Here is a 67,317-nt window from a genome sequence, read left to right on the forward strand (position 1 = left end):
TCTCCAGGTGTGACCCTTTCTCTGGAGGAGAAGGAGGAAGCAGCCTGGGGCAAGAGGGTCCCAAGCACCCTCTCATCAGTTCTCAGGCAGCCCTTTCGTGCCCGGTGGCTCTTGGAGCTGCTAATCTGGTGTTTGTCTCCCTTTATTGACTCCCGTAACCTGCCTCCCATTCAAGCAGGTAGCACTTGCCTCAGGAGGGGCACGTGTCAGGTAAAAACACCTATGAATTAAAAGCTTGTTTGGATGTATGTATCGTCAAAAAAAAAATGCAATTAAAAAAATAAAACACAAAAAGGTTGTTTGTAACTCTTTGGAAATGAATGGAAATGGTGAAAGCACATCATGGTGTCTGTGACTAGCAGAGCTATTATACGACAGTGGTTGAAAGGGAAAGTCTAAGGACATGTACATTACTAGAAGGAAAGCTAGAAAACGTAACATGGGACTTACAGTGAAAACTCATGCAAAGTACAAATATGGGTGATACCGCATATATAAGACTGTTTACAGAGTCCCTGAGAAGATGGTGGCTGAGGGAGCTTGCCTTGCCGTCTCTCCTGGGAAGAGGCAGCTGGGCACCGCTGGAGGTTCTCCGGGACCAGGCTTTTTCAGGATTTTTTCAGGGCAGGAAGTGTCTGGACATCGATTTGGTGGGAAGGTAACGGAAAGGACTGGTCTATAAGATATAAATTGGGACTTTTCAGGAGGGGGAGGCAAGATGGCGGCTGAGTGAACTTCCCGGTTACTAGCTCCTGGGGGGAATCGGCTGGGAGGCGTCGGAGACTCTTTGGGACCGGCTGTTTCGGGATTTTTCCTGGTCCGGAGGTGTCTGGACATCGATTTGGAGGGAAGGTAACAGAGAGGATCCATCTGTGAAATATACACGGAGATCCCAGCTACGTGTGGAGGATTCCCTCCTTGGGTAGGCGGAGCCAAGGCAGCTAGCACCGCGCGGAGCCCCGGCGGGCGGCAGCCAGGGTAACTGAGTCCGGCCGAGCCCGGCTGAGCCGCGGCGGGCGGGGGGAGCGGAGCCCGGCTGAGCTCAGCTGAGCCCAGCCGCGCCGCGCCGCGAGCGGGAGAGCCGAGCCGCGCTGCGCCGCGCCGGGCGGCGGGCGGGAAAGCCGAGCCCGGCCGAGCCCAGCCGAGCCCAGCCGAGCCCAGCCGAGCCGCGGCGGGCGGCGGGCGGGGGACCGGAGCCCAGCTGAGCCCAGCCGAGCCTGGCGGCGGGGTTTCTGTTCTTTGGTTTTTTGTTTTTTTTTGTTGTTGTTGTTGTTGTTGTTGTTCTTGTTGTTCTTTTTTTTTTCAATCCTCTCTTTCTTGTCCCCAATATTCTTCTTATACTATTTTACCTTAACAATACAATAGGTCCTACAGGAAATACCTCACATTTGCTGGGTTTCCTCACCCTCCACTGCCTCATTTCTCTGTGAATAGATTTAGCCTATCTACACTATCCCCTTTCCCCTACAACTTGATATCCTCCACCATCTGCTATCTCTCCTATATTCCATCTCCCTTTCTTTGATCCACAAAGTGTCTAACTCTTAATTTCTAATACCTTTGTTTAGTTTTCCATCTGGTATTCGTCCCTGAAACTATTACCTCTCTTTTCTCTTTCCCTCTCTCACGAAAACAATAGCCTCTTAGTACGTACCACATTCCTCCCATATTCAGTCGTCTACCTCATTATAGGTACTTTCCTACTACTATAACTCTACACAATTTACAGGATCTAACCTCCATCCTCCCAGAACTCATATTGTTGCTTTGTAAACATATATCACCAATACTACTTCACACTTTTTCCTTCCTTACACAATTGACTTTCCCCAGCACTAATACTTTCCTTTAAAGTGAGCTTAACTAGCAATAAGAAATTGGAATAAGAAGAACAAAGTGACAAAGAGAAGATATAACACTTACGCAAAAACAACAGCTAATTAATCTCCAAGACTAGACAAAGAAGCTAAGGAACTGATTAAACCCGTCAAGAAAAAATGTTGACAAGACAGCAACAAAAATCTACAAACCAAACCAGTAATCAGGAAAACATGGCTGAATCCAGTCAACAAACTGAAAATCAGGAAGGGGGGCAGGACTTCGCACAAGCAATGAAAGATCTCAGAACATTTATCACCGACAAATTTGATGAAGTAATGAAAGAGGTTAACAGCGTGAAGACAACACTTGGAGGGGAAATTGCAGACATGCGCAAAAAAATAACAGATATGATGGAAATGAACACCACAATTCAAGAAATCAAAAATACACTTGCAGCAAATATCAGCAGACTAGAAGAGGCAGAGCAGAGAATTAGTGATGTGGAAGACAGTGCATTGGAAATCAAACAGATAGTAGAAGTGGTCAATAAAAAGGTAGAAAAAATCCAGATAGGACTTAGGGACCTGAATGATAACGCAAAACACTCAAACATACGTATTATAGGCATTCCAGAAGGAGAAGAGAAGGGAAAGGGGTCAGAAGGAGTGTTGCAGGAAATAATGAATGAAAACTTCCCAAATCTACTGAGGGGGGCTGGGGATGGGAAGAGGGGTAATATGGTCCAAGAAATAGGTGGGAGGGAGGGGCAACATACAAACATGGGAGAGTGCCAGAAGTTCATTGAGAACTAAATGTTGAGTAAAACGTATCAAAGTATAAGTAGGAGGGTTACCTGGTTAGGACGCTCAGGGGGTATGGTCTGATGCGGGAGGACTCCGGAGGGAATAGCTGAAGGCTCATTTTGCCAAGGTGGGTTCTACCATTGGGTGGGGTGGACCCATATCCTGGGGAAGACTAATGCCGACGAATAGAGAGAACTGTATCTCTCGTGAGAAAGGACGGCTCCCAGGGCATTAGATTGGCAGGCGTTGTGGGCCCTAAGGGGAGGGGAAAATGGACGTGCAATGGATGGAACAAAGGTAAATAAGGGGGCAAAAGAGGAGTTATGTGAGAGTACACGAGGATGAATATAAAACAGCTAATATTACACCAAAAACATATAGGGGACGACAGACTAATAATGAAAACCATAAGACAAAACATAGGATAACTAAAAAATTTAGAAAACTGTACAACCTAAAGTATGGACCACATAGTAAGCACAAATGTTACTTTGTTTGAAAACTATAGTTTCGGAATCTGTACATCAGTTTCAGGAAATATGATATGAATAAGTTAAAAGATTATTGCTGTGGAAGGGAAAAGGTTTTATGGTGGATCTGGGGAAATACTGTATATTGTATATATGAATTTTGGTGATCTAAGACTCTTCTGAAGCTGACATTATGTTGGGATTCACTTTACGGGAAGTTTTGGATCACAGAGTGGTTCAACAATGGCAGCGGAGGAATACTGATATGGGATGTTATTGACAGGATATATATGGTTGACAGGGAGTTATACAGGGCATATGCCCAGGGTATATGGTAATGTCTATACATACTCATAGTGGAAACAATTAAAAACAACAGCTGGGGGGGTACTGGGCTCCTGGCCGGGGGGGTCACTGTTGTGGGCCCTGGGAGAGCAGCGGCAATCCTCCAGGTGCAACGGCAAAAACCAGGAAGGAAGGAGGGCCCAACAGTGGGCTCTTGATACTAATGGCTACACTTTTGAGCCTATGCACCTGCAATAAGAACAAGGCCTAGAGTAGCATTGTGCCTGGGGGTTTCCTCCTGACAGCCTTCATGTTACTCAAATGTGACCACTCTCACAGCCAAACTCAGCGTGTAGATGTGATGCATTCCCCCCAGCGTGGGACACGACACCCGGGGATGAGCCTCCCTGGCACCGAGGGATCACTACCACATACCAGCTGAAGAAGCAACTAGAAAATGACCTTGAATTAAAGATTCAATGCGGAACAGCAGAATATACCTATCTACATATAATAACATGACTTCGGGAAGCAGTTTGACCTAATGTAAGGGGGAAATGGAAAGGAGAAATGAGATTATAAGGCTGTGAGTCTCTAAAAAAGAGTCTGGAGGTTGTCAGAAGGAATACCCCTATGTACAACTGAACAGAGTCTAAGAGACAGATAAGGTAGATACAACCCCAGGTATTGGTTCTTTTGAGGGATAAAGAGACCCACGGGTTCTATGGTCATGGCAGAAGGGGTTCACTGCCATGACAGATGGCCCTTCTTTGGAGCTGGTGTTTCTGCGTGATGGAAATGGACTCAGAGGGGATCTCTTTTCACAAGACTTGCATGCTACTTTATTGGAATTGTAGTTGGTGCTGGGTTTAAGATATATGTAGGGGATTTGAATCTCTGGACTGATAATATGACACCCAGGCCCAAAGCCTCAACAGACTTCAGCTCCTACACTTTGACTTATTGGACTTACTCCACTCAGCTAACATGGAGTTGAAGAAGGTCAACCACCACAACATGGAGCCTAGAGTGTCTACAACTAGAAGCGGGAAGAGTGCATCCAGTACCCATGTGGAATCTAAGCCCTCACTTGACACAGGTGTGCAATGGACACAACCAATCCAATGTCCACAGAGAAAATGTGGAATGGGTGTGGGAACAGTAGCCATGGGGGCTGCTGGGTGTGGGGAACGGGAGGAAGAGATGAGATGTGGAGGCGTTTTCGGGACGTGGAGTTGTCCTGGATAGTGCTTCACGGACAATTACGGGACACTGTAGATCCCCCCAGGGCCCACTGGATGGAACGTGAGAGAGTCTGGGCTATGATGTGAACCATTGACTATGGGGTGCAGTGATGCTCAGAGATGAACTTACCAGGTGCAATGGATGTATCACGATGATGGGAGAGAGTGTTGCTGTGGGGGGAGTGGGGGGCGGGGGCGGTGGGGTTGAATGGGACCTCATATATTTTTTTTAATGTAATTTAAAAAAATAATAATAATAATAATAAATAAATAAATTAAAAAAAGACTGTTTACAAAATTAAATACAAACAAACGAGTGAAGAAAACAGAATAGCAGCTATGTACAGCAGGGGAAGCATAGAGAGACTGAGAGGTGATGAGTTTTGTTTGTTTGGTTTTGGTTTTGGTTTTTTAGTAGTAGTAATAATATTACTGGAATAATGAAAATGCTCTAAAAATGATTGAAGTGATGAATGCATAACCATGTGGTTATACCAAATACCACTGATTGTACACTTGGGATGGATTTATGCTTTCTTAATACATATCAATAAAATTGATTTTGTTAAGAATATGTATAAATAAATAAATAAACACCTATGGAAATTCTTGAATTTTGTGTCTTAATTAATTAAAGGGAATACATGATCCTGGACTCGGATTGATAATAGAGGAAAAAGTGCCCAAAAGGAAACTATTGGGACAACTGAAAAAATTGGAATGTAGACGTGTGCTTTATATCGGTGTGAGATTTCTCAAATGTCATAGCTGTACTTAAAGTGGTTGCATAAGTGAGAGTCCTTATTCTTAGGAGATGTACAAGGAAGGGTTAAATGTTTGAGAGAGAGAGAGTGATACAACAAATGTGACAAAATGCTAAAAGCTGGTAAATCTGGGTATGGAGCAAGGTATGTTGGAGTTCTATGTATTGTTTTGTATTGTTCCTCCAATTTTCTGTAAGTTTGAAGTTATTTCAAAATAAATAAATCTGTGCAGAATAGATAAAGGAGTTCATAAATCTTTGGAAATGAATAAAAAAGATGAAAGCACATCATAGTTTTTGTAACTAGTGGTGCTATTATGTGGGTATGACAGTGGTTGAAAGGAAAAGTCTAAGGTCATGGATATTACTAGAAGAAAAGCTTAAAAAATGTAACATGGGTCTGTATAGCATAGCAAAACCTCATGTGACGTATGAACATAGGTAAGATTGCATATATCAGACTGTTTTTCTTTGGAACTGAACAAATGGACGTTAATGTTACAAGATGTTAATATCAGACAAAAATACAACCAAAGCAACAATAACAAAAAAAAAAGAATATGGAAAGCTATGGCTATAAGAATGGAAGGTTTCATAGATGAAGGAAGACTTGAGAAAGATCTGGAAGGAAAGCTGTATCAACATGCTATCCATAGGGAAGCAGATGTGGCCCAACTGATAGAGTGTCCGCCTACCATATAGGAGGTCTAGAGTTCGAACCCAGGACCTCCTGGCCTTGTGGTGAGCTGGCCCATGCATAGGGCTGCCACGTGCGAGGAGTGCCATGCCATACAGGGGCACCCCCACGTAGGGGAGCCCCACGCATAAGAAGTGCGCCCTGCAAGGAGAGCTGCCCTGCATATAAAAAGGACAGCCCACCCAAGAGTGGCGCCACACACACAGAGAGCTGACTCAGCAAGATGATGCAACAAAAAGAGACACAGATTCCTGGTGCTGCCGAGAATGCGAGCAGACACAGAAGAACGTGCAGTGAATGGACACAGAGAGCAGACAATGGGGCAGGTGGGGAAGGGGAGAGAAATAAATAAAATTTAATTTAATTTTTAAAAAAAAACAAAAACATGCTCTCCATCATTCTGGGTGAAATAAGCCAGACACAGAAGGATAAACACTGTATGACCTCGCTGGTATGAAATACCTAACATATGCAGATTAATAGAGGCAGAATGAAAATTATAGGGTAAGGGGGCTTGGGGATGGGGAAAGAGGAGTTAACACTTAACGACCCGGGGTTTCTGTTTGTGGTGGTGGGAGTTTTGGGGGTGGAGGGTGGTACCTGGGCTCTGGCTGGGGCAGGAGCCCCCCCCAAGGAAGGAGGGACACGCCTGCTCTGCCACTTCAACCCAGCGGAGGCTTGGTGTCAGAAATGAAACTAAATGCCACAAGGAAGTGCTTACTCAGGCACACCTGAGGCCAGGCCCCGAGATTCTTCTACTCTGCTCGTTTATTACGGACCAGCGCCCTGGTGACACTCAGGGCAGCTGGCCGAGGGCAGCAGAGCAGGGAGCCCCCCTGGGAACGCTCTGGCTCGAGCCCTGGCCAGGTGGGGGCTTCCAGGAGGTGCGGGGTCCCTTCCCGACCAGACCAGGGGCTCCCCACCCAGTCACGGGCCCAGGCTCTCCAAAGGGCGCCCCCCGCTCCCATCCCTCCAGCCTCAGCCTCGCTGCCCTCCTCCCCACGGACCTTCCCCCTCACAGGCCAGGCCAGAGTCCCCAGAGGTTAGTTCCCGCCTGGGCCTGTTCTGTGGAGGCTCCTCAGGCAGCTGCAGCGGCCGGGGTCACCCCACAGCCTAGACACCGGCATGGCCAGGGTGGAGAATGAGGCCAGCCGGGGCTGTGTGTGAACCCCACATCCCACTGTGCTTAATGAAGTTGCCTGTAGTCCTCCCATGGCCCACAGGGTGGACTGTGGGAGAGCGTGGGCTATGGTGTGGACCACTGACCGTGAGGTGCAGCGGTGCTCAGAGATGTATTCACCAAGTGCAATGAAGGCCTCATGATGACAGAGGAGGTTGCTGTTATGGGGGGAGAAGTGGGGTGCGGGGGGTGGGGAGTATATGGGGTCCTCATATTTTTTGAATGTAATATTAAAAAAATTAAAAAAAAAAAAAAGTTCCCTGTCCGGAACGGTCTTCCTGTGGGGAAGGAGAATGTACTAGAAGAATCAAGTACCTCCAGGGTGAGTGCACACTAACACACTCACCTATATATACTCGAATACAATCAAACGTGCACATTCACACACACCCAAACTCACACACATCTTCACACAATCACGTACACACACATCCTCACGCGCACACACGCTTCCCCCTGCTCCCTCACACTCTCACATATCCTCTCCCACTCACATGCACACACGCTCACACACATTTTCATACACACATCCTCACACTCTCACACACTCCCTCACACATCCTCACACGTATGCTGTCACACACTCATGCACACCTTCACACACGTGCTCACACACTTCCTCACACTCACAGCTCATGTGCTCACACACATCCTCACGTGTATGTTCTCACACGCACACCCTCACACACATGCTCTCACACTCACACAAGCCCACACACACTCAGGCACACCCTCACATGCATGCTTTCACACTCTCATGCACACCCTCACACACGCCCTCACACTCACACACGTGCTCACATTCTCATACGTACTCACACTCACGCATACCCTCACATGTGCTCACACACTTCCTCACACGCAAGCCCACACACGTGCTCACACACATCCTCACACTCACGCACACCCTCACACACGCTCTCACACGCGCACACCCTCACACACGTGCTCACACACTTCCTCACACGCAAACCCACACACGTCCACGCACACCCTCACACGCTCACACACAAGCTCTCACACACGCACCCCCTCACACACGTGCTCACACACATCCTCACACTCACGCAAGCACACACACGCTCGGGCACCCCGCACAGGCTCCCGGGCTCACACACAGCGCCCCCTCCACCCCTGGCAGCTGTGTGTCTGTTCTCAAGCTCGGGGTGGCGACGGGCGCCGCACCAGGTGAGGAGAGAATGAGCGGCGGCCCCCCTCGGGGAGGGCAGCAGGGTGGGCACCCGCTCCCCCATCGCCACCGGGGCGCAGGCGGGCGCCCTGGAGGAGGGCCCGGGGGCCGCCCGGGCCGGGGGCACAGGCAGCGGGAGGGCGGGAAGATGTCCCCTCCCTTGCCTGGCCCTGCCGGTCAGGAGCGTGCCCGAGCGGGTCCTGGTGGTCCCGGGCCCCTAATGATGTTTCAGTTACTGAAGCCGCCTCGGGCGCGTGGCCAGGCCCCCGCCGCGCCCCGGCCCCCGCCGCGCCCCGCCGCCTCTCCAGGGGGGTGTTGCTCTAGCTCCACCTCACTCCGGAGGCAACGCAGGCTCAGGCCCGAGGGGCTCGGCCGCCATCGCGCAGCAGGAGCGACAGAGCCAGGACGCGAACCCTGGCCGGCCGGCGCCAGGTTCTGCGGGCTCCCGGAACCCCCGGCCGCCGGCCCCTCCGGCCCCTACGCCACCCGCGCCCCGGAGCGTCAGGGTCACGGCCCGCGGGCGCACGCGCCGCCTTCTCCGCGCTGCCCCCGCCCATCCCGACGGCGAGGGGCGGTGTCAGGCCGGGCCGGCTGCGCGGGGGAAGGAGTTTCCCGTCATCCTCCGCTCACGCCCACACCGCGCCCCTCCGCCGGGCACCCGCCCGCGCCAGCAGCGTGGACGAGCCCGGGCAGCGCTGCCGAGGAGCACCCGAGCAGGGGGCGGCAGGGGCACGCTCGGCTGGTGCGCGCTCACTTGCTTTTAAAGGAAACAGCATCTTTGATCTTACCTGTGCTGCTGCAAGGCGTATAAAATGACCGGCTCTTCCTGAAGGGCATTTTGATCAGGGACATCAAAAGCCTTTAAAATGTCCATGCATGGCCGCATCCTTTAGCCCATTCACTGCACTTCTACGAAATGCATCCTCAGGAAATATTTAGATAGGTGAGCAAATATAGGTACAAGGATGTTCATTGCAGCACTATTTAAAATAACTAGGAATTATAAAGAGCCCAAATGTCCAAAAATAGGGAACAGACTAAATGAAGTATACCCTTGCAAGGGAATATTGTTAGCTACAAAAAATAATTTAAAAATATAGTCATAGGGGGGTGGGAGGTATATGGGGACCTCATATTTTTTTAATGTAACATTAAAAAATAAAGACAAAAAATATATATAGTCATTGGCACAGAGAGGTGATGAATTTTTTGTTTGCTTGTCTTTCTGCTTTTTGTTTTTTATTATTATTATTGGGAATGATGAAAATGCTCTAACGACTGAAGTGATGGATACACAACTAGTGACTATGCCAAATACCATTGATTGTACACTTTGGATGAGTTTATGCTTTATTAATATGTCTCAATAAAATTGATTTGTTTAAAAAAAAAAAAAAGATAGTGTTCTGGTTAAGCCAAACACTACAAAATAAAAGTTATAGACAGATGTGTCCAAGATACAAACTTGACACCAAAGAAATTCTACTGGTCAGTAGTTTTGTGTTCACTACAGCATATTCCTGCACTATAAAATATAATGTATATTTATTTTTCACATTGCCATAGTGCTTCATTGGTAGAGGAGATAAATGAGATTCTTTTCTATACAAAGAAAGGCAAATACAATATTTTGGTTGACTTTAAGGATTCTAACATGAATATTAATGAATAATAAGTAGCACTAATCATGCAAATTTTCAAAACTGTATCTAGGCTAGAAGATGACACAAATCTCTATAAAAATTTCAGATCTTGAAAATGGATGTGGCTCAACCAGTTGGGCTCCCATCTACTATATAGGAGGTCCGGGGTTCGATGCCCAGGGCCTCCTGGTGAGGGCAAGCTGGCCCACGCGGCAAGCCGGCTCACACAGAGTGCCAGCCCACACTAGAACGCAGCCCCATGCAGGAGTGCCGCCATGCATGGGAAGGCCGCCCCATGGGGGAAAGCCACCCCACGCGGGAGTGCCAGCTGACACGGAGAGCTGATACAGCAAGATGATGCAACAAGAGACACAGAGGAGAGAAAGTAAGAAGATGCAGTAGAACAGGGAGCTGAGGTGGCGCAAGAGAGTAATCGCCTCCCTCCCACTCCGGAAGGTCCCAGGATTAGTTCCTGGAGCCGCCTAATGAGAACAACCAGACACAATAGAACACACAGCAAATGTACACAGCTAATGGAACAGCAGAGGGGAGGAATAATTTTTTTTTAAATCTTTAAAAAAAACTCAGATCTTTAAAATATATATATTGTTATTGGCATAAAAAGATATTCACAATAAATTTCTGCATTTAAAACCAGCTGTAATAACGTATTTGCATTATGATAGCATGTCAATTAAAAATTCTATATTAATGAAGAAAAATCTGGAAGTGAATATTTTAAAAAGTTAACTGATGATCTATGGAGGGTAATGCCACAGATGATTTTAAATTTTTCCCTTATTTTATATTTTCTGATTTTTTTCATACATTAACATTAACTGAACATGATTTTTTCCATTGTAAACACATATGTGTGTATTTCTTTGAATTTGCATGAAATATCTCTGGAGGTCTGCACAAGAACTGGTGACAGTGGCTGCCTCTGGTAAGGGGAATTTGGTGGCGGAGGGTCAGGGCATGTGGAAGGGGATTTTTCATTGTGTATGTTTTTGTATCCATCGAATTTTGAATCACATGGATTTATCACCTTTTAAAATATATATAAGTTGAATTTAGGAACAAACAAAAAAAATTTAAGGGGCATCTTTGACATTTCACAAACCCCATTTGTGTGACAAAGTAAACGTGGAAGGAGACTGTTCATAACAGTCACAAACTCAGATGCCTTGAGGGGTCAGAGATAAATGAGGGATGGAGCGGGGTGAAAGCAATAGGGAGTGGTGGGGACTGTGGCAAACTGGGAAGCAGAGGTCCTGCCTGTGGAGGCAGCATGATTCTGCGCCAGCTGATTACACCCTACAGGAAGGTTGCCCCCAGGCTACCCACCCTTCCAATTTCTCAAAAAAAGTCAAGCATCTGGGTTGTTTTTTTTTTAAGATTTATTTTTTTTATTTATTTCTCCCCACCTTCTCATTGTTTGCACTTGCTGTGTCTGTTTGTTGTATGCTGGTCTTCTTTTCTCAGGAGGCACTAGGAACCAAACTTGGGAACTCCCATGCAGGAGGAAGGCACCTAATCGCTTGGGCCACTCCTACTCCCTGCTTTGCTTTGTCTCTCATTATGTTTTTCCTCCACGTGTCTTTTGTTGTGTCAGCTCATCACAACAGCCCACCTTGCCAGCTCTCTGTCTTGCTCGTCTTCTTTAGGAGGCACCAGGAATCGAACCCTGACCTCCCATGTGGTAGGCAGGAGCCCAATCGCCTGAGCCACATCCACTTCCCCCATCTGGACTTTTATACGGAATGCACTTTCTCACTTTAAAACGTGTGCTGGCTTCTGGGATGGAGGGAGCCCCCATGTTCCCTGCTTCCCCGCCTCTGTCTCCCCACCCCGCTCCTCCCAACTGCTTTCCTTAAAGTTGATTTTGAACATTTTATTTGAGGAGATGAAGTGAAAACAAATCTATACATATACCTTTTTTTTAATATTTACCTTTTCATGGTGTTTTTCTTGTCCTCCTGCCTGTCCAGACTCCCTTCTCTGGTGAGCCCAAGGGTTCCCCAAAACTGACTGGGCCCCTGGGGACAGAGGCACCCCATGAGCATGGGTGGAGTAGAGATTCTGGGATGGCCCGGCCCTGGGCTGTTTCCAGGAGAAAACCCTCAGGCCATGCCCCCTGGGGTGGGGAGGGTGAGCCACAGCTCTAGGGCCCTTTCGTCCTATAGGGCTGTTGCCAGGGAGAGGGAAGAGGGGCACACACGTGGGGGTGGGGTGCAAGGGTGTCAGGTCTCAGCAACTGACTTCATTTGTGCCACCCACAGGGCCGGTGCCGTGTGCTCCCCCAGACCTGCAGCTGCCTGAGGCCCAAGTTGCAGGAGTAGGGTGGGGTGTGGGAGGGGTGAGAGGCAGGAACGGGGGTCAGGAGAAGTGAGAGCAGCTCTTAGGCCAAGTGCAGCCGCAGGGGAGCCAGGAAAGAGCAGCTGTCCCAGGGAGTGAGCAGCTACTGTAACTTATAAAACTTAAGACAAAGAGCCTTGATGAAGGGAAGTGGACGTGGCTTAACTGATAGAGTGTCCACCTACCGTATGGAAGGTCCAGGGTTCAAACCCAGGGCCTGCTGACCCACATGCAGTGCTGCCGTGTGCAAGGAGTGCCGTGCCACGCAGGGGTGTCCCTGCAAGGAGAGCCACCCCATGTGAGGATAAAAAGCACAGCCCACCCAGGAGTGGCACTGCACACACAGAGAGTGCCACCTGACAAAACAAAGCGGACGCAGGAGAACACACAGCGAATGGACACGGAGAGCAGACAACAGGGGGGAAGGGGAGAGAAATAGATTAAATTTTTTAAAAATTGTATCTGAAAAACTAAAAAAAAAAAAGGCTTGATGAAAATGACTATATTTTTCTAAGCATAACCTCAGTATTAATGTAATTTGTACAGGGGCCGTAACCCACCCTCCTCTCCCCTCTTTGGCGTAGACCTTGAGGGCGCGCCCGTGGGCCCGGGGGGGGCGCCTTCGGCCCTGGGTCAGAGCCCACCTTCCTCACCTGTATCCAGAAAGGGAGTGTTTTCAGGAACCGCAGTTGGCGGGGAGTTTTCACAGCCTTCACAGCTGCCTTCGGTGGGAGCAAGCCTGCCTCTGGGGTCAGGGGAGGCGTGGGGGGCGAGTTCAGGACAGGCTCGCTGTCAAGGGGATGATGCGCAGGGTGGAGAAGCCCCCTAACCTGTAAGCCCCGCCGCTGCCTCACCCCAGCTCGGGGTGCTGAGGGGGAAATCGCCTTCCGGGGCCTGCGGGGGGCGGAGCAGGCCGGGACAGGGCAGAGCAGGGGCCGAGGGTGGGGGGCTAGGGCCTCGGGTCTGTGAGCGCCCAGCGCCCTTTCTCTGCTCGCTTCACTCCCCCACCCACGGGCAAAGACGGATGAATTCCTGCTCACTGTCCCACAAAAGACAGCCCCGCAATGAATCAAAGCGCTTGTCTTGCGTTGCACGGGCGTGGCCTTGTGAGCACACGCGTGCGTCAAGGGCAACATTTACACGCGCAGCGACCCGCAGGGTATCCCTTTCTTAGCGGCTCAGGGGTGTGTGTGTGTGCCCCTGAGTGTGTACGTGCGAATGGGGGTGTGTGTGTCAGTGGTTTCTACCTCCCCCGCGAGGCGGCCCAGGAAGAGGGCACGTGGTCACAGTCCTATGTTCGGAGTTTCTTTTGTATTTAAAAAAAAAAAAAACACAATGAATGTATCATTTTTGTGCACACACACACAAACATGTGCTGGCCCCGGAAGCACGCGTCTCCACAGGCCAGGCAGGGGCAGCCAGTTTGCAATTCCTGCTACGTTCCCGGGGACACTGTTGTCCAGGGCCTCGGGCCACCGTCGGGAGGGGCGGCCGGGCCCACAGCGGGTGCCTCGGGGCACAGGCTGACCGGCCCCGGCTGTCCCGTCTACCCGAGGTTCCTGCACGGGGCCTCGGGACAGCAGGAAGTTTACAGGCTGTCGCCACCCCTCTCGGGGGCACCCGCGTGTAAACAGAGCAGGCCACCTGCCCCTGATCTTAGAGGCCCTTTGAAGAGTGGACTTACGGGCCCAGGGCAGGAGGGTGGCCCTTCCCAGCCCCCACGTCTGAAGCTGGTCTGCTCAGAGGCCAGAGACAAGGCGTGAAAGCAGGTGCCTTTGCCCCCCGCCCCAGCCCCTCACCCCCGTCTTCATGCCCGACCCTTCCCGGCCCAGCCTTCGCCCCACGTCCCATCTGTTGCCACCTGCAGGAACCGCAGGCCAGAGCGGGACTCACGTCCAGGGCTGGCTCCTTCCTCTTTCCACCCCCATAGGCTTCCCGCTTGGGGTGCTGTGAGCCTGTGAGAAAATGGGACGTGTTCCGATCTGGCTACAGGGAGGGCACCTCAGCACAGTATTTATGGGGGTCGTTTAGGAGTGTGTATCAAAGTGGGTACCAAAGCATGTATGTAACTTGAAAGACAGAACATAAATCAGAGCAGTGGTTCTTTTTTTTAAAGATTTATTTCTCTCCCCTTCCCCCTCCCTTTGTCTGCTCTCTGTGTCCATTCGCAGTGTGTTCTTCTGTGTCCGCTTGTATTCTCAGCAGCACCAAGAATCTGTGTCTCTTTTTGTTGTGCCATCTTGCTGCATCAGCTCTCTGTGTGTGCGGTGCCACTCCTGGGCAGGCTGCACTTTTTTCAAACAGGAAGGCTCAATGTGGAGTGCACTCCTTGCACGTGGGGCATCCCTACACAGGGGACACCCCTGCATGGCATGGCACTCCTTGTGCACAGCAGTGCTGCATGTGGCCAGCTCACCACATCAGCCAGGAGGCCCTGGGTTCGAACCCTGGACCTCCTATATGGTAGGTGGACGCTCTATCAGTTGAGCCATGTCTGCTTCCCAGAACAGTGGTTCTTTTTTTTTTTAAAGATTTATTTTTATTTGTCTCCCCTTCCCCCCAACCCCCCCATTGTCTGCTCTCTGTGTCCATTCGCTGTGTGTTCTTCTGTGACCACTTCTATCCTTATCAGTTGCACCAGAATCTGTGTTTCTTTTTGTTGCGTCATCTTGTTGTGTCAGCTCTCTGTGTGTGCAGCGCCATTCTTGGGCAGGCTGCACTTTCTTTCGCACTGGGCGGCTCTCCTTACCAGACACACTCCTTGCGCATGGGGATCCCTTATGCCGGGGACACCCCTGCTTGGCAGGGCACTCCTTGCGCGCATCAGCACTGTGCGTGGACCAGCTCCACATGGGTCAAGGAGGCCCGGAGTTTGAACCGCGGACCTTCCATGTGGTAGGCAGACGCCCTAACCACTGGGCCAAGTCTGCTTCCCATGAGCAGCAGTTCTTAACCAGGGGTCCATGGACCCCCCAAGGGGTCAGTAGAAAGATTTCAGGGGGTCTGAGAGCTTGAACTGATTCAGAAAGAACATTCTTATGGGGATATATTGGTGCAAGTGTGATTGATATAGTTATTAATACACAATATAGTGTGAACTTCATATGATTTTTATTTTGATGCAGCATGTTCTGAGTGCAGTGGATAACTGCCTGCAAAAAGGTTGGTAAGCAATGACAGATACGGGCCATTATATATCTTCCCATAACCTACAGAACTGTGTAGGAGAGAGTGTAAACCACAACGAAAACTATAATCCATGCTTAGCGGCAATGCTCCAAAATGTGTTCATCAATTGCAATGAACTGCATTAATGAAGGCTGTTGTTAATATGGATAAATATGGGTGGTGTGGAGAGCAGGGCATATGGGAATCCCCCATATTTTTTATGTATTATTTATGTAATCTAAATATCTTTTGTAAAAATATTTTTTACTGTTTTTTACTTAATTTTTTTAATTAAAGTTAATAGATCACAAAGAACATTACATTAAAAAACATAAGAGGGAAACGGACTTTGGCCCAGTGGTTAGGGCGTCCGTCTACCACATGGGAGGTCCGCGGTTCGAACCCCGGGCCTCCTTGACCCGTGCAGAGCTGGCCCATGTGCAGTGCTGATGCGCGCAAGGAGTGCCGCCCCAAGCAGGGGTGTCCCCCGTGTAGGGGAGCCCCATGCGCAGTGGGTGCACCCCATAGGGAGAGCCGCCCAGCGCGAAGGAGGATGCAGCCTGCCCAGGAATGGCGCCGCCCACACTTCCCGTGCCGCTGACGACAACAGAAGGGGACAAAGAAACAAGACGCAGCGAATGGACACAGAGACAGACAACGGGGGGGGGGGGGGGGAGAATTAAATAAATTAATAAAAATCTTTAAAAAAAAAAAGAAATACTAAAATAAAGTAAAAAAAAATTGGTGTGTTTTAAAAAATGAAAATTATAAAGCTTTGCTTTTAATGTTTTCCCTTTCATCCCTGTAATAGGTGTTGCTCCATATGTACAGTGGCAAGGCACTTGCTTTCTTCCTCAGTGTCTACATCCTTTTTTTTTTCTTTTTTTCCTCTAATTTTTAGTTTTGTCTTCAAAAAAGTTTTAGATCACAGTATTTCACATATACAATACAGGGGACTCCCATATATCCAACATTCAAACCCTTTCCCCTTTTCCCAGCAATGACCTTTTTACATGTTCGTTATATATGCTGCAGCTGATGTACAGATTTTAAAACATAGCTATCAAACATGGTTCCATTTTGGTTTACATTATGATTTATATTTTAGACTACACATTTTTAAATTTTTAGTTTCCTTACATTTTACACTATGGTTTACATTTTAGCTTATAGACTTTTTTTTTATTCACTTTTGCTGTAAGTTAACATGTCCTATATCCATCGTTACATGATCTCGTGGAGCACTTCCATTGCCCCCCAGTTGCCCTGCTTCCGTCTGTTCTATACCTTTCTCCCCCTCCCCTCAGGGCCCACAGCGACAATCAATCTTCACTACTTGAGGGACCAGATTTACAGACACTTGCAACAATGCTGAGGGCTTGACATACTAGACTGCCCTAACCGATTGGGAACCCCCAATTCTTTCGAGAGACAGAATTTCCTCTGTTTGAGAACATCAGGTCTCCCCAGGATTTGGGATTAAAACTGAAAAAAAAAGTTGGTAAGGATGGTGGAGATGGCTTTATGACGCTGTGGGAAAACTCAAATTTCTAAATGTTTGCCAAAAATGACCATTTGAATAGATGTTGACCGTGTTAGGTTATCGAGTATTGAAATTATGGGTAAATTGTAAAACATAATTTTGAATAATACTAAAATGTAATTTAAAGCCATGCCCCATGTTAAGCGTCATAAAACTATCTGCCGCTACTTTCTGAGAAGGGGTCCATGGTTTTCGCCTGACTGGCAAAGAGGGCCGTGGTACAGAAAAGGTTAAGAACCCCTGGATCAGCGGTTGCCTAGGTTTGGGGCTTTGGGAGGAAATGGAGAGTGACTGCCATTGGGTTCAAAGTTTCTTCTCTTTTTTTGGAGTGGCAAAATGTTCTAAAATTAGATTGTGGTGATGGTTGCACAACTCTGTGAATATACTAAAACCACTGAGTTGTACGCTTTAAAGGAGTACACTGTACATGTGAATTACATCTCAAGGAAACCATTTTTTAATGCATAGATTTATGTACAAGCTTGCTTGTCTCAGCATCATTTCCAACAGAGACAAAGGTTTTAAGCAATCCAAACGTCCAGCAGTTGGGATAAAATTACAGCCACGTGGAATCAACTGTCCAGCTCCCAGGCGCTTCTAGCTGAGCAACTGTGGGTGAGGTGCTTAACTTCTGTGTTTGTTTTTTCTCTTCTAACTTTTGTCATCCTTAAAATGGGGAATGACACTTTTCTCCTAACCTTGTTGAGAGGATTAAATAACATGTCTTGTGTTCAGGACAGTCCCAGGCACATCAGAAGAACCCAGTCAAGCTCAACAGAGGTTTGATGACAGAATGGCCACACTCCCCTCTACAGTTCCTCCAAACAGCCCCAGGAACCCCTGGTGGCAAATGGGGGAACTCAGGGCTGTTAGGGGACTTGCTCAAGGTCACATAGTCCATGAATCAGGAGTAGGAATTAGAGGTGCTTTCCTTCCCCCTTCTTCCTGGCACCTTCTCCTGGGCCCCTCTGACCCCCTTGGACCACCAGGATTGGACACAGCTGGGGGCCCCGTACCACCTAAATGCCCTTGGTCCGCACCCATGGAGCCCCAGTGCCTGCCAGGCCAGCGGCCCCACAAGGTCTCCCTGGGTGTGCCCTGGCTTGGGCACCATGAAGCAGCCCCACAGGGTAACTGGAGAGGGAAGGCCTGCAGGTGCCAGGGTGGTGGGCAGACAGCCCTGGGGGCAGGGGTTGCTGGGATGGCCTTCCTCCTTGGACAAATGTCTCTGATCTGGGATGCCAGCAAGGGCGCCAGGACACAGCTGCCCCGTGGCTACAACCACCCAGCAGTGTTTGCCCGGGGAGGAGTCCCAGACATTCCCTGAGATGGGTGCTCCCCTCGCTTTCTCCATCGCTGACTGCCCCGCCCAGCTGACCTCCCTCCGGGGGCCCACACCTTCCCCTACTCCTCACCCAGGAGCTTCCAGAAGGGGGGCCTCTGCTCCAGCCAGTGGGCACAGCGCTTGGTCACAGGGCCCAGGTGGACTCAATCCAAGTACATCTCAGGAAGCCTGTTGGAGAAGCTAAAACAAAGACTGTTCTCTCTAGCACCAGATTCCAAGCTGGAGCCCATGGAGCATCTGGCACCCATCTCGGAGCTAAAATGAGCACCTCCTGGCTGGAACGGCACCAAGAAAGCAGAACAAAGAGCTGGAGACTGAGAAAACGGAGTCCTCACCATGTGTTCGAGTCCAAATCAGGCCTAGCCTGAAGCTACCCCTGGACTGTGCAGCTACATTAGCCTAAAAACCCTGTTGCTTACACAAGTTTAGGTGGGGTTTCCTGTTACTGAAAACCAAGAGACTCCTTAAATGACATGTGGCAGAGCTGTCCAGGTACACATTCTCGCCCCAGAAGTGGCCTGCCCTGTCCCTTCCCTCTGAGGCCCCCCAGTGGCAGGCAGGCTGTCTCGCCACGACCTCTGGTCCAGACACTCCTGGGCACCTGCCGCCAGACACACACACAGATGCCACACGCAGCACGGGGTGGACTTTTATTTAACGTCAAAGGCACAGCCTGGATGGCTGAGGCAGTGACCAAGAATGCCAGCCCAGACCTCCAGCCCCCACCCTCCAGCCAGGACAGCTGCGCCAAAGAAGAGGCGGGTGACAAGGGGGCCTCCCCTTTCAGGGGGATTCCTGCCTCCTTCCTTAGCCCCAGCAGCGGGGAACAGCTGTCATAACGAGGGGCAGGAATGCTTCAGGGGTCTGCCAGGGCCTCTCCCTAAGCCCCCCAACCAGGTCTTTGGTGGATGTAATTGCACAGTCCATAAAGTGACAGCTTGAGGGGTGCCCCCTCCCCGGGGAGCCCCTTAGGGAAGGGGAAGGGAGGAGTCCCACCTTCTCCCTGGAGCCAGCTCAGTGCTTAGAAACGGGGAGGAGCCCTTCCCTGCTGAGCAGCGCCCCCGGGAGAAGGGCCTTCGCCCAGAAGGGCAGTATCCCCCCCTCCCACTACCCAGCAGGCCCCTCCCTCCCTGCATCGCTAACTCTACCAGGTAAAACATAAAAAATTCTCTGCTTACAAAAATACTTCGGCTCTGTCTGGGAGTCGGGGCGGGGTGACGGAAGGGCAGTCCCTGGGGGTCAGGGCCGAGCCGCCAGCCCACGCCTGGGGCTAGTGAGCCGGCCCCGGGTCGCTGCTCCGGAGAGGGCGGGCGGGGGGAGTCTCCGGGGCGGGGGCTAGGAGGAAGGCAGGGGGCCGTTGGGGCGCCGGGGGGTCCCCTTGGAATTGGAGGCTCGGCCCGGGGCGGCCGGAGCCGGGGAGCCGCGACGCGCGGCGGCCGCGCTGCGCAGCTTCTGCTTCCGCCGCTTGGCCAGGGGCGCGTTCTCCACGCTCTTCAGGAAGAAGCCCTCACGCTTGCCGCGGTTAAACGCCTGCGGGAAGCGGGGAATAAGTCCCCGGACCCCCGGGGCTGCCAGAGGCCAGTGTGGCCGCTCGCCCCGGGCCCTCTGCCCATCCCGCTGGGTCCCGCCAATAGGTCCTGGGCCTCCAGCCTCCGGGGAAGTCAGGGTCCCCGGGGCAGAGGCCGGGACCCACCTCGCCTTTCTGGGCGGGGGTCCCGCCTCCCCCCACCCCCACCAGGCCCGGCCCTCACCATGAAGGTGGCGTTGAGGCCGCTGCGCACCGCCAGCCCCGAGGACTCCAGCACGTCGGGGGTCCGGAGCGGGGGCGAGGAGCGCGCGCTGCCGTCCTGCAGCCACGAGCTGCCCCGCAGCCCCTCCAGCTTCAGCCGCTTGGTGGGGTCCACAGTCAGGAGCCCTGCAGGCGGGGAGGTGATGGAGGGGGGCCTGGTGTGGATGCCACCCCCAGGGAGGTGCTAACAGCCCCACCCAGGCCTCCCGATGCTGGGGCGATCCCTGCCCCGCGCGTGACCCGGTGCCCTCTCCCTCCCAACCGTGACCCGCCACCCTCACACCTCGGACCAGCTCCTTGGCCTCCTCGGACACGCCCTGCCAGGCCTCCCCGTCCAGGGAGAAGCGCCCCTCGCGGATCTTGCACATGATCTCGGCCGCCTGGCTCTGCCCGCCCTGGCCGGAGACCCCCTGGAAGGGCACCTGCCCCGACAGCATCATGTACTGGGGGGAATGAGGGAGACGTGAGCTCGGCTGCGGGGGGGGGGCCGGGAGGCTGAGCCCATTCCCCACTGAGGTAACTCCTGGGGCCCACGCCTGACGAGCCTCCAGGCCCCCTAATACCCGGCTCCCAGCCGACACCAGGGCGCCCCTGCCTCTGTCCTAGGACGGCCCTGGGCCCCAGCCCCAGCTCTGCCACCCCCGCTAAGATGACGCCTGCCAGGCGGCACGATGCCGGCCCCCGGGGCGTCAGGGAGCGGGGATCCCAGCCTCGGGCGACCCTGTACACGCCTCGGGGACCCCGCCCCGCACCAGAATGACGCCGAGGCTCCAGAGGTCGCAGGACTCGTCGTAGCCCTGCTGCGCCAGCAGCTCGGGCGCCGCGTACTGCAGCGTGAAGCAGGGCGTCTGCATGGGCCCCGCCGGGCTCTGCGGCCGCAGCCGCGCGAAGCCGAAGTCGATGATCTTCACCGGGGCCCCGGGCGTCTCGTCGGCGTACAGGATGTTCTGCGGGAGCACCGCGGCGCGGGGCTCAGACCCCGGCCCCGGCCCCCGCCCGGCCCCCGCCGCCAGCCGCCGCCGCCCGGCCCACCTCGGGCTTGAGGTCGCGGTGCACCACGCCCGCCTCCTCGTGCATGAAGCTCACGGCCGACACGAGGCTGCGCAGGATCTGGCTCGCCTCCGACTCGCTGAAGTGCCGCTTCTTGCGGATGTGCTCCAGCAGCTCCCCGCCGCGCAGCAGCTCCAGCACCAGGTACGTGTGCAACTGCGGCCAGCGACGGCCACGGTCACCGCCCGCCGGCCCTGCCCGCCCCGGGCCTCCGCCCCCCGCCCCACTTCCCCTGCCCCGGCCAGATCCACCCCAGCCCCGCCCCCAGGCCCCCCAGGACCACCCCCTTAGACCCTTAGGCCGCCCCCCGGCCCGCCCCGGCCCTCCAGCCCCACCCCTTGGGCCACCGCCCCGCCCCGCCCCCACAAAGCCCACTCCGAGTCCTCTCCCACCGCCAGCCTCAGCCCCGCCTCGGGCCCTGAGACCCTTGTCCTCCTTCCAGGCCTACCCCCTCGGCCTCCGCCGCCCTCGCATTCGGGGCCACCTCAACTCCCAGGCCCCGCCCACAGGCCCCGCAGGCCCCGCCCCCGGTCTCCTCCCGCGCCCCCGCCCGCCTCTGGCCCCCCGTGCTCCGCCCCTGCCCCGGGCGGCCTCACCTGGTCATGATGCACCTCGTGCAACTTCACCACGTTGGGGTGCGACTGGCACAGTCGCAGGGCAGCCACTTCGCGCTGCGTGTTCGCCTCCAGCCTGGGGGGCGGGGCGGGCGGGGTCAGGGCCAAGGACCTCGGCCCCGCCCGCCCGGGCCCCGCCCACCCCGGGGCCACCCACCTGCGGCTGAGGATCTTGACCGCGAACTCCTGGCCGCTCTGGCGCTGGCGGCAGCGGCGGCACACGGAGAAGCTGCCCTGGCCCAGCGCGGGCTCCCGCAGGTCCAGCTCGTACTGCTGGAAGAAGGGCGAGTCCTGGAGGCGAAGGGGGCGCGTCAGAGGTCCCGGCCCCGAGCCCCTGCGGGGGACGCCCGGGGGAGCCCCGCCTGCAGCCCGCAGCCCGCCCTCCCCGCCGCCCCCCCCCCGCCCGCCCCCGGCCCCGCCACCTGCATCATGGCGCTCCTGGCCACCGCCGCGCGCCCCGGCGGGTCCCCAGCCCCGGGCGCCTCCAGCACGTCGGTCATCACCGCGTTGTTACGGTCGAACAGGATGGACGGCGCCACGAAGGAGTACCCCTGTGGGGGGTGGGGGAGGGGCAGCCGGGTCTGGGGTGCAGGAGAGGAGACCCCGGGAGACCCTGACCTGGGGGGAGCCGCGTGGGAGGGAGGGTGGACCACGGGGGAGGAGGGGGCGACCACTGCACCCTGTGCACAGAGGGCGTCTGGACGCGTCTTACTCCATCTTGTTTTGTCATTCCTTGGGGCCATATCTGCCCCCCCCAGCAGACTGTGTCCCCACTTTTCTCATCACGGTGATCCTCTTCCGCCCCACCCCCAGCGCCAAGGGCACCACCTGGCACAGCGTCAGGCTCAGATAATGACGGGCTAAAGTCCCCTGGCTGGTCATCACCCTTGGTTAGCTCGAGAATTCAACTCCACCCACCAAGGGAAAAAAACCTACTCCTCCCTTTCCAAGCAGACTTTAGCCTCCTCTGCGAGGACCTACTGAGGGAAGGCAGAGGGAAAGCAAGCCTAAGACTTTCCCAACCCAGGTCCTGGCAACAGGCGACTTGCAAGGGTACTTTTAATGTGCTACTTTCTTTTAAAAAAAGCAGCCTGACTGTGCACTGGGATGCAAGCACCACATGGTAGGATTTTTTTCTTAGGTTCATTGACACATCCCCAATACCCAGATCAGTGCCTGGCAGAGTGTTGCACATTTTTTAATCAAATGAGTGAAAGGAAGCATCAGTTCATAAGAAAGGACTTTCTCATTAGGACTGCGAGACAATGGGACAGGGAGGTGTTCAAACAGAATTGTCAGTCACGTCTAAGAGCTTCACAGAGACGGAGCCATCATAATTGTATCGGTCTATTTTCATTTAATATTTATGGGGCATCTCCTGCTGGGCTTAGGGACATAGAAATTAAACACATAGTCCCCGCCCTCCGGGAGCTTCCAGATGACAGGGAGGCAAGCAGCACGGGTCAGGCTGCAGGATACAACATGACAAACTACTGGGAAGGAAGTGCTGTCTGCAAATGGCTGGGCAACCGGCGGGCAGGGGAGCAGGGCAGGCTTCAGCGCCCGCGGCAGCACTGGGCAACGGGCCTTGAAGGGTGAGTGGGAGCTCGCCAGGTGGACGCCCGCAGGGAGGGCAGGGCAGGTTGTGGGGGCGGCACGTGCAAAGGCGTAGAGGTGTGTCCTGGAGCATCAGGTGGGAGGACGGAGCCCTGAGGCCAGGGTGCCAAGGAATGAGCACACGGCACAGGGCCCCAAAGGCCCCAAAGGCCGAGCAAAGGAGCCCGGACCTGAACGCCAGGCCCAGGCTTCTAAAACTGGATGCAAGGGCCTGTGCCCCCAGGGACATGAGGTGCTGTATCAACGGGGCATGCATGTCTTCCTGGGTGGCCACTTAAGCAAGTAAAAGAACTTAAAATGATCTTGACATAGCGGAAGTGTAATGGAGTAGGAGGGAAAATTCTGCCAAGTTCAAAGATTAAGCCATGAACCATCAAAGATATGTTCTGCTGTGATGGCCCCCAAACCAACAACCCCAGGGACCCCGCAAGTGTGGAGCTGGTCTCTGTCTTCTGGGAAGCCTCGAGGAGCAAGCTTGGGAGGGAGAACCAGAGCGCCTGCAGAGCCACCGAAGAGGGCAGGGCAGGAAGGAGCCGGAGGACTTGAACCTGCGCGGGCTCCCTGGGCAAGCCGCAGAGGAAGCTGGGTGGGGTGCAGCACCACTGGGAGAAGGAATGAGAGCTGGGCCACAAGGAGGAAGCAGGCGCAGGGTTTGCCCGGCAGCGACTCAGAGCTCAAGGCAGAGCGAGAGGGAGGTGAGAGGTCCCGGGCAGGACGCGGGGTCTGTGCAGCACCCATGGCGCGGCCACGGTCAAGGCAGGTGGCACAAGGCTGCCTCCCCCGTGCCGGGGGTCCGCGACCTCTTACTCACCTGGAAGATGCGAGGGTCCCCCGGCGGAGGGCTGCCGGGGGGCGAGTAGACGGGCTCCAGGCGGGTGAATTCCTCTGCAAAGTTTCCCACATCCAGCTCGGAGCGGATCTGGGGCCGGAAGGGGGCCGGAATCTTCCTGGCGGCCAGAGCAGCCCAATCGAGACCCTGGGGCAAGTGAAGCCGAGGTTAGGGTCAAAGGACAGGAGCTGGAAATCCCTCTCCACTCAGGCTCACTTCACGGGGTGGTTCCCCAAGGAAGCAAGGGCCCGCCTGGCATGCAGGGAGGGCAGCCGTCCCCCCTGCCTCCCCAGCTTCCACTCCCAGCCCTCTGGTAACAGACTCTATTTCCCTTGGAGAACAACCTGTCCACCACACTAAGTTAATTCTAGGATTTTTTTTTTTTTTGGAGGTACCGAGACCTCATATGCGGGAAGCTGGCACTCAACCACTGAGCCACATCAGCTCCCCCAAGTTGGCTCCTTCATCTGTTTGCTCGTTGTTTTGCTCATGGTTTGTTTTCTTTAGGAGGCACACAGAACCAAACCTGGGATCTCCCGTGTGGGAGGCAGGTGCTCAACTGCTTGAGCCACATCCACACCCCCGAGATTTTTAATAGAATTGGTTTGAAAATCAAAAAATCTCCCTCTCTCACTGGACTTCAGTTTGGAAGGATATGAGCCTGGAATTGCTGGAGACCCCCTTAGAGTATAATGATGACGTCCTCATGCCAAAAGCAGAACCAAGAGACAAAGAAAGATATTACTAATGACATAGTTTGAATACCTGGATGCAGCCTTGCCTGAAGGCAGTCCACTTTTCCTTGTACTTTTCACTTACGGCAGTTAAAATACGCCCTTTTATGGCTAAGCCAGTGTGGCAGAGGCTGTTAATTGCCTGCTTAACATCCATTCTCCCTTAGTGCCATAGCCCCAGTTTTATCCCAGGCAGCAATGCGTACAACTAAAAGACAATATTTTACAAACTTCCTTGCAGCTAGTGGTGACCAAAACCTTGTAAGCAAAAATTGTGAGGTAGGACTCCAAGGAAAGATCCTCAAAAGAAGGGTAGACAGTTTTAGAAGTGTTTTTGCCCTTCCCTTCCTTCTTCCTGCCTGGAGCAGATTAGATGGCAAGCGCTCCAGCAGCAATTCTAGATCATGAGGCAACCCTGGGGATGGAGGCTACATGCTAGAAATGGAAGACAATTTTTTAAAAAGGAGCTTGGATTCCTGAAGGCACCATGAAGATACCACAGCAGCCCTGACCTGCCAAATTCTGGACCTTTTTTTTACATGAGAAAAATAATAAACCTTTATCTTGTTTAGGCCATCGTTCGTTCATTCTGATCTCTGTTATTAGCAGCCAGTTCTATTCCAATGGATACCATTTTGAATCAGACTTCTTGTCACTGTCAGCCAAGAAACCAGATTCCTGAAGACCCCAGTTCTACCATCAGGGACCTTGTCATTATTATCGCCAAAGAAAGGAGGAAGATGATGGAAAAACCTCTTCCAAGTGTCAGGGGCCTCTCCAGTATGAGGGGTCAACCTACCCCCGCCCCCAACACCCAGCCCAGTGCCTGGCACGAGTGCAGGGAGAGTTGGAGGAATTCTCTGGAGGAACCCGACACTGCTCAGCCCCTCTCCCATCCTCCCCACCCCTGGTGAAGGAGACTTAGATTCTGTCTGAGAAAGCATCTCCGGGGCCCCTTCTAGACCGGTACTTGGTGGGCAGATTCGAGGGAAGATGACACAACACGGGTCACAGAGTGCCTGGCCTGAGATAAGGGCACTTTTGTTACTAAGTCAGACCCGTGGCAAATCTGACACCCACGTGTCAACAGAAGACTGCAGGGGTCAAGAGCACAGGCCTGCAAGTCATCAGACCTGGCTTTGAACCTGAGCCGCATCGCTTCCGGCTTGGGGATCTTGGGCAAATTACTGAAGCTCTCTGAACCTCCACTTCCTCCTCTGCGAAGACGGGGTGATAATGGGCGATCATTGGGGTGGTTCTGAGGGTTCCGTGAAATTATACAAGCCAAGATCTGGCAGGCAGTAACGTGTTCACTGTTGCAGGGCCCTGCTAGGCAACGACAATGGCTACATGTGGCGCCAGAGTCAGCGACATCCCACAACGAGGTAAATTCACTCTGCACCACACTCCACCGTGCATGTGCTCCTAACGAGTGAGCAGAAAGCCACGTGGGCTCAGCCAGTGTCCATCTGAATTACTTTGGGCAGTGGCAAAGAACAAAGCACCTGGTAGATGCTAAGAGCCAGGAGGGTGGTTTTGATTCCCAGTTTGGGCCCGTGGGGACCCGGGTTCTGTTCCCAGCTCTATGTCATTCGCTATGCGATCTTAGGTAGGTCACCCCCCGTCGGGGCCTGTCCCATGGAAGGTTTGGACTAACCCATTCCCAGGTCCCTGCTGGCCCTGTCAGTGGTGAACCCAAAATCCTTTCAGGACAGCATCTGCTCAGCTTCCGCGGAGGTGGGTGAGAAGCAAACTTCCTTGCTGCTTTTATCTGGGGGGGATTTCGGGATCCAGTAAAATGGGCCAGGCTCAGAGCAGGCCTGCAGCGTCCCCATCCCAGAGCCGCCGCCTGGCCTTGACATGTGTAGGGCGAAGTGGGGCGCCCAGAGCCAGGAGCCTCACCTGGAAGAAGGGGTGGCTCTTGACCTCCTGCGCCCTCTGGGGCCCCGCACCCAGTCGCTTCCTGGGGTCCTTGCAAAGCAGCCGCTGCAGCAGGTCCTGCGCCACGGGCCCAATCCGGGGGGGGAAGGGAGGGGAGCACTTCAGGATCCGTCTGGGAGGATTGGGGGGGCGTCAGGGGCAGCGAGCCCCACCCGCAGCCCTGCCCAGGCAGGCCCTGAGGCCCCTCTGCCGCCCTCTGCGTCCAGCCCTCCTCACCGGGACACCTCGGCCTGCGTGTTCCTCTCGCCCTCCAGGGTGAAGGGCGACGCCCCCGTGAGCAGCTCGAAGAGCAGGATGCCCAGGCTCCACCAGTCCACGGCCTGCCGGGGCGCAGCTGGGTGAGGGCCTGCGGCCACCCCGCGTCCCCCCCCGCCGCCCCCCGCGGCCCGCAGCCCCACCTTGCCGTGCCCCGACTTGCTGCGGATGATTTCCGGGGCCATGTACTCGATGGTGCCACAGAAGGAGAAGGTCCGTTCTTTCTGGGAGGGCGAGAGGACTCCCTTGGCCTCCGCGGTCTCCCTTGGGCCCCAGAACCCCGGGGACCCGATCGACTCGTGGAGAGTGGGGGCTTCCTGCAGGCCGCGCCTGTGCCTATTCATCTCTGCACCCCCAGAAACGCAAGGCCAGGCCCCAAGGAGGGGAGAGAGGAAGAAGGCCTGGGCGTGGGGGGAGACACCCTCCACTCACCTCCTCCGTCAGGAACTCCTTGCTAAGCCCAAAGTCCGTGAGGACGATGTGGCCCTCAGAGTCCAGCAGCACGTTCTCCAGCTTCAGGTCTCGGTAGATGATGCCCAGCTGGCGGCGGCAAGAGGGGCACTGAGGCTTCTGCCCCCGAAATCCTCCCCTGCTCCGGGCTCCAGATGCCAACAGCCCCCCACCCCCAGCTCTCTAGCCCCGTACCCCTCACAGCTGCCAGTGCACCATGTCCCTACTCTGGACAAGGAGGCCCCCCAGAAGTCCCTGGAGCAAGAACATCTGCATGCAGAGGGATCCCCAGGGACGTGTGGCAGGGGCACAACCAGGCATTTGCAGGTGCAAGAGCAAGGGAGGGGGGCCCGTGAGGGGCCCCCAGGGAGGGAGCCTGCGTACAGGCCCATTTCAAGGAGGCCTTTGGAGCCAAGACGTGAGGCCTGCGTTTGAGGAAGTGCTGTGAGAGCAGCCGCGGAGGCAGCCCCGAGTTCCCTGTACCAGGAAAGCCCCTTCCAGGAAGCCCCCGGAGGAGACCCCGCCAGGCTGCCCTGGGGCCCTCCTTCCAGGAGACCTGTGGAAGCAGCTGGAGGCTGCCCCAAGGCCACTGTCCCCGGGGAGGCCAGAGGCTGCCAGGTTTGGGAGACCCTTGAAGGGGCCCAGACCGGCACCCAGGCAGTGGCCGGGCGGCCAGGTGCTCACCCACCTTATGCAGGTACTCCAGGGCCAGCACGATCTCGCCCCCGTACACGCGCACCTCAGCCTCCTTGAAGTACTGGCGCTGGTAGAGGTGGGTGAACATCTCGCCGCCGTTCACGTAGTCTGGGGGATGGGGTGCAGGTGGCGGAGCAGCCCTCCCCGGGTGGCTCATCCCTGCCCCAGCCCTCGCCACCGTGGGCTCGTGGCCCGCCCTTACCCAGGATGAGGTGCAGCTTGGCATCGGTCTGGAAGGCGTAATGCAGCGTGACCAGGAAGGGCGCCTGGCGCACCAGCTCCAGCACGGAGCGCTCGGTGCGCGTGTGCTCCTGCGTCTTGGCGCGCTGCACCAGGGCGGCCTTGCGCAGCACCTTCATAGCGTACAGCTTCCCCGCGTCGTGCCCCGCCGCCTTCCGCACCAGGAACACCTTCCCGTAGGCTGTGGGAGCAGCGAGGCGGGGGAGGGGGAAAGGGCGTGAGCCGGAGGGGGGGGACAGGCTGGTGGGGGTGGGTGGGGGTGCTGCAACACGGGGAAAAGAGCTGGGGTGAGCGGCAGGTGTGCAAAACGCTGGAAAAACCTGCTAAGGAAAAGGCGTGCAAACCCCAGGAAGATGCTCCCCCAAACCGGGGAGCGGGGGGGTGTGCAGACCCTGCTTGCTGGGGAGCAAGCGACTCCCCGCCTTGGGGGTGGGGGCGGGGCATGCGCAAACCTGGCGGAGGCTGCGAATCCCAGGCAGGGAGGCCGAGGAGCGAGCTGCCCGCGCGGGGAGGGATGTGCAAACCTGGGCTGGGAGTTGTACAGAGCGGGGGAGGGGGAGGAGCTGTGCCATTCACCTGGGTGGGGTGCAAGCCCCAGAGGGGGTCTGCAAATCCGGGGAGGGGGCGTGCACACTCGGGACTGTGCAGGGAGGAGCGAGGTCGACGCGGGGCCGGCCCTGGGCGTGGGCATGAGATCCCGGGCAGGGCACGGGTGGGCAGGCAAGGCGGGATACGCGGGAACGCGGGGGAGCCTCCCCGGCCCGGGCTGAGCCCGCGCGGGTTTGCAGCCCCGGAGGCCCAGGGCACCGTGCCGGGGCCCCCTGCCCGCGGACGGGGGTGCTCACCTCCCGTGCCCAGCACCTTGAGCAGCTCGAAGTTCTCCACGCTCACCTTCTCCTCGTGCCCGGTCAGGTTGGCTGCGGGCACAGGGGGAGTGAGCCCCGCCGCCCAGGGCGCCCCCGCCGCGGCCCCGCGGCCCCCGTCCCCGCGGCCCCGCGCCCCCGGCCCCACCTTCGGTGATCCGCAGCTCCACCGCGCAGCTCTCGTCGTCGTCCTCGTCGCCCATGGCGGGCGGGTCGCTGGGGCCCGCGCGGCTCCGGCTCCGGGCGGCGCCGGTTACATGGCGGCTCCGGCCGGGGCGGGCGCTTCCTGGTGCCGCCTCCGGGGCCGAGCGGGCGCCGGCACCGCCTCCCGGCTCCCCCGCCCCGCGGCCTGAGTCAGCGGCGGGAACGTGCCGGCGGGCCGGCGGGAGGAGGGTGCGGGGCCCGGCGCAGGGCGCTGGGATCCCCGGCGACCCTCCGGGGTTGCTGACAAACCCCTGGGAGCCAGGCCCGGGGTCCCTGGATTACCCCGAGCCTCGCTAGGGCGTGCACCCCTCGCGGGGTGTCTACCTGCTGAAGCCGACCGGCTGTGCAGCTGTGAGGCGTGCAGGTGTGGAGGCTGTGGAGGTGTGAGGTGTGCAGGAGTGCAGGTGCAGAGGCTGTGGAGGTGAGGAGGCTGTGGAGGTGTGAGGTGTGGAGATGTGGAGGCCCTGGAGGTGCAGAGGCCGTGGAGGTGTGAAGTGTGCAGGTATGGAGGCTGTGCAGGTATGGAGGCTGTGCAGGTATGGAGGCTATGGAGGTGTGAGGTGTGCAGGAGTGCAGGTGCAGAGGCTGTGGAGGTGTGAGGTGTACAGGTGTGGAGGCTGTAGAGGTGTGAGGTGTGGAGATGTGGAGGCCGTGGAGGTGCAGAGGCCGTGGGGGTGTGAGGTGTGCAGGTGTGGAAGCTGTGGAGGTGTGCAGGTGTGCAGGTGCAGAGGCCGTGGAGGTGTGAGGTGTGCAGGTGCGGAGGCTGTGCAGGTATGGAGGCTGTGGAGATGTGAGGCTGTGGAGGTGTGGAGGCTGTGGAGGTATGAGGTGTGGAGATGTGGAGGCCGTGGAGGGGCAGAGGCCGTGGAGGTGTGAGGTGTGCAGGTGTGGAGGCTGTAGAGGTGTGAGGTGTGCAGGTGTGGAGGCTGTGGAGGCTGTGGAGGTGTAGAAGCCAGAGGATCCTGGGCCTCGAGGGATGGGGGGCACACAAAAAGCACTCCCCCTTCCTAGTGCCAGTTCTGGGCACCCAAGTACCTCTACCTGATTTTCCTAACCAGCCCAAGGAAAGGAGTTAATGAAAATGACCACCCACTCGCCTCATTTTTGATCACCTCAGCAAATGGGGGAGAGGATCTTCATGGCCCCTGGACATCCAGCCAGTCCAGACTCCCATCATCCCCCAGGGCTCCTGCCTGCACCCCCGGCAGCCTGCGGGGACCTCCTCCCATGTGACTTCCCTGTCTCTGGGCTCCCATCACCGGGCCTCTCGGCCCCTCTGGGGGCCCTGTGTGGGGGAGGCCTGGTTTTCCGACCGATTTTATTAGAGCAGATCTGCAGGAGTTCCTCAGCACCCAGCCACCCTTTGCAGGCCACCTAGGCCACGCACAGCTGTGTGATTCTGTTACCTTCGTCCCCAAGCCTAGCTCAGTTCCCAGTTCAGAGCAGGCCTCAAAAAGGGATGTCAGGGAGCAGATGTAACTCAAGTGGTTGAGCACCTGCTTTCTGTGTATGAGGTCTTGGATTTGGTCCCTGGTACGTCCTTAATAAAAAAAAAATTTTTTTAAAGGGGAAAACTTTCACTGGCAAGCAGATGTAACTCAGTGGTTGAGTGCCTGCTTCCCATGTACGAGGTCCTGGGTTTAACCCCAGTACCTCCTAAAAAAAAAAAAACAATAGGCATGTCCTGACCAAGCCACACTGGGGCGGCCCCATCTGACCGTCAGGCCCAGAGTCCTGGCCGGCCTACCCTCCAGAGCCTCGCTGCCTCTCTGGCCTCCTTTACCCTGGCAACTGGCACAGGCCACCAAGCAGGGTGGCCATCAGAGCCTCCAGCCTGAGGCCTCTGGAGGGTGGGGCTTCCAGCTGCTCCAGCCAGTGGGAGGCCAGGGGTTCTGCCCTCCAGCCCCCAGCTCGGGCTAAGAGGAGGAAGGCGGAGTTGTGAGTTCTCCCAGCCCTGCCCACCCAGATTCAGGAGCACCCAGAAGGCCAGGCTGCCCCATCTCAGCCCTGGGCAGCCCCACCCTCCCCGCATGGCCCCAGGTACCCTGACTCACATCCTGTTACCCAGCCTAATTGCTCCCTTCCCAGGCTTCCTCCTAGAGGCCCTGGCCAGACACCCTGTGGCCCTCCGTGGCAGCCCCAGGCCCCAGGTAACGCCCCACCAGGCTATGAGCTCCTGGGGGGAGGGGTGATGGTGAAGAGGTGGACGGAGAGAAGAGGGTCCTGGGAGAGGGCTGGGGGCGTGGCCTCTGGGGCTTCTTGGCCCCACCCCCAATGCCCCCAGTGGCCACTCAGAATGCCATCCCCCTCACCCCCTGGGACACCCAGCCTCTGCCCCCCTCCCCCGAAGAAAGCCCTTTGCTGCCTGTCCTGCCCCTTGGGGGGACCCAGGCTGCCTGGCCCTGGCATGCCACGGTTCCCGGACACAGCCACAGGCGCAGCACACGGATCCGGGTGGCGTTTCCTGCTTTATTCTCGCGTCCCCCACATCCCAGCCGCAGCTCAGAGATGGGCCCAGGTCCCAGGCCCCAGGGAGTGGTCCTTAGCTTCCCCCCCGGTGCAGGTGGGGGGTGTCTCTTGCCCGCTCCTGCCAGTCTCTCTCCACGCGGGGGTCCCCCAGAGTCCGCCTCCTTAGCGGGGACCGCAGAGCAGAGTCCGAGCCCTGGCAAGGAACCGATCCCCTGGGCACGAGCTCATCCCAGTCCCAGGTCAGGGCCCCTGGGCGGGTCGTGGGGGGCCTGGGGGCCCAGGCCTCCTTGTCCAAGGCCTCCTCTCGGGTGTCCTGACTTCCCAAGGTCAAGGGCTGCCTGGGGCCCCCACCGAGGCTCCAGCGACGAGAGGCCCGCACTCCCCAGCTCCCCCGGCGCGCGATGTCAGTGACTGAGGGAAGGGGCGAGGGGGGGCTTCTCCGGTTCCCGAACCTCGTGATCTGGAGGGAAAGGCTCGGCTCAGGCCCACGGCACTCAGGACCCCCAGCGCTCGACCCCTGCCTCCCTCAGCCCCTCCGACCTCCTCCCCCAGGGCCCCCTCATCCGCTCCACCCGCATCCCCACCGGCCCGCCCTCCAACCCGCCGGCCTCCGCTGTTCTCTGCTATCTCCGGGACAGGCTCACTTCCAAGTCAGGGCTCCAGCGCCACCTCCTCTGGGAGGCCTACCTGCAGCGCCCTAATTAGAATGGCAGCCCGCCCCCCACACTCGAGACCCCTGTTCCTCTCTCTACTCCTTTCCCCAGAACATTGTCACCTCCACATATCCCAAGGCTGAGCCACAGGCCACACATGGCTACTGAACAATGGAATATGGGTCATCGGACCTAAGCTGCACTGTTAAGTAGCCCCTGGATTTTGAGTTAGTAGCAAGAAATAATGTAAAATATCTCGATAATTTGTACACTCACTACATGTTGAAATGGTAGCATTCCAGGCATATTGCGCTGGAAAAATGTTATTAAAATTAATTTTCCAATGAGGCTGCTAGAAAATTTAAAATTACACATGGCTCACATCCTACTTCTGTTGGGCACGCCGTTGTAGATGATTAAGTAATAATATTTGTGTGCCTATTATTTACTGTCTGCTTCTCCCTACTCCAGTGTTCCCTGCCGTGGCCCCAGCTGGCACAGGGCCTGGCACTCAGTCAAGGCCGGGTACCTATTCGTTGCATGAGCAAAGGGGTCTGCCGGGGCCCGCTCCCTGCCCTGGGCCCCGCCCACCCACCTTCTCCACTGGCATCTGCTGCGTGTTCAGCCAGGGTCTCGATGGAGCCGTCCCATTCCACGCCGGGTCCTGGCAGGGCAGAGGGGAGTGAGGCGGCCGCTGGGCCACAGGGACCAGGGCAGAGGCGAAGGGGACGGGGGGCAGCCCCTCCCCCAGGAGACGGTGGGGCCACAGGGAGCTGGGGGACGACCGGGGGTGGGGTCCCCTTGCCCCTCACCTTTGCTGTAGGAGCTGGGTGCTCCCAGGGGGCCTGGGCGGCGCTGGCGGAACCGCTGGCGGGGGGTGTCCCCGGGGCTGAACGACTCAGAGCTTCGCCCCACGGGGAACCGGGAGCTGAGTTTCCGCCGCTGCCCACCTGCCAGGGTCTCATCCCGCAGGGAAAGGGAGCTCCGGGCCCGGCGCATGGGTGCTGGTGAGGGGGGCCCTGCCAGAGGCACACACGCAGGAGGGGGTCAGAGAAGGGCAGGGAGGGGCTGGGGCCGAGTGGAGGGACCGGCAGGGGGAGGCCTCCCGGGGCGGGGGCTGCAGGTCCTCGGGGTGAGGGTGGAGGCGGGAGGCTGGGCCCTGCGCTGGCTGACGCTAACTCACTGAGCGACCTCGGGCAAGGTGCGTCCCCCCTCTGGGCCTCAGTTTCCTCCCCTGCTGCCTGGGATAAATGCCCTCCACTGAAGTCCCCTGCTGCTCTGAGGTCCTAGGTACCAGTGCAGATGGGGTAGGGCTGGGCAGGTGGGCAGTGCAAGGAGGCGCTGCCAAGAGGGCCCCTCAGGGGCCCAGGGCGGAGAGCCACTAGAAGCATCAGGACAGGTGGGGGCAGGCGGCAGGGAAGGCGAGGGGGGGGTGCTGGGTGTAGGGGGTACATGTGCTGGCCACATAGGAAGGGAGCAACCAGAGACGCCGGCGGGAGCCAGAGTGGGGCCGGGGGATGTGGGGGAGGGACCTTCCTGGTCACCTGGCCCCCAGACCCACCTGTCCCATCTGCCTCCCTGCCCTTGGGGAGCTCCGTCTCCGGGGGGTCCCCCAGGCTCTCGGTGCTGCCAGCCCCATCGGCCCCCAGGCGTGGCCCCCCGAGGGGGCCCCCTTCCCGCCGGGGCCGCATCAGCCTCTTCACCTTGTCTGCCAGCCAGCTGCCCTTCCTGGGGGCAAGAGGGCACAAGAGGTAGTAAAGACCGGGAGGACGGAGGGAGAGGAGGGCCGTGTGGGGGGTGGCAAAGGCCAGGGGAGCCCTCGCTGGGGGCCTGAACCTGAGCTGGGCAAGGGATGGGAGGGCAGGGCGGGGGGGCTCGGGGGACATCAGCCCAGTGGGGCGGGAGGGGCGGCTCACTTGGTCCGGGGCAGGGGCCCGGGCTCCAGCACGCGATACTGGTCCATGATCTTCTCCACCAGCTTCTGCTTCTCACGGCGCAGGACATTAAGCTGAGTCCTGGGGGAGGGGGAGGAGGAGGTGGGCACGAGGCCCGGGGGGCGCAGGGCAGGAGTGAGGCCCCAGGTTTCGGCAGGCAGGCGCTGGTACCAGCAGCCAGTGGTGACCGCACCGAAACGCTCCGTACGGGTTGATACATGGGAGCTGCCCCAGGCCTTTCCTTGGACCTCCCGGGGGGGGGGCTCCCCATGAACAGCCACAGGGGCCTCGGGGACCCGCCCGCCCCCAGCCTGCTCACAGGTACTCGCGCTGCTCGCGGTGCAGGTGGTCCCGGCTCTCCAGGCTGCGCTCCAGGAGCCCCCGGTTCTCCCGGCTCAGGGCCTGCACCTCGGCCAGCAGCTGCCGGTTCTCCTCCTCCTGGGCACTCCGCAGCTCCGTTAGCAGCTGGCAGGGGGCAGGACGGGGGCAGGGGATGTAACCCGGCCCGGGGCGGCCCAGGTCTGCCCTCCCCGTCGCCCTGGCCACCACCGCGCCCCACCGCGCACCTCGCACTGCGTGGTCAGCCGGCAGGCGCTCAGGTCCAGCTGCTGGTTGGACTCCCGCAGCCGCTGGCTCTGCGCCTCCAGCTGTGCCCGCTCCAGCTCTAGGCGTGCCAGCCGGCCCCGGAGCTCCCCACGTTCGCCCTGCAGCTCCCCTCGCTCCCGGGACACCTCCGCCAGCAGCATCTGAGCCCTGCGGAGGCCAGGCAGGCTGTGCTCCCAGGGACCCGCCCCGCCACCACCCCCGGCCCCCACGAGGGTCAGGGGAACCACCCGAGGCAGAAGAGGGAAAGCAGGACCCATCCACCACCAACCCACTTCACGGCCGGGACCCCTGAGGACCGGCTAAGTGAGGAGGGGCCACGCCCGGGCTGGTACCTGTCGTGCTCGCTCTGCAGCCTCCGCAGCTCCTCCTCCAGCCCCCGCTGCCGATGCCCATCCTGCAACAGGCGCTCACGCTCTGCCAGCAAGGCCATCTCCTGCGCCTCCACGTTGGCCCGCTGGGCCTGCAGCTGCTCATGCCTGAGACGGGCAAGAGGCTGAGAGGGCTGCAGGGACCCTGGGCCAAGGGAAGCGGCTGCTGCACCATGTGCAAGTGGAGGCCTGCTGTCTCCTGAGCACTGGCCCCCACCAAGCAAAGCCACAGGGCAGAATCCCACACCTGGCACCCCCACGCAGGAGGTGGGCCCCAGGGTGAGCCCGCCCTCCAGTCCAGCAGAGCTGGGTGTGCCTCTTCTCCAAGCAGCAGGGGGCGACTGTTTTCCAGGTGCCATCAGACCTGCAGAGTGAGCCCCAGCCCCCAGGTGAGGGAAAGGGCAGCGGTGGGGAGCCGGGTGCTTGGGGGAGACTCACCGGCCCTGCAGCTCCCGGTGGGCCAGCTCTAGCGCCCGCATGTTGGCCTTGAGGTCACGGTGCCGCCCCAGCAGCCCCTCGAGCTCGGCCTCCTGCCGCCGCTGCAGCTGCGCCAGGGCTTCGTGGTCCCGCAGCAGGGCCTGCTGCTGCCCGCGGGTCTCCTCCTGGGCTTTGCGGGCGGCGAACACTTCCTCCTCCAGCACTCCCAGCTTCCTGTGCAGCTCCTGGCCCTGCATCTCCAGCATGGCCTTCTCGGCCTAGGGCAAAAGAGGGAGGCATGGACCACCGGGGTGGAATTCCAGGCGGGCAAGGGACAGGGGCAAGGAGCAGAGAGCTGCGGGGGAGGCGAGGGCTGTGGTAGGAGCAGCAGGGAGCTGGAGGCAGGGCAGAGGCAAATGAGCTGGAGACCGGTGGTCCCAGAGGCCAGTGCTAGTGCCAGGCCTTAGCGGGGAGGGCAAGAGGCAAAAAGCAGGGATGGGACAGATGAGATTGGGGTTAGACGGCGAGTAAGGACTATTGGCGGCTACGGAAGGGGGTCTGAGATGGGACAAAAATAGGTGCAAAGAATGAAAAATTTTAAATAGGGGAAGTGGATTTGGCTCAACTGATAGAGGGTCCACCTACCACATGGGAGGTCCAGGGTTTGATACCCAGGGCCTCCTGACCCGTGTGGTGAGCTGGCCCATGCACAGCGCTGATGTGTGCAAGGAGTGCCATGCCATGTTGGGGTGTCCCCCGCATAGGGGAGCCCCACATGCAAGGAATGCGCCCGGTAAGGAAAGCGAAAGAAAATGCAACCTGCCCAAGAATGGTGCCGCACACACGGAGAGCTGAAGCAGCAAGATGACGCAACAAAAAAGAGACACAGTTTCCCAGTGACGCTGACAAGAATTTTAAAATGGCTGCAGATACTGGCAGAAAAAGGGGGAGCAGGGAAGGAGGCCGGGACAGGGGAAGGTGCAGGTAGAAGTGGACAGCAGCAGGGAGAGGGGTTGCAGGATGGGATGGCTGGGGTCAGAGGGCAAAGTTAAATGTGACTAGAGGACAGAGGGAGGGGCTGCTGGCTGGGAGCTGAGGCAGGAAAGGGGCTCAACACTATAAAAAAAAAAAGGAGCAGGGGGCAGCAGTAAGTGGGCAGGGGGACAGGGCAGGAGGTGGGGCAGTGGAGAGGACACCTGGCCACCACCCACCTGCAGGCGGTTGCTGTACTCCTGCGCCTGCTGACTCTGCAGCAGCAGCTCCTGGGCGCGCCCCTGCAGGCCCCCCAGCTGCCCCTCCATCTGCTGCAGCTGCCCCTGCAGAGCCGCCTTCTCCGCCACCAGTGTTGCATTCTGCCAGGGAGGGCAGGGTTGGCGGTGGCCAGGAGGCTGGGGCCCCCCAAACACCCACTGCCCACCACGGCCAGGCACTCACACTGCGCTCCACCTCGATGAGCCGCCCACTCTGGCTCTCCAGGATCCCAGGCCCAGCATTCTCCTCGGGCCCCAGCCCCACGGGGCCCTGGCGCAGCTGCAAGGAGACGCCCCTGGAGGTCACGTGGGAGGGTGGTAGTGGTGGCAGCTAGGGGACCTAAGCCAGCAGACCCTTGCCCCTTCAGCAGCAGCTGAGGCTGCCTGCTCTCCTCCATCACATGCTCCTTCCTTGGATCCACAACCCCAAGCTCGGGTTCCTGCCCCCCCATGGAAGCCTCCACGCTGCTCTTCTCCTCTGCTCTCCATTCTGCAGAAGGCCAGGTTGTGTCTTCTGCATACAAAACTCTCTCCATCCTACATTTCCTGTGGGCCCCAGGAAATCTTCCCAGAGAGACCCCATAGAAAGAGGCGCACTGGGTGCCCCCCAGCCCCTGCACGGCCCCATCGCTGCACCTTTCTTCTTGCCTTTATCCCAAGCCAGGTCAGAGGAGGCCTGGCTTTGGGCTTCTGCAGAGCAGGTGCTCAATAAACAATTACTGACTTCTTAAACAGTAACTGAGCTCAGTAGGAAGTGGTGGGGCCTGAGCAAGAGAAGCATAGCCATCATGTCACAGCAGAGCCGATTGACAAAGGAGGGACTCGGGAGGACCGCATGGCCTGGGCAGAGTCAGGCCTCGGCGCCCTGACTCCCCGCCCAGGGCTCCCTCCCTCGGGGGTGGGCCAGAGCGATGGGCCAACCCTAGCGGGGATTGGCCTGGAGGGCGGTGAGCACACACAGCCCTGATGTCTGTGGCTGGTGGGCTGCAGGGAGGGGTGGGAGGCAGCCCGGCTCCCAGGGCCAGGCGGGGGCGCCTCACCTGCAGCAGCTCCTTCTCCAGCTGCTGGGCCCTGGCCTTGAGTTCAGCCAGCGCCTCCTCCTTGGAGGTCGCCGCCACCTGCAGCTCAGTTTCCAGCCTCTGCTCCAGGCTCCGATACCTGCCAGGAGATGCTTTCACAGCCCACCCGGCCCCCTGGGCCCGGCCTGCCCCTCGGGCGCCCTCCGCACCTCTCGTGCTGGCTCTCCCGCTCCAGCTGCCATTCCTGGCGCTCCAGAGCCGCCTGCTCCAGTTCACGCTGCAGAGACTCCAGCCGGGACCCCAGCTCCTGGCTCCGCACCACGGCCTTGTCTAGCTCCTGGGGACAGGCAGGGCAGGCTCAGACCTCGAGGGACAGACCCCGGCGGCAGAGAGTGGGGAGAGCCGGCTTCCAGGGCTCTACCACCCAGGCGAAGGCCTTTCACGCTTTGGGCCTCTACTCCCCCATCTGTAAAATGGGTGTGCACGAGCTGGGGGTGGCAGGCCCCTTAGGGGGGTGGGGGAGGCCCCTGGGTGTCCTCACTTCTCGGAGCCTGCGCTTCCGCATGTACACGCTGAGAGGGGGGGCGCGGTGGGCGCGCTCTCCTGGCCGCAGAGCCACACCGGCCGTATGAGGCCATGAGGGCCGAGGGGAGGCGGCGGGGGGGACCTCGGCCACAGGGACAGGAACTTGGGGGCCGCCAGGCCTAACCACCGTGGGGCCCGGGCCGGGGAGGGCCTGGCGGCCAGCGGCAGTTGGGCCACACCATTGCGGAAGGGGGCGGGAGGCCTACTCAGCCCGAGGGCCTGCGAGGGAGCCGGGCCAGACCATTCCGAGGCGCGGGGGCCCTGACGGGAGGAAACCGCAGCAAGGGCGGCCTCTGACCCGCCGCCGGCCATGTCCTGCCCCTGGCAGCCAAGGCCGCCAGCCTCTGCCACGGACGAGGATCCTGGGGACTTAATAACCACGCCGGGCCTCGCCCCTGGGGCGCTGCCCTTCCCAGCAGCCTCACCCGCTGCCTCCTCTGGAAAACTACAAGTCCCATGAGCCCTTGCTGCTCAGCACCCGAGCCCAGGGGCTGGCCCGGAGGGTGGTTCGAATGGGGCCTGCAGGGGGAGAAGACTGGAACCCCGGGCCCTGCCCACAACCCTCACCAGCCCCCCATCTATTGTACCCCCCACCCTCTGCGAGGCTACCACCTCTACACCACACCTCCTTATAACCAGGAACAGAGACCAGGAAATCTCACCAATTCCCCCTTTGTCCCCAGCCTCTTCCACCCTGTCCGTCCTCAGGGCTGGCTCCTCCAGTCCGCCACCCTGCCCTCACCATCATTGCCCTACTGCCAGCCCCATCCTCCCCGGCTCCACGGATTAAGGCTCTTCTAGGTCACGGGCACTGTCCCAAGCTGCACCAGCTCACAGTACCTGTACAGCAGGTACTGTTTTCATTCCAGTGACGAAACTGAGACTCAAAGAGGTGAAGTAACTCGCCCCAAGCCACACGGCTGATAAGCAGAGGATCTGGGTGTGACTCATCTCAATCACACCCAACCTCTCAGCTTCACCCTCTCCCCAGACCTTCCCCACCCCTGGGCCTGCTCTGCCCAAAGCCTAATCCCAAGTCCACCCAACAGCTGCGCTCTTGGTCTCCTGCCCTCCCTGGAGCACCTGAGCAAATTACCCTTCCTCTCTCGTCTCAGTGTCCCCACTTGTCAAGGATGAACCTGGAAGCACCCCGCTCAGGATGGGCGGTTGGACTGCTCGCCCCACGGCACACTCGCACCCCAGCACGGGTCCCCTGGGGCGGCAACGCTCTTCCCGCTGCCTCCCCCCACTTCCGCTGATGCACCTCTCAACACGCAGACCTGACCGCTTTGCTCCTTTCAACCCCTCCAGGAGCTCCCATTTCCCTCCCAAGAGCGCCCCATCTCCATCCTTAGCCGGCCACTCTGGGCCCTGCCTAAGTAGGAACCCTACTCAGTTCTCAGCCTCACCTTTCTCCCTCCCTACCTCACAGTCCACATGACTCACTCCCACCCCTCCACATTCCTACCCCATTGCCTCCTGGAAGAGACAGAGGCTTCCTCCTCCAGGAAGTCTTGCTTGCTATGCCCCAGTCTAAGTGAGTGTGCCTCCTGGGTGTCCATGGTTCCCTGGACCCCACCCGGGACAAGAGACCCAGGCCTGTCTCCACTCTGGACTGTGAGCACCTCCTTGAGAGCAGGGAGCCTGGTACAGAGCCTGGCACCCAGGAGATGCCCATAAACGTGCTCGAGTGAATGACGGTGCTTCTCGTCCCTCCCCCAACCTGGCCCCAGCCAGTGCCCCGCCCCCCATCACTGCCTCCTGATGGTCTCCAGACGTCCCCGTCCACCAGGGCAATGCCCCTCAAACTCTTCCCCTGCAAGTCTGCCCACACACCCTTCCATGCTCACCAGCCTGGAAGGAGTCCTAACACCTTCAAAGTCACCACAACTCTCCTCTCCAGCCCCAGCCCCCACTCTTGCCGGGCCTCTTTATCGCCTTCAAGTTTCTGCACACACTGTTCCCTTTGCATGAAATGCCCTTCCCACCTAGTGACATTCCACCTAGTGACACCGGGGCATCGCCTCCCCGTCCCACTGCTCCCCCAGCGCTGTGCTTTCATAAGGTTTCTTAAGCACTTTTGACATGTCTTTGCCTGGCAAGGAACCAGGCTCTTTACACCATTATCTCCCCAGTCTTCCGGAAGACCCCTGGGGTGGGGGGAGCACCATGAATAGTCCCCCATTTTACAGAAAGACAAATCAAGGCTAGGGTAGTGCACACAGCCCTTGGACAGCGAGCCAGGATTTACTCCAGGGTTCACACTCTTTTCCCTCCTCACGGCCCAAAACACCTGGCTTCAGAGGTGGGGGACACCTGCTCTGTGTCCCAGGCCAGGCAAGCACCTGGAGGGCAGAGGTGGACTTGGCCTTGCCATCCCGGTCCCAGGCTGGTGCTGGGCAATTCAGTGGCTCCTGATGGAATTAACAGCCCCAAGCGCCCAGCAACTGAACCCCACCTCCTGAGTGCCACGGGGAGCCCCGACCTACCTCCCGGAGGGCCTGCTTCTCCCGGCGCTCCCTCTCGGCCTCCTCCGAATGCTGACGGCGCTCGCTCTCCAGCACCTGCAGCTGCTCCTCGGCCGCCTCGGCCTGGGCCCGCAGCCTGGGCCCCTCGCGTTCCCACTGCCTCCGCTCGCGGCCCGCTGCCGCCAGCGCCTCCACCAGGGCCTCCCGCTCCCGCGCTGCAGCCTCCAGCTCCCGGCTGGCTGCCTCCACGGCCTCGCGGAGCCGGGCCTGCTCTCCGGCCCGGGCCTCCGCCGCCTGGTGGGCCTCGGCCTCTGCCCTCCGTGCACAAGCCAGCTCCTCGGAGAGGCGGGCGGCCTCCGTGCCTCGGGCCTCCAGCCTCCAGGCCTGGGCCTCCAGCTCAGCTCGCAAGGCCTCGGCCCCTCTCCTCAGCTGCGCCACCTCCTCCCTCAGGGTCTCCTGCTCTGGGGCCCCACTAACCAGGATCTCCCCTGGGATCAGTCCCTCCTGGGCCTGGGTTCCAGAAGCCTCGGCAGCCCCCTGCTGTGGTTTTTGCTGGGCTGGTTCCCCGACGGTCCCCTCCAGCCTCAGTTCATGCCCGCGGGCTTCTGTCTGCCCCTGGGACAGGTCCAGCCCCTGGCCCAGCGTCTCCTCCTCCCCCAACATGAGCTCAGGGCCCTCCAGTTTCAGCTCCCAGACCACAGTTTCAGCGCCCGCTGGGGGAGACACGCTCTCTCCAGTCTCTCCTCCCCGCAGTAGCTGGGCTGGAATTTTGATCTCTGGACTCCGAGGTGGGGCCAGAGCAGAGGCCATGGTGTGGAGGGGGTCTCCGTGGCCAGGCTTCTCCAGGGACTTCCCTGTCTCCACAGCCAGACCTGACACCTGGGAGGTCACACCTGAGGTCTGGGGATCCCTGGCAGTCACCTGTGCGTCTGAATCAGGCGCCTGGTGGGCTGAATCCGATGCCTGGGGAGCCAAGTCCAAGGCCGGGGGGCCTCCATCCTCCACCTGGGGGGCCTGGCTGCCATGATCTGAGGCCGGGGGAGGTCCGTCCAGCTCTGGAACCGTGGCGCTCTCGCTCTGCTCCTCCAGCAGAGGGTGCTGAGAGCACACAAGAGGCTGTCAGGCCCCCGGAAGGAGGCGGGGAAGGACCTGCTAGGATGGGGGAGAGGACTCACCTGGCAAACCTGCTGCCCCTGCAGCACCTGCAGCAGGTTTCGCAGCTCCAGATTCTCCCGCTCCAGGGTCCTCAGCCGCCCAGCCTCTGCCTCCCTCACCTCGTCCTGCAGCGAGGGGGCTGCTCCTGACAGAGGTGCTGGAGGGGGTGAGAATGAGCTCAGCCCCTCCGCATTCCCTGGCTCCTCAGAGACACCCCACACAGGCCTGGGGGCAGGGGTGCAGCCAGAAGCCCTTCCCACCACTGCCCCAGGAACACACCCGCAGCTCCCACTCCCAGCCTCCTCCTCTGGGGCCCCACCCACCCTCCCTGGGCGAGGTCAGAGGTGGCTCCAAGCTCCGCTGAAGCTCCAGCTCCAGCTCCACGTTCTCCTCCGCCAGCTGGTCCACCTGATGCCTCAAGGAGTCCAGCTCCTGGGGGGTGAGGGGCAGGGTCAGATGGGCCAGGCCAAGTGTGTGGGTTTGAGGGTTGCTAGGGCCGCCAGGCGGTCACTGGGGTCACCACAGGTCACAGGTCGACCCAGCTGGGGTCACTCTGGCCACCTCACCGCGTGGGCCTCGCCCAGCCGGGTCCGCAGAAGCAGGTTCTCACGCTGGGTCTCGTGCAGCCGAGCACCTCGCTCGCGGGCCGCCTCCAGCTGCTCCTCCAGCAGCGCCTTCGAGGCCTGCAGAGTCCCCGAGAGCACGCGCTCCTCCTGGCACGAGAGCAGAGAGAACCAGGGGATCGGTGCAGCCTGCGCGTCTCCAGCACCCGGGCGACCCAAACCCCTTCCCCTGGGCCAGACACGACCCTGCCTCCTCTCCCACATCGGACTCCTTGGTGGCTTCCCCAGGCCCCGCCTTTCCCCTCTCCATCCAGGGTCTCTCCAGGTACCCGCTCCCTAGCATCTGGCCCCGCCCTGCCCCAACTAAGCCACGCCCCTTCTCCCCGGGAACCGCCTTCCGAGGCCCCAACCCTCTAGACCCTATTTGTCCTCGCCATCAGTCCCCACTCCCTAGAGACACCACATCCTTGCATTTGTCCCCATCCATTTCTCCAAGCCGTGACTTTTCTCTCCGTAAGGCCCGGCTGTCTCTTCTCTATACCGGATCTCGCTCCTTCTCCTGGCCCGCCCCCTCCCCTGCAAGCCCCTCACCTCCTAGCAAGCCCCGCCCTCCCTGCAGGCCCCGCCCCTGCCTGCAAGCCCCGCCCCTGCCTGCAGGCCCCGCCTCACCTCCAGCTGGCCCTGGCAGGTCTCCGCCGCCTGCAGCCGCTCCCTGCAGCGCCGCAGCTCTTCTTGCAGTCGGGGCAGGCGGGCCGCGCGCTCCCGCAGCGCCTCCGCCTCCTCGCGGTACAGCTCGGCGCGCTTGGCCTGTCCGGACAGGGCCTGGGTCTGGGGCAGACGGCGCGGAGCTGGGAACGGCCGGCCGCCGGCCAGGGGGGTCGGGGACGCGAAGTCGCGGGGTTGGGGTCGGCGGGGCGCCGGGAGGAGAGGCGGGTGGAGCGTTGGCGTGCGGCGGCGAGGGAGCGGTTGCGCGCACCTCCTGGCGGAGCCTTCGAATCTCGGCCTCCAAGCCCTGCATCTCCGCCTGCGAGTCCAGCAGCACCTCGGCCTTCTCCTCCCTGGAGCGAAGGGGCACGGGAGCTGGAGCGGAAGTGGGGCCCCGCAGCCCCGAGCCCGTCCCAGGCCCGATCCCGCCGGTGCCCACCCGAGCCCGCCCGATGCGCCCGGCTCCGGGCCGCCCGCACTCACAGCTCCTGCCGCAGGCGCCGCAGCTGGGCCTTGGCATTGGCCAGCTGCAGCGCCAGGTGGTGCGAGGGGCCTTCCGGGGGAGCTCGAGCCGGGGCCTCGGGCGGGAGAGTGACCGGCTCCCGCTCCAGCAGCAGTTCGCCCAGCCGCTGTGGGTGATCAGGGGTCCCAGGTCAGCAGTGAGCCGCCCCGTGCCCCGCACACCTGCTCCCCGCCACCACTGGCTGTGACAGCCCGCCTGGCTCCAGACCCGACCCCACATCTGGGCCCCAAACCCTCATCTCCCCCATCCCCACTGCCTTTCTGGGTCCTCCATGCGCCCCACCCCCACCCCAGCCCCCTACCTGGGCACCCAGGTCCCGCTCCCGTGCCAGCCTCGCCAGTGACCCTATCAGGCTCCGGGACAGCATCTCCAGCTCCGGAGGCGCCAACTCTCCAGGCTCCGGCCCTGCCAGCGCCAACACCACACCTGCCCCGGGCTGGGTCACCTGGGGGCGCAGGACAGTAGTTCAGCGAGGAAGGGGCGGGGGTCAGTGGTGTACCCCCAGCAGGGCCAGTCCCGGGCCCCTCGGCCTGCCCCTGTACCTCCTGGATGGCAGCGGCCAGCTCACTCTGGACCTCGAGGCTGAGGCCCTGGATGTGCCTGATGAAGAGTTCCCGGTGCTCGCACTGCGGAGAGCCAGAAGAGGCGCGGCTGGGGCGGGAGCCCCCGCACCACCACCCTCCTGCCTCGCCCTCCTCCCGCCCTCCGCTCACCTGCACCGACGCCCCCAGCATCAGCCGCAGGGTGCCGTCCAGCTCCTCCACCGCCTCCTCTGCGGGGCACAAGCCACAAGGGGTTAGCAGCTGGGGGAGCGGTGGGTCGGGGCAGAAGGGGTGGTAGGGAGAGCACCTGAGAGGGGGTCGGACCCCAGCATCTGGAGGTCGGGGGGTGACGACAGGATAAGCAGCTGCAGCTCCTCCTGGGGGCGAAGAGGGTCGAAGCTATGCGTGGGGCCTGCCCGCAGGGGGCTCCCTCCCCCAGCCTTGCCCCGCACCCCTCACCTGGTAGAAGCCCCTCAGCCGGCCCCACAGGTGGCTCCGGTTCCGCACCCGCCGGGCCGCGGGCCCTTCGTGGCCCCTGACCATCCGCGGCCCGCCTCGGGAACTGGGGGCACTGTGGGCACAGGGGGCAATGGGGGGGAGCGGAGATGGAGACCCGCCTCCCCACAACCAAGCCCCACCCGCTGCCCCTCAGCCTCCCCCCAGCCTGTCCCCAGCCCTCCCCACCCCCCCGCACCCCTTACATGATTCCCAGCACCCGGAGGAGCAGGGCCCCGTCGCTGAGTCGCAGGAACCTCTTCTGGGTGCTCAGGCTCCCTTCCTCCTCCTCTTCCTCCTCCTCCTCCTCGGGCTCCTCTGACTCCCCCACCAGCCCCGCCAGCCCCAGTGCCTGTGGGGAGCCAAGAGGGGTCAGCCGGACACCCCCCAAGCCGTGACTCCTGAACCCCAATGACCTGCCCCCGTGAGCCCGCCCCACCCCTCCTCTCCAGTTCCCTGAATGCCTCCGGTCCCCAGTGGGGACCCCCTTCCTTCCCTGCAGCCCCCTGGGCTTCCCCACACCCCACATCTGAGCCTCCCCACCGGCTCTGCCCCCCCCCCACCCCACTTCCAGCCTCTCTGCTGCTCACTTCCCCTCCGCAGCCCCCTCCCACCTGCCCGCCTCACCCAGGTGGCCAGGCTCCCGCTCAGGAAGTCTCTGAGTCTGGGCCCCTCGCCCCCCTCCATGCCGGGGTCAGGGTGTCGGTCCCGCTGAGGCAGCTACACCTGCCCTGGGAGGAAGAGGAAGTCCCCGAGTGGGGGATCCCAGGCCCGGCCACAGACACCCTGTGCAGCTTCCTCCTTCCGGGGAAGGGCGGGCAGGCCTCTGCACCCCAAGAGTCCTGTCTCGGCCCCCTCCTCCCCACCCCAGCCTACTCTGCCCACCCAGACCCCCCACTCCTCACCCCGGTGGGGGGCAGGCCGGGTCTCTGGGCAGAGCTGGCCCCGAGGTCGGCTGCAGGGCCGGTCAGAGCCCCCTGGGGCCAAGCCTGTAGCTCTCCAGGCTGGAAGTGCAGGTGGGTGAGTCCTTAACCTCTCAGCCACGTGTTCCCAACCGAAACGGAGTAGGAGACCTCAGCTCCACACCCTCAGGGCCTCTGGAGGGGGCCTGGGCCTTGCAAGGTGAGTCTGGGTCCCCACCCCACCTCTGCTGTGCCTCCAGCCCTTCCCCGTAGATGTTTCTCAAACTTCTCTAACCCCGCCCCCAACCTGAGGCCTCCTTCAGATCCCCCAGAAAACTTCCTCAGAACCCCAGCCCGGCGTGAGCATCCCTCCCAGACCCCCTCCCGCCCCCTCTACACACATTGTCCCGAGTGTCCAGTCCGGCCTGGCCGGTCTTGGTTTCACGTCTGAACAAAGAATGGATTGGACTCCAGCCTCTGGGGGAAGCAGTGTGGCCGAGCTCCCAGCTCCCTCCTGCTCTCCACGGGCCTCTCAGAGATCGATTCTTCCACGCGCTGTGCTGGGTGCTGGGATAAAGTAAAAAGCCACACTGCAGAGGCAGCTGCGGAAACACGTGCACAAAATGTAATGTTCTGGTGGCACTGAAGGCTGTCAGCGGGGAGGGGTTTTAACCTTGGCGGGATGGCCCGGGAAAGCCGGGAGGCGCAGCGTCGAGCTAAGATGGGAGCGGGGAGGATGGGGTGGTGGTCTAGGCAGTGGGAACAGCGCGTGCGAGACTCTGTGGCAGCTGGCAGCGTGGCCAGCAAAAAGTTCAAAATTGTTTGGGTTTTAACCTTTCCAGGCCACTTTGATTTTCACGTTTAACTTCTGAAGTCAGGATACATCACACAGTGGCGTTGGGTTGCCTGGCTGCAGACTACATAGTGTCATTACCTGCTAAGCCCTAACATCAAAGCTCGGCAGAAGGGGTGTCGGAGGCCTGGAGGAAAGTCCCAGAGGCAAGAGCAGAACATTCTTAACCTGTGACCCAAACAGTGGGAGCCCCCAGGGAAGCTGGAACCAGATTGCTGGCGACACTCCCAAAGCCGGAGCCAGCCAGCGCCCACCCCACCAGCTCCCAGTTGTACCTTTCTGTGGATTGCCTTCAGGAGCGCTGCTCTCACTCGCACTCTACGGCTCCAAGGAGAAGGTGGCAGGAAAAAACACTCAAATCTCATCTCTAGGGAAAAGTGATCACTGATCCAAAGGCAAAGGAGTTTTCAGAACTCCAAATCCAGTTTATTTTGTTTATATTTTCCTTTTTAGGTTCACAGGACTTTAGATGACAAAAATCCCCGTCTAAGTCAAACAGAGCTCTTTCCGGAAGTATAAAATAAAAATTCTGTGATGAAAGAGCCTTGGGACATAAAAAACTGGCAGTATTCTTTTTCCCCTTAGTGGCATCTTTTACAACCTATGACATCTTAGATTTCATTAAATACGGGCTAATAATAATTAACAGTCATAGCTAACATAGGCTTAGCATGAGAAGGGCCTGGTTATAAGACCTTACATTTATCAGCTTGTTTACCCTGGACTCATCTATGAGATAAGGACTACAGATAATCTCCATTTTATAGGGGAGGAAACTGAGGCTCAGAGAACCCTCCCAGGATTCATCTGGGAATCCTAAGTGCTCATTGGAGGGTCCCAGGTATGGTTCTTATCTTTAGTATTAATAATATCAAGGGCTCATCCAGCTTCGACTCTCCCAAGGATTCTGGCCCCGGAATTCCTCTGGAGCACCTGCTCTGTTCTGGCCCCAGCAGGCCCCTCACAGTTAGCCCCATGGGATGGTGGGGCATCACCGCCCGGCTGTTCCTGCCCCTGCCTTGCTCAACATCTGAGTCATGTCCTCCGGCCCGGAGGCAGGGGCCGTGTCCCCGATTGCTCTCACTTCTGTCCCTGCGGACAAGCCTGGCTGCACCTCGCTCTGTTCTGACTCGCTCTGCTAAGGGAGGCTGCAGAGGGCGGAAGGAACCAGAGGAGGGGGCTCCCTCAGCAGCTGACCATGAGATCCTGAAATTTCCAGGTTCAGTTAGGTGCTGAGGGTGTTTGTTAGAAAGCAGCAGGCTAGCAGGGATCCTCTGCCTTCAGCTACATCTCTCCTTTAAAAAAAGTTCTTTTTCAGATACATGCACATGATCAAAAATGTAGAGAGTACAAGAGGATATAGAGAAAACAAACATTAACCCCCTTATCACTCCCAAACCCCAGCCTCCCAGTCCCTCTGCCCAGAGGCTTCCACTGTCACGTTTCCTTGTGTCCCTCATGAGCTGCAGCTGCACATGTCAGTTGGTGACCCATGGTAGCACACCACGCACACACCGTGCACCTTCCTTGCTCCACTTTGCCCCATATTTTGCAATCTGCTTCATTTCTGTACAGAGCCGTTGGCCTTGACCTTCCTAATAGTTGCACGTATTCCATCAGATTGCTATCCCATCATCTCTTAACCAGTCTCTTATGGACAAATATTTTAGATATTGGCATATGTTGCTGTTGCTACAGTGCCATAATGAAGCAGGCTAGTGAGATAGGGAATCAATAGACGGATCTGGAACCTGGCAAGAAGCCCACGTGGACATCAGCAACCCAGAGATGGCTGCTGGAAGACCCTCCGCCAGAATCTGCCACCCAGAAGAAGACTTCCTCCGGAACCACGAGTGGCCCCAGATACTCCCCCAAGGACTTTGTCACTGGGCCCTCCTGGGAGATTGATGGGGGAAATAAGCAATCAAAGTGGTGAACAGCTGGAACTCCTCCCCTGTCATTAGCAAAGAGGTGAAATAATTAGTAGTTTAAAAAGCAGTGCCGCCCCGGACTTCTCTTGTGCTCTCTTGCCTCTGGACCTGGGCTCCAGCTGCTTCTCCCCAGCTTGGATCACCACGCAAGTAAAACCTGGGCAGTTATAACCTATAATGAGGAATTGTAGCCTGTAAATCAGGCCACTTTGTCACTTCTCAACCCCTTCCCCTTTACCTGGGACCCCTGAGCTCCCATTTCTCATCCCTCCCTACCTGAATACATTACTGGCCTAACTCCCCCAACGTGCTCTTGAAATCCATTTCTCCAGCATAGTCAAAGAACCTAAACGAAATCCAGTAACATATTTGGCAAGCCAGGCAGGAGTTTATTGATGAGTGAAACTATGGCCTGCAGCTTGTTTAATGCATTTCTTTTGTTCTGTATTTTAAATGGGTTTGCCTATGAGCCCCCACAGAATGTGATCCCAGGAGGGCAGGGGCTGGGGCTCGGGAATTCTCCCGCATCTGCACCACACGCCTTGCCTTGTTAGATCTAACCCCAGCAGGAGGGCTGGGGCACAGGACAGGAGCTCACTGCTGCTCTTTCAAGCCCTTTTAGCAGTCCTCAGCTCTGCGCTCTGACCGGCGACCATTGCCTTCTCCTGCGCTCTCCCCAAGGGAGTGCACAGCAGTGATGGAGAACCAGAGGGCCAGGGCTTCCCAGGTCCACGCCTTTGCAAGGCGCTTTCCTATCTGACCACACCCAGCTACCTGGGGAATGAAGCAGGAAGGCTGTGGGCAGAGCCAAGATGGATGCTGTGGGACCTCCCTTCCCCAAGGCAGTCACAGGCCATGATACCCTTGCATAATTAACCTTTACCCATGTTTTACCTTCCTACTTCTTGCTACTGAATTTCTCTTTACAGGTTTGTGTTAGAATGATTTGGTCTGTTTTAAAAACTGTGAAAATGAAAAGTGCCTTTGTCTAGCAAGGAAGCTATTGCCTCAGGACCCAAAGCCTATTAACTAGAGCAGTTGATCATTAATCACTTAATGGGGGAAGTGGACATGGCTCAACTGATAGAGCGTCCATCTACCCTATGGAGGGTCCAGGGTCCGATCCCCAGGGCTTCCTGACCCGTGTGGTGAGCTGGCCCATGTGCAGTGCTGCTGTGCGCAAGGGTGCCATGCCACGCAGGGGTGTCCCCCACATAGGGGTGCCCCACGTGCAAGGAGTGCACCCCATAAGGAGAGCCACCCTGCGTGAAAAAAGCACAGCCCGCTCAGGAATGGCGCTGCACACACAGAGAGCTGACAAAACCAAAAGAGAGAGATTCCCGGTGCCACGGAGAATGCAAGAGGACACAGAAGAACACATGGCAAATGGACACAGAGAACAGACAATGGGGGGGAGGGGAGAGAAATAAATGAAAAATATATGTATTTTTGAATCACTTAATGGCCTTTTGCTGGGTGGTTTAACTGGGAGAATGAGACAATAGAGTCATGGAACTAAGACTGCCTCTAAAACTTCTGGAAGGATAGGAGAAAGAAGCACCATTCAGCTTGGCAGCTTCAGGTTGAAATCTAGTCAGCCCGTCTCCCAAGTCCAGGACTGCCCCCAGAATGCCTGGCGGCAGGGGCTGTATGATTCCCTGGCATGGTGGGAATCAGAGCAATCAAACATTTCCTGAGATTTAACTCAGGAACTTCTGTTTGGGTCCATCGGTCTCAGACCCTGGAAAGTACGGGTGCCAAGAACCATAGCAGGAAACTGAATGGCCTACATTCTTTGATCCCATCCATTCAGAGAGCAGCCATGTATCTCTTGGAACAAACATCTCAGGTGCTTTGATTTGGGGCCACTGCTCAGGCCTCCCACCAAGTCGACTTGGGCTCATTAATCTGATATCAGGAATCAGACACCCCCAAGACCTACCCACGAAGATGCTTGTGGGCCAGTTAAGCCCTGAAAAAAAAATTCTCAGGATGCTGAGACAGGGCTTCAGCTCCAAATTATGTGGAGTGGTGAATTTAGTCAGATTAGAACCCTGGGACACCAGAACGGTCGACTAAAGGGGGCTTCTTCATTCTCCCTAGAATAATGGGTGCAGTCTCGAGCCCACCAGCAAACTCCCCATAGGAGTCTCTTAGAAATCAGTAAATTCTGCCTACTGCTGGCACACATGGCCACAGTACAGTCAAGGGCAGCCTCTGTATAGAACTCTGAATTCCAGTTAAACCAGTGTAGAAAAAAGAAAACAGATAAATCTGAGGCCCAGAAACCTCATGTCATGTCTCCTTAAAGAAAGGAAATAAACCTCAAACTTCTCAGTTTAAACTCAATTGTGCCTATAAAAGTTGTGAATAGTGATCAAGATAAAGAAACCTCATGTGCCATCAATTAAGGTCAAAAAGTTCCTTGAAATACTAAAGGTATAAAATTCTCTCTTCTGTTTTAATCTGTGCTTAACTTTGTGTTCAATTTTGAAATCTGTGTTTAACTTTGTCAGTTGGCTTGTGCCTAGGAAATCAGATTTGGGGTTCACCTGTTACAAATTAAGTAATGGCGAAAGGTAACTTGAGAATGAGTCTTTGAGGGTCAATACTGACTTGCTAGTGGAGTTAATGTATAAATCACAAGTGAAATTAATTCAATTGCTAAAGAAGTAGAGAAACTTCACAAAGTTGTTACTAATAAAGTCCTTGTGGCTTAGTTAATAAAGGTACCCAATTCACCTTAAGGTAAAAACTTACTAGAAACTGTAAGTCGGAGTTAAAATTGCCTTTATATTATAAAATAGCGGAAGAACAATAACTAAAATTATAACTGGGTGGATTTAACCTGAACCTATCATTGTAAGTGTAAATTCTAAACTAACCTTACCTTCATTTATGGTCACTTCAAGCCTAGCCTCACCCCTTGCCTTTGCTCATGGTCATTTCACAACAGCTTCTGCCCCTATGACTCAGGGGAAAGCAAACTTGAGACATCCCTGTCTCCTGTCCTACTGGTATTAGTCACCCTGCTTTCTCCCATGGCTCCAAGTGTGGACTACATTGCTGCCTGGTGGAATTCTTCACCTCAGGGTTTAACGTCCACTCTCCCAGTCCCACAGAGGCTAGAGTCTTTTTATCTCCAAGGACTGGGAAGTGAAGGAGGCCTGATTCCTAAAAGTGGCAATTCATGAGAGGAACCAGGTTCCCTGAGGTTTCAATAGCCATAGTAAATATACATAGAATTAGTCTTGCTCACCCAAAGTCTGCTAAAGTCAATGGAAAATCTAAAGCTCTGAAGCAAAGGAAAATTGTATTAAAGCATTGGGGACATTTTGGTTATAAGCCATTAATAAAAAAACAAAATTCTTGTATAAAACTGCATGGTCATAGTACAAATTAAAGAAAAAAGCCTTCAAGAAACTCTTACAAATGTTATTTTATAGCTAAACTTATTTTGTAAAAAATGAAAATTTTAAATAACTAAGTTGTGTTTGTGTCAAACTATTCATGTCTGCCTATTTGCTCAGTGTATATCTTCATACATCAGGATAATAATATCAAATTAACAATTCTTAAAAGAACTCTTTTCAAATTGTTAAAATTAAATATGCAGCTACATATGTGATAATATTCCTAGAGCCCAAATTAGGCTGAAACAATTTATTTAGCTTGGGTGTTATCTCTTTGGTTTATAAAGTACCAAGTTAATAATTAGCATTATATGTATTAAATCATTAAAATGATGAAAATCCTAAGTTCATATCTAATGAAATTAAGTTAAAGAAATGCAGGGCTGCCCTCTCTTAAATGCATAAAGTAAATTCCATTGGTTGCTAATTGCAATCTAAGGTAAATTAGCCAGTCTGTGTGGGCAATTATAAAGAGTTTGTAAAAGCATCTTCCAAACTAAAGCATTTAAATGGATCTAGTTCTAAGAAGCCATTATTAGCTGGAAACCTAAATTTATATTAATGGCAAAAAGTAACTTCATAGCAATAAAACCTGTCTGAAAATCACCTCAATGTGCATATTCAAGTGGTGGTAATGAAAAGTTACTTTGATTCCATTGGGAATCTTCAGTTTTCATTTTAAAAATAGAAAAAAAAAATGGTTTTTCCTCTACTGCTAAAGTAAAATGCCTGCTAACTAACATCTTTATGGTAAAAGTGTAGAAGTAAAAAGCAGCATTGTCAAACTCTCTTGAGCATTCAAAACAGACCTTGAATACACTACAGGTTGCCTCTCCAAAAAAGTTATTGACTAGGTTGGTCACTGACCCCTAAAACAATAAAGGGTATCTACTACATCTCTGGTGCTCCCGAAGTCTATGGAAATTATGTTGCTGTTTCAAACTCCTGCAGCAGCCAAAGGTGGCTCAATAGAGCCAAATGTACAATGGGTATCACCTCCAGACTGGCACTATTTCAAAGTGCCAAAGAGCGCTATGCACCAGGTTGGTGGAATACTGGAAACTACTTTCCTAGCCTCTCTCTAGAATCAATGGTACTGCAGCTTACTCACTGTGTAAAGGACATACCAAGTGGAGCCATGATCACCAGAGTACTGTGAGTAGAACTTAAACACAATTGGCATTATAGCCTGCTCCCATGGAGAGATAACATGTATGGTATTGCAAAAAACTTAGAACAATTAATTACAGCTCAAAGAAAAACTTACGATTAAATACTGTACCGGATGATTATGGTGCTATTTCTATTAGATCATATACAAAAGGACATTGAACATGTTAAAAGTCCTGATAAACTTCATATTCTGAGTAGTTAATGAACATGTCTATAAGATAAAGAAATGTCCATCTTGCTTGAGACCAGGGGCCACCAGTGACTTACAAGTAGCTGGTTAATTAAATACCAGGCTCAATTACTAGAGACCCCAGAGGCACAGATCAGGGTATGCCAAACTCCCAATCCAGGCACCCTACTATCAGTAGAGGGCCCAAAGTCAAATCCTGAGGGGCCCCTTCTCCACTCCTGCCTTCAGACTCTTAACCAAAACTACTCAAGTAGGCCAAATTTAAAAGATGAGCCTCTCGTGAACCCAGACATTGAATGGTTCACAGATAGAAACAGTTTTATTAAAGAAGGAATTAAAAGGACAGGCTGTGCAGTGGTTTCTCATTTTGAAACCAGAGAGGCCAAAGCTCTTCCCCCTGGGACTTCAGTCCAGAAGGCAGAGCTGATTGCTCCTACCTGAAGTTTAGAGCTAACAGCTGGGAGATGGGCTAAGATTTATACAAACTCTACGCTTTCCTTGTCCTTCACGCTCACTCTGCTATATAGTAAATGAGGCTTGCTTACTAACAGTAGGTCACCAATTAAGCACAAGCAAGAAATCCTAAACTTACTAAACTGCTTCAGGAAATAGCAGTTATGCATTGTCCACGGCATCAGAAAACAGACACTGCTGGAGCAAAAGAAAATGCTCACGCTGATGCAGCTTCCAAAACAGCAGCACAAACCCAGGTTTCCCTCCTAGCCCTTATTCCAACACCTGTACCAGTACTTAAAGGTCCACAGTGTACCCAGGATGAACCAACCAGGGCAGCTAGCCTGGGGCTCACCCTGGAGGCTGATGGGTGGCTTGTTAAGGATTCTCAAGTCTACCTGCCAGGAGCAATGCAGTGGAAAGCCCTTCACAGACTCCACCAAGCCTCTCATCTTGGGAAGGATGCCCTATCCAGCTCAGCCAAACAGGCTTTCTGGAAAACAAAGCCTGGTGAAAACAGTCAAAAAAAATTATTGGGAGTTGCTCAGTTAGAGCCAAAATGTAAGGAACTTTACTTTGTAGTTCTGATCACTCCCACAGCTATTAAAGTCAAAAGAATTTCCAGCTTGGTGCACTAATCCTGGGTAAAGCCAGCTGCCTAAGAAAGTGCCAGTTCACCAGAAGCACCTGACGAGACACGCGAGTGCAGTCATCGGATGGCCTGAAATACTGCTTCAAGAAACAAAGCTAAGTAGTGTCTATGTCAAAGTCAGCTGCTCACTCTAGCTCTAGCCCAAATGCCTATTAGTAGGGGGAAAAAAAACAAACTTCCCTTTAAGAAACTTTATCTGTTATCGTCTCCTTTAACTTAACTAAAAAGACAATGCCTCTCTCCTACCATAGGAACTAGGATTGACTATTTATACCTAACCCATCATCTATTGCAATTTCTTCTAGAATTAACCAACAGCATAAAATAACTGAAGAAAAATACTGTTTCCCACCAACTTTGGGAAAATGCAGCCTTCGCAGGCACCTGGCCTTTTCTACCTCTGCGGTCCTGTGCCCTCTTAGTGGGGCCCTACATTCTCAAAACTCTAATTAAATTTATTTCTTCCAAATCAACATCTTGTTCACCATATGGGGACCTCACCCAGCTTCATACAGGATGCCAGACCCGTCTCCCTCCAAGTGAGATAGAACAGCAGGGTTTTACACCTTGCCAGGTAGGGCCTACAGCCCCTAACCAGCAAAAAGTAGCTACAGAAAAAAGATCATCTCCCTTCCACACCCCTTTAAGATTAAAGGTGTACATTCTCCGAGCGGGGGAATGAAGCAGGCTAGTGAGATAGGGAATCAATAGATGGATCTGGAACCTGGCAAGTAGTGCACATGGACATCAGCAACCTCGAGATGGCTGCTGAAGACAAAGGCCCTCCCCAAGATTCTGCCACCCAGAAGAAGACTTCCTCCCAAAGCCAGGAGAAGCCCGGGGTCATCCCCAAGGACTTGATCATTGGGCCCTCCTGGGAGATTGATGGGCGAAATGAGCAATCAAAGTGGTGAACAGCTGGAACTCCTCCCCTGCCGTTAGCAAAGAGGTGGAATATTAGCAGTTTAAAATGCGTTGCCAGGGCCAAGTTTTCTCTCCTGCTCTCTTGCCCCTGGACCCGGGCTCCAGCTGCTTCTCCCCGCTTAGATCACCATGCAAATAAAACCTGGACATTTATAACCTATAATGGGGAATTGTAGCCTGTAAATCAGCCTGTTTTATCACTTCTCAACCCCTTCCTCTCTACCTGGGACCCCTGATCCCCCATTTCTCTTCCCTCCCTACCTGAATAAATTACTGGCCTAACTCATCCAACGTGCTCTTGAAATTCATTTCTCCAGCCTTGTCGAAGAACCTAAACGAAATCCAGTAACAATAATGACTCTCTTTCTCAGACATTTTTTTCCTGGCAATTTTTAGGCTGTTCGGTGCCCAGTGCACAGTTGCCACAGAGACTCAGGAGGTGGGTGAGAGGCAGAGAAAGCCAGCCAGATGGCTGGGAGAACAGCGCCATCATCCACTGCCGTCCCACGGTGCCGTCTTCTGCCCGCAGCTCCCCCATCGGCGCGCTGGGGAGTTGGGGGCCGGGGGTCCCGCTGCCAGGTCCCTTCTGCTTTTGAATTCTCTAGATGGTCCTGGTCCAGCCCCAAAGGCCAGGGGCAGGAGTGTTGTAGAATTTGAGAGAGGTTCAATTATTTGCGTATAGAGAGGCCTGGACTCAGGAATGATTTTGAGAAGGAAAAATGGTTTATTGACGGCCGGCCGGACTCGGGAGCTTTCTGTTTGAATCCCGAGCCCGAGCCCGGAACAAGATTTTTGAATCCCTTTTATACAGAAAGGAAAAGCCAAATGGTCCCTTTGTTTCAGTTCTCAATAGGCTTCAATTAGCATATATATCTTCCACATCTTAGGTAAGCTTTTAGCATGGACTTCAGACATTCTAGGTAAGCTTTTAGCATATTTAGTTTGCATTTCCCCTAAATACTTAAACTTTATAGACCTTGCATTGTTAAACTGTTTCCTGGGACTGGAGTCCTTGCCATTGTTACCAAGAGCAGGACTGCAGCCTCTTACAGTCACACCCACAAGTCAGAGAGCTTAGGTCATCTCTGAAGAGACAAAGAGCCTCCCACCCATAGCCCACATCAGGAGGGCTCCGGGACTCAGCAAGTCCGGGTCCAGGGACAGCAGGGCAGCCAGGGGCCGAGCTGGAGAGAGACTCGTCCCTCCTGCCTGAGGCGGCCTCAGAGCCCTGGGCGGCACTCCAGGAGCCTGGCCGCGGCCCAGCTGTCAGACCAGATCGTCCAGGGCCCCAGGCTCCAGAACAAGCAGCCTCCAGAGCCTCAGGGTACCTGCCTCTTTGGCGTTAGGTCTGTAGGGACCCTTCCTCCCCACCCAAGTGTCTGAGAAGGGGGTGTGTCTCCACCCTCCATTTTGAGGGGGAAATGGTGGGGCCAGAGGCAGACATGAACAGAAATGCCCAGCGGAGTGGCCCAAATAGCAGCCAGGTGGGGCGGGGCCCAGGGCAGCCCCAAGTGCTCCCTGACTCGGGGTGGGGCCTGCAGGCCCGGCCCTGGCAGCTGCCTCTGCCACCCCACCCTGGGCGAGCACCCTCCCCTGCTGGATCCTGGGAGACCCCTCCCTGCCGTCTCCCTCTGCCTCTAAGGGGTGCTGGACACAGGCGCCACTCCTCCTCCAGGCTGGCCTCCACCCAGCGCCTGAGGGCCCCTTTGAAAACACTAACTGGTTCTCAGCAGAACGCAGCTTTTGAACAAATGAATTCTGATTTCAGAGAGAAGGAGAGGGAGGCTGAGTGGGGTGGGAGTTAGCAGGGGGAGGTGAAACCCAAGTCCTCAGCTCTGAGACCTGCCAGGCCTCCCCGCTACCCCAGTGCCTTGGCGCTGCCTGGTGGGAGAGCAAGGCTGGAACCCAGCACCCAGTTAGGAAGCAAGACGAGACCCAGCGCCGAGCCCCGTGGTTGCCAGCCTCCCAGGTAATTAGGTAATTAAAGACAGGCAGGGAGACACCCAGGTCTTATGGTCATAACAGATGGCTCTGGAGTTCAGTGCCTTGCCTGGGGGCCCTACTTTGGAATTTGTGCTCCTGAGTGTGATGGAGCTGGACTCAGATGTGACCTCTCTACACATGCCTCTTCTGTCACTTTTACTGAACCTGTGGTTGGCGCTGGAGTTGGTGTGTGCTCGGGAAACCTGAATTTCTGGACTGTGTGCCAGCTGGGCCCTGAGCCTCAGCAGAGTTTCAACATCTACTCTCCAGTTTATTGGATTTACCCAGGTCAGCTAACAGGGAGGTGCGCATGGCCAACCACCACACCAGGGAGCCGAGAGAGTCCACAGCTGCAGGCAGGAGAATCGCATCAGCAACCGTGTGGGATCTAAGCCCCCTCTCAAGTTAGAGGCAGAGTGGACATCGCCATCCCAGGGACCTCAGGTTGGAGGAATAAAACATGGATTAGAGTGGACTTACTGCTATTCTACTTTAGAACTACTGTGACTAGCAATGGAAGAAATTGTATCATTGATGTGGAGACAGTGGCCACAGGAGTTGCGAGGGCAGGGAGCGGGAAGAAGAGGTGTGATATGGGGGCATTTTCGGGACTTGGAGTTGTCCTGAATGATATTGCAGGGACAGATGCGGGACATTATATATCCTGCCATAACCCACTGAATGGACTGGGAGAGAGTGTAAACTATCATCCATGCGGTGCAGCAGTGCCTCCACGATGGATTCATCAAATGCAATGAATGTGCCCACACTGATGAGAGAGTTTGGTGATGTGGGAGGAGTGTGGGGGTGGGGAGCAGGGGTATATGGGATCCTCATATGTTTCCATGTAACATTTTGTGTGATCTACGTACCGTTAAATAAATAAATAAAAGCTATTAAAATTTTTAACAATTAAAAAAAAAAAAGACACACATTAAAGACAGCCAGAATGTACACCTGAACATCCACTAAGCCAGCAAAGATAAATCCAGAAGGTACACTGGGGCTGATACAAAGTGGGGAGAGAAGAATGAGCACACACCAGAGTTTCAGAGAAGACCGAAAACGGCCGGAGCACACCAGCATTTGCGAATGTGCCTGACCTATTAGCCCAGAGGAAACCAAAATAGAAACGTTCAGAACCGCCCCCAGACAAACACTGGAGACACCAGATGTCCACCGAGAGAGCCTACATAGCTGTGGCTTGTGGGCAAATCCCATCTGTGTCCCCACACCTCCACTCGGCCCAGTCCTCCCTCATCTTCTTCACCTTTACACCTTAGCACAGGCTGTTCCCACTACTTGGAACACCCTTCCCACCTTGGTTCACCTGGCTATCACCCATTCACCCTTCAGTCACAGCTAGAGGGAAGTCACTTCCTCCGTCCCTTATCCCCATGGTGGTGGCAGAGGAGAGGGAACAGCGGGCAAGGTCGTCTTCTGTAATCCCCCAAATGTGCCCCTGCTTCCCCGTCACAGCTCCATCACGCTGACTGCAAATCTCTCGTGCAGGATCTGGTGCTCGCCCTTGACTCAGCACATGGAGGGGGAGCCAGAGCTGCGGTGTTGCCCATCTCCATCGGAACATAGTCACAGTGCCCGGAGCGGTGGTACTGGCCTGGCAGACTCACTGCTATGTTTTCCGAGCCCAGCAGAGTGCCTGGCAAGAAATGAGTCTTAGCAAACAGCCACTGAGTGCAAGAACCTTATGGGGACAGTGGGGGTATATGTGGCAAGTCAGCAGAACCCCCAAAAGTCTGACCAGGGAAGTGGACTTGGCTCAACTGACAGAGCGTCCACCTACCACATAGGAGGTCCAGGGTTCAAACCCAGGGCCTCCTGGCCCATGTGGTGATCAGGCCCACGTGCAGTGCTGATGAACACAAAGAGTGCCATGCCACACCAGGGTGTCCCCCGTGTAGGGGAGCCCCACGCACAAGGAGTGCGCCCTGCAAGGAAAGCCACCCCATGCAAAAAAAGCACAGCCTGCCCAAGAGTGGTGCCACATACACGGAGAGCTGACGCAGCAAGATGATACAGCAAGATGATGCAACAAAAAAGAGACACAGTTTCCCAGTGCTACTGGATAATACAAGCAGACACAGAAGAACATACAGCGAATGGACACAGAGAGCAGACAATGGGGGAGGGGGGAGGAAGGGAAGAGAAATACATGAAAAATAAATATTAAAATAAAAGTCTGATCTTGTCTTTCATAATTACATAAGAACACGGACATGTGCACTGCAATGCTCAGAAGAGAGTAGCAGTTTCATTTTGGGAAAAGTCACTGGGAGTCAAAATCCACCTTTGAGGCAAGAAGACAAGTGTTGTGATTTGAGTCTTCTGTTGATCCCAGAAAATTTTGTTCTTAAGCTAACCCATTCCTGTGTGTGTAAACCTATTTACATGGGATCTTTTGGTTAGATTCGGTTAAGGGATCTTTTGATTAGATCACTTTTGATTAGCTCCTTCAGCTGAGGGCCTTTGATTGAACTGCTTCAGTGAGGTGTGACCCAGCGTGGGTCTTGGCCCTCTTGCTGGAGACTTAGATAAATGGAGGAGATCAAGAGAGAGAGAACTGTAAGTTTGTACCCTGCCACGTGAGACAGGACTCCAAGATGGCCCACAGCCGCAGAAAGACAGAGAAACCCCAACAGGCTGGAGGCTGGAATCAAGGCCGAAGCTGAGAAGATGAGGTGGAGGAGAGATGAGCCGTATGCCTGATCACCCACAGCTGAGCCAGAGATAAAGTGAGCCTGGAGGAGAAGGCAGAGACCGGTGCCATTCTGCCTTGCCACATGGCAGTAGTTCAGGACCTCCAGCAGCTGACCTTTGGTGAGACAGCATCTCTGATGATGCCTTGATTTGGACATTTTCACAACCTCAGAACTATAAGATTTTACCATAATAAATTCCCATTATAAAAGCCAATCTATTTCTGGTATTTTTGCACAGGCAGCCTTCAACAAACTAAAACAACAAGAAAAGAAAAGAAAAAGTATACAGACTGGGAAGAAAGTATCAGAACTCTTTGTTCACAGATGATATGATTGTCTATGTAGAAAATTCCAAAGAATTAGAAAAACAAAACCACTCCTAAAACTGATAAACAATTACAGCAAAATTGCAGAATATAAGGTTAATATACAAAAGTCAATTACTTTCTTATATACTAGTAATAAGCAATTAGAATTTGAAATTAAAACCACACCATTTACATTAGCACCAAAAAAAACTTAGTTATAAATAGTGTTACATGAGGATAACTACAAAACTGATAAAAGAAATGAAAGATCTAAATAAATGGGGAGATAGTCCATATTCATGGATAGGAAAACTTATTATTAAGGTGTCAATTCTTCCCAACTTGATTTACAGATTCAATGCATTCCCAACCAAAACCACAGCCAGTTATTTTGTACATCAACAGACTGATTCTAAAGTTCATGTGTAAAGGCAATGAGCCATAATTGCCTGCACAATACTGAAGACAAAGTCAGAAGGTTAACACTGCCCAACTTCAAGACTTACTATAAAGCCTCAATGATCAGGACAGTGTGGAATTGACAAAATAAACAAAATCCATCTTTGTAGAGGTGATAGTTGCACGATTTTGTGAATACACTAAAAACCCACTGATATATACACATTTGAAGGATGAGTTTTATATGTGAATTATATTTCAATTTTTAAAAATCCATCGTTGTCACGTATGAATGATATACTTCAATAAAAAAATAAAAAAATCCATCTTTGACGAAGCTGAATGGTGTGTCCCAGTACCCTCATGGACTAACTCAGGGAAGGGACCAGGAACGAGAGCTGTTGTCACTGACCTGGGGCCTCGAAGGTTTGAGCAATGTAGGTAGGAGTAGGAAAGAAAGGAGCATTCCAGGTAAAGAACATTGTCTGGAAGATGTTGAACAGGGAGGAGCCTGAAGGCCCCACAAACCAGGGAATTGGGGTAACTGGAGACCCAGATTGCAGGGGCAGGGACAGAGGCTTGGAGATGGGATATGGGGAGACAAAAGACCACACAAAAATCTGGGGGAGCTCAATACGTGCCCCTGCCAAGGCCGATGAGAACAACAGGGAAGTGACATTGCCCCTTGGAAGGCTGGGGAGTCCCCAAAAGCTCCTCTTCCTTGGAGGTGATCCCCTGTTTGGCCCACACTTTTATCCTTTTTCCCTCTCTCCCTTTGTAACAGAACCCCTGGTTTGTTTTTTTTTTGGTTAGACACATGGCAGCCTTGAATAAAGGTTATACTTTCCAGCCTCTCTTGCAGCTAGTAAGACAATATAATTAAGTTCTGGTCCAAGATATGTAAGTAGAAGTGATATATGTCAGCTTCTAGAAAACCTTTTTAAAAGACAAGCAGTTGGCCACCTGTCTACTGCATGGGAGGTACTGGGTTCGGTTCCTGGTGCCTCCTAAAGAAGACGAGAAGACGCAATGAGCTGATGAACAAGGAACAGTGAGCGGACAGACAAGGGAGCCATCTTGGGAGGGGGGGATTATATAAAAGGAGAAAAAGGGATTGGTGTGTCTCGAGGAGTTGGGCACCCACCTACCACATAGGAGGTCCCAGGTTCGGTTCCTGGTGCCTCCTAAAGAAGACAAGCAAGACAGCGAGCTAACGTGATGGGCTGGTGTGGCAAGCTAACACAAGAAGATGATGCAACAAGATGACACAACAAAGGCACACAACAAGGAAACACAATGAGAGCTACGACAAGTGGGGAGTGAAGGTGTCTCAAGCAATTGGATGCCTCCGTCCCACTTGGGTGCCTCAAAAGCACACAACCAAGAAAAGGCTCAGGACCACTGATGCTGAGTAAAACCCTTGGCCTTGGCCAGGTCAGGGACAGGAGTGAGTTTTATTTGGGGTGTGGTGGGAGGAGGCTTCAGGGTTTGTTTGTTTGTTTGTTATGTTTTATTGCTCTTGCTCTTGAGCCCTTGGTCACCAGCAGACCTGCAAGGCCAAGCCCCTGCTCCCGGGCCTCAGGGGCCCTCTGGTCTAGGCCACCATGGTCTGCCCTGCCCTGATCTACAGCCCTGAGACCTGACCTGCCTGCCCTGAAGATGGACGTGCTCTTGCCATGTGCCATTTGATCCCGGGTCCTCCAGGACCCTGGCCACCCCCACCCACCCCAACCCCACCTCCACCCTGGCAAGCTGAGCCACGTGGTCACCCACCAGGTTCACGGAGTCCAAAGCCCTGGCCTCCAACCCCCACCAGGCTGTCCTAAGGGAACCCCCTCCCACCTCGCAGCCTAGCCCAGAGGCCCAGCCAGGGGCAGCACGACCTGAAGGCAACCACTTCCTCTCGGAGCCCAGACGAGTGCCCGGGAGGGGAGGAAACGGGGGTGGCTGGGTGGCAGCGTCGGGGATTGGGCTTTCTCTGGCGATGGGGAGGCCTGTGGGGCAGAGGCAGAAGGAAGATGGCTGGGAGGCGGGCCCTGAAACGGCCCACGGTTGCTGATGCCGACATCAGGCGCCCAGGCGCCCGCTCAGGTGGCTCTCTCTGCGCGGAGCTCTTGGGGGTTCCGGGCCAGGGCCGCACTATCCCCCAGCTGCTGTGGCCACAGCAGAGCTGGGGGACGTTCTAAGCCGCCACGTTCTCCCTCAGACACTGAGGGGGCTGTCTGCCTCGGGGTGACTGAGAGGACTGAGATGGGGTCCTGGGAAGAAAGGGCTTTTCTGCCCCCCTCAGGAAGGACAACTCGGTGACTGGGTGGCTGGCAGGGGACGAGAAGCAGGCAGGTTACAAGGGCATGGGAAGCTGCCCTGCCCCAGCCCAGGGCCCCAGGGGGATGGCAGGAGGTGAGAGAGGGACAAAGGTTGGCGGGCGGGATGGCACGGGCAGGCTGAGCACCTGGGACCCCGAGGGAGGCCAGCTCCGCCCTTCTCCCGAGTGCCCTGACCACCCAGTCGCATGGGCCTCCACCAGGGTGGCACCCCGGGCTCCCTTCTCGTTCCATCACACCTGCCCTACACTGCCCTCCCATACCTCTCCCCCGCCTCCTACCTCGTATCGCTCCAACTCCGTAGCCAATAGCCAAGACCAGCGGCACGTGCCACTGCCCAGCCTAAGACCCTGCCAGCCCGAGGATGAGGCAGCCGCTCACCAGGGCTTACAGGGCCCCGCGGGCCTTCCAGCAGCACCCCCAGGCCGCGGGCTGTTCCTGGCCCCCGCACCCATGTCGAGGCTGTGCCCGCTCCCTGGTGCTGCGTTCCCACCACCTACTCCTCTCTCAAGATGCAGCTCAAGGGTTGTCTCCTCCAAGAGGCCTTTCCTTGACTTTCTACCTGACCGGCTGCGGGCAGGGGAGGCTTGGGCAGGCCATGCCCCACGGACCTGGCACTGACAGGCTCCAAGCCTGACTCTGCCTCTTGGTGGCTGCCTGGGGTTGGCCCGCGGACTCGACTTCTCCAGGCAAGAGGAACCCATGGTTCATGCCTCACAGGGTGTTGAGGGTAGAGCTCCTACACCTGGAGAGCTTAGCCCTGTGCCGGCACAGGGTGACAGCCGCCAATCCCCCCGCCCCCGCCAACTGTATCTAGCTAGGACTTGCCTGGAGCTCACCCGGCCCCTCTCCCTACAACCACTGGGCTCGCCTCACCAGTGAATTCTCTTCCTCTCCCAGGGAGCCCTCCTGGGCTGGACTTGTCCTGCCTCCACGAAGGAGGCCCTCCTGCCAGTCAGATGGTCCCAAGGCGCTGGGACCCCTCCCAAAGAACAGTCTGAAAGGATGGCGGGATGGGCTCAGCCCAAGTGGGGGACCTGAAGTTGAGGTTCTCTCCCTGGGTTTTAGAGGCCCAAATGGGATCAGCACGCACCCTGAGAGCGCCAGGGTGCAGGGTGTGTGCCCAGCCCGTGCTCGCCTCAGGGCCTCTCCCTGTGCGTTCCTTCTGCATGGACTGTTCCTTCCCTTGCTCTTCTCAGTCTCCAGGCTGACGCTTCCTAACGCCTCCTCCAAGAAGCCTTCCCTGACTATCTCTGTATTTAAGTTGGGGTCCCTGAAACTTTCCCCCTCAGCACGGGCCCACTGCCCTCACAGCTCTCAGCAAAGCAGAGATCCAAAAGCAAGAAGGTGGATGTGAATCAGAAATGTTTATTACGGAGACGTGGCCCAGGTCGCGACAGGGCGGCCCCAGCTGCAGCTGGGCTGGGGCCCTTGCCCAGGGCTGGGCGGGTAAGACAAGGGAAGGGTAGAGGGGGTACCTCTGGGCCTGGGGGCCTCAGAGTTGCGAGAGGATGTTGGGAGCCAGGCTGCAGGTGAGGCCGGTGCCATCTGGCTCCACGTTCAGGGCCTTTACCACACTGTCCTCGATCACCATGGAGAACCTGCCACACGTGGGGCCGGGCCAGTCGGGTCAGCCTGGACCGAGGCTGGCAGGAGGGGAGGGGCAGGAGCCAGGCCCAGGAGAACCCACCCACTCTTACCTCTTAAGTCGATGATTCCCAAAGAGTGGCACCAACTTATCATCGAGTAACAACTCTGTCTCCTGGGAAGGGAGGTAAAGAAAAAGATGAAGAACCCCCCCGGCTGGGCCAGCCCCCAGGGCTGCTCCCCTCACGGGCCTCGTCCATCCAGATCCCTGCTTCCAAGGCCTTCCGCAGGAACCACGCTGCAGGGCGGAGGCACGCACTCACCTTCCCGAAGGCTCCAGTGGGGTCAGCCAGGAGCCGAACCTGGGTAGAAAGCAAAGGTCACCGGAGAAAACTCCTGCCTGGGCCCTGAGCCCCCCGCCGGACCAGCCCCTCACCTTGCCATCCGCGCCGTGGGCTCGCCCCCACTCGCCAGTCACAAAGACATCGTTGACGCTCAGACATGCCACCACCTGGGCCCCCTTGGCCTTCAGGGCCCCAGCCTGCTCCACAAAGCCTGGCAGGTGGGTCTGGAGAGGAGAAACAGAGGGCCAGCAAGGGGAGGGTCGCCTCTGCTCCTCCGCCGACTTCATCTCCAGGCCTTCCTCCCTGCCCTGCTTCCACTCTTCTGGTTGGACAATGAGGACATTGCAAACCAGCCTATTTTCTTTTTGCCTTGGCCACAAGGGAGCTCAGATACAAACTTAATGTTACAGGGTCAGAATTACAAACTTCCCACAGGCAGAGCTATCTTATTTACCCTGAGCCCCAGGTCTCTTCCAGGGTGCCTGCCACCAGCAGGTCAACAAGGATTACTGCGCGCAACCACCCCTTTCTCCAGCATTTCTTGTAATTCTCTCTCCCGGGTCTCCACTTAACTTTCTGAACACCCCAAAAGAACTTTTTGACCGTCATATCATCTCCGTAGCTTTGCTGCCAGCTGCCTCTCCAGCAATATAAACATTCTCAAAAAATCCCGAATCCTGATCCCCAGGACAGCGCCTCACCTTCGAACAGCCTGGGGTAAAGGCCCCGGGTACTCCAAACAGCACACCTTTCTTGCCCTTGAACAGCTCGGCCAGGTTCACCTTGTTCCCAGGCTCCCCTTCAAACACCACCACCCCTGGGATGGTGTCGCCCACCTAGAGGGAAGGGCTCCAAGGTTAGGGGTTGGTGGCTGGGAGGAGACCAAGGGAAGGGCGGAGGCAAACCACAGCCCAGAGGGACCCGAGGGCCTGGGGGCCCGCTGGGCAGGGCGAGGGAAACCAGCCCTGTCAGTTTCCAGAGGTCCCTCCCGGTTGCCCACTCCTTCCCCCAACCCCGCCCACCTGGTTTCCCCATATCCTCCTGGGGTCAGTGTGGCCCGCTCCTTCCTAAGGGCCCGTTGGTGACACGTTGGTGACACCGAAGAAGGGAGAGCAGGCCTCCCGGGTGTCGCAAGGGGTTGAGTAAACAAGCTGGCTGGGCTATGGGAAAGGAGTGGGCCAAGTGGGCGGGGTGGGGGGTGGGGTTGGGGAGGAGTCCCTGACAACTGCGGAGGGAGCGGATCCTGAGCAGGTCCGAGCATTGCCAGGAGGCCAGGAACTGGGAGAAGGAAGGAGGGGGAGCAGGAACCGGTGAGATGGGGAAGGTCCCAGCCCCAGTGCAAGGGGTAGAGAATAAAAGAAGCAATCTCTTGAAGGGGGAGGGGTCAGTTACCTGGGAAGGCGTGAAGGATGGGGCGGTAAAGATACAAGGGAGGGAGGGTCAGAGATGGGAGGGGGTCCTCTCAGGAATCCGGAGATTAGAGGGAAGAAGGAGGAGGAGGAGGCTGTCTCAGAAGGATGTTGGGAAGGGAACAGGGGGCCGGGCTCCGAGGAGGTGGGGATGGCTCCAGAAGATGGGAGGGGGGAAAGACTCGACCGAAGCGTGGAATTAGCCGGGG

At 56.3% G+C, this 67,317-nt stretch overlaps 4 protein-coding genes across 7 annotated transcripts in view; 1 reads left to right on the top strand and 3 right to left on the bottom strand.

Annotated features, from left to right (window-relative positions):
- Positions 1-17,598: 17,598 nt before the first annotated feature.
- Positions 17,599-29,911, bottom strand: RPS6KA4 (ribosomal protein S6 kinase A4). 3 transcript variants are annotated; one of them, XM_058305234.2, is made up of 17 exons: positions 29,736-29,911; positions 29,570-29,641; positions 28,687-28,905; positions 28,477-28,592; positions 27,771-27,878; positions 27,482-27,562; positions 27,300-27,403; positions 27,045-27,195; positions 24,391-24,555; positions 22,385-22,513; positions 22,120-22,253; positions 21,945-22,038; positions 21,331-21,504; positions 21,051-21,245; positions 20,582-20,741; positions 20,261-20,424; positions 17,599-20,039 (listed from the first exon to the last, which is right to left on the bottom strand). In XM_058305234.2, exons 1-17 carry the CDS (start codon positions 29,788-29,790, stop codon positions 19,845-19,847), a joined length of 2,316 nt encoding a protein of 771 aa, XP_058161217.1. In that variant the 5' UTR covers positions 29,791-29,911; the 3' UTR covers positions 17,599-19,844. The 3 variants fall into 3 exon arrangements, with proteins under 3 accessions (XP_058161217.1, XP_058161219.1, XP_058161218.1); XM_058305236.1 differs by having other exon boundaries at positions 29,616-29,641; positions 29,736-29,869; XM_058305235.1 differs by lacking the exon at positions 22,385-22,513 and having other exon boundaries at positions 29,736-29,863.
- A 2,329-nt stretch (positions 29,912-32,240) lies between these two features.
- Positions 32,241-46,283, bottom strand: CCDC88B (coiled-coil domain containing 88B). Its single transcript, XM_058305237.2, has 27 exons — positions 46,171-46,283; positions 45,750-45,895; positions 45,508-45,619; positions 45,356-45,425; positions 45,220-45,278; positions 45,049-45,132; positions 44,808-44,951; positions 44,467-44,612; positions 44,255-44,336; positions 43,948-44,106; positions 43,282-43,428; positions 43,039-43,147; positions 42,736-42,872; positions 41,582-42,658; positions 38,717-38,844; positions 38,529-38,646; positions 37,673-37,768; positions 37,450-37,590; positions 36,260-36,516; positions 35,786-35,929; positions 35,414-35,600; positions 35,167-35,312; positions 34,830-34,928; positions 34,475-34,641; positions 33,726-33,932; positions 33,509-33,577; positions 32,241-32,720 (listed from the first exon to the last, which is right to left on the bottom strand). The coding sequence occupies exons 1-27, from the start codon at positions 46,228-46,230 to the stop codon at positions 32,665-32,667; spliced, it is 4,347 nt and encodes a 1,448-aa protein (XP_058161220.1). The 5' UTR covers positions 46,231-46,283; the 3' UTR covers positions 32,241-32,664.
- Positions 46,284-65,116: 18,833 nt separating this feature from the next.
- PRDX5 (peroxiredoxin 5) overlaps positions 65,117-67,317 on the bottom strand; it is a 2,822-nt gene continuing 621 nt past the window's right edge. Inside the window, exons 2-6 of the mRNA XM_004479867.5 lie at positions 66,401-66,535; positions 65,792-65,923; positions 65,679-65,717; positions 65,469-65,530; positions 65,117-65,369 (exon numbers count right to left, since the gene is read on the bottom strand). Coding sequence (XP_004479924.1) covers positions 65,264-65,369; positions 65,469-65,530; positions 65,679-65,717; positions 65,792-65,923; positions 66,401-66,535 — 474 coding nt within the window. The 3' untranslated portion in view covers positions 65,117-65,263. The remainder of the gene's footprint in view (positions 65,370-65,468; positions 65,531-65,678; positions 65,718-65,791; positions 65,924-66,400; positions 66,536-67,317) is intronic.
- TRMT112 (tRNA methyltransferase activator subunit 11-2) overlaps positions 66,921-67,317 on the top strand; it is a 2,542-nt gene continuing 2,145 nt past the window's right edge. Inside the window, exon 1 of one of the 2 annotated variants that reach the window (XM_071217963.1) lies at positions 66,921-67,009. The gene's annotated coding sequence lies outside the window, so the exon portion shown is untranslated. The remainder of the gene's footprint in view (positions 67,010-67,317) is intronic. The other variant, XM_004479870.5, reaches the window with a different exon arrangement.

The sequence above is a fragment of the Dasypus novemcinctus genome, chromosome 10 (assembly GCF_030445035.2).
Source record: "Dasypus novemcinctus isolate mDasNov1 chromosome 10, mDasNov1.1.hap2, whole genome shotgun sequence".
NCBI lineage: Eukaryota > Metazoa > Chordata > Mammalia > Cingulata > Dasypodidae > Dasypus > Dasypus novemcinctus.

Bases quoted from the DNA above. Each gene is read 5' to 3' on its own strand.
- RPS6KA4 (XM_058305234.2), bottom strand. From the start codon at position 29,790: ATGGGCGACGAGGACGACGACGAGAGCTGCGCGGTGGAGCTGCGGATC. The intron at 29,642-29,735 runs GTGGGGCCGGGG...CTGTGCCCGCAG, and splicing joins GGAGCTGCGGATCACCGAAG to CCAACCTGACCGGGCACGAG. The intron at 27,196-27,299 runs GTGAGGAGGGCT...CAATCCTCCCAG, and splicing joins ACGCAGGCCGAGGTGTCCCG to ACGGATCCTGAAGTGCTCCC.
- CCDC88B (XM_058305237.2), bottom strand. From the start codon at position 46,230: ATGGAGGGGGGCGAGGGGCCCAGACTCAGAGACTTCCTGAGCGGGAGC. The intron at 45,620-45,749 runs GTAAGGGGTGCG...CTGTGCCCACAG, and splicing joins CTCCGGGTGCTGGGAATCAT to TGCCCCCAGTTCCCGAGGCG. The intron at 45,133-45,219 runs GTGAGCGGAGGG...GGCTCTCCGCAG, and splicing joins TGCTGGGGGCGTCGGTGCAG to TGCGAGCACCGGGAACTCTT.